Below are 68,083 nucleotides of genomic sequence, written 5' to 3'. Positions count from 1 at the left end.
CACAGTAACATATGCAAAAAACCTACTTTTAAAAAGTGCAAAAATAAACAGATACAAAGGAATATTTATCATGACAGAATCTGAGGCAGGGATTAAGTGCTGATGTTTTATCTATGAGGTGCAATCTGAGGGCATTGACAGTGAGGGAGAGGAAAAGAGGAAGTTCGGTTGGCAAGTAACACAGGGGGACATAGTATGTGTGCTGACTACTGCTTCACGGTGAGCCTGGAAGAGACACAGCTAATCACTGTGTAGAAGCATTGGCACAGCCTGCACTACCTGGACAAACTACGTGAAGAAACTGTGCCTCAGAGCAGTCTGTGGAGGGAGAAAAGAAACGAAATCCTCCTCTCTCTCTCTGTCTCTCTCTTTTTCTAGCTGTTTTAGGATTTTAATGTTCTTCACCTATTCAACATAAAATACTGACAATATATAAACAATAAGGGAAAAGACTCTTCAGCAAAGACCTTCCAGAACTCAGTTTCCCTCTGGTCAAACACTATAAAAGAACATTCAAGTGAACAAAGGATAAGGGAATTTAACAGAGAATTTTAGTTCAACGGCATAACCAAAAAAGAGCCAATCAACCAACCTTCTCTTCTACTCTTTGAAAGGAAAGCAAAAGTGAACCTGAGAACTTCTAAATCTTTTTTGTAAAGCAGCTTTAAAAGGGAGGGAGGGTGGAAGTGGGGAGCGCAACTGTGGCTAATGTAATGCTATAATGCAGGAAGTGAAGGATTCTAACACATTCTAAAATTCTCTATGTGTATTACTGAGAACCACATTATTGGAAATATAAGCGCATAGTGATATAAACTATTTGGTACTAAAAACAGACCTTGCTATATAAACATGTAGTATGTCACTTTTATCGCTTTATGAGAATAACAGTATAAAGAAAGATCTCCAGTTTGCCCTTTAGTCTGGAACTTCTGAACACTCAGCACACGGTCAGTGCAGACCTGAATTAACAGCTGCGGAAGCCAGGAGACCCCACTGCTGTCACTTTGTTAAAGATCAAGAATCGAGTTTGTAGAGAACACCATCCACCCTCCTCACTGTGTGTTTGTGTGCCTCTAGAAACAACTTCAGTTTGCGTAATTAAGTCCACAATCAAGTGTGAATACTGAGATCTAGCTAGAAAAAGTAGCAGCAAAGGCAACATAAGCTAGTTTTTGTTAGAAAAGCAAGAGGAAGATTTTTTAAATGTTTCCTGTTCAAGTCAGAATTAAGATGTCTAAGTCCCACCAGCTGTGGATGTTTTGCTATTGTTCCTTGAAAAAAAGAAGAGTCTATAATAAATATGTCCATTCGAGAAAAATGCCGTGTTTGTTAAGTTTTTCGTAGCCATTCCCAAGTTACTTTAAATTTTGTCCGATGTTCAAGGACAGAGTACGTATTGGTTAGGATGTGTTCATAGATGTATCTCCAAATAATTTTTCATGAAGGCTGCCAGCTTCTGAACATCTTCTCTCCTGTTGGCATTATACAGAGAAGCCATGATGCCTGCCACAGACCCATGCCCTTTCAAGGAGATTATATTGAATTCAAAAGCTTTATTGAGAAATCTTTTAGTCTAAAGCATCATCTCCTTTGGCATTGCCAATGCAGAATGGAATATTCATCTTGCTTCAGAATGGAATATTTGCCTTGCTTCTATTCTGGGCGTCACTGGATATACATAGGATCCTTGAGAATTATCAATAACATCATAAATCATTTGAGATTTGACAGAGCTAAGCTTCATGGTTGCTTCACCACTGTTAGTCTTCTTTTTTTTTTGCAGAACTTCCCCGACCAGGGATCAAACCCTCGCCCCCTGCAGTGGAAGCATGGAGTTTTAACCACTGGGCCACCAGGGAAGTCCTTCACCACTGTTATTCTTAATATACTCCAAGACCAAGCCAATGCCATAGAAGCCGAAACAGGGAGCTGTGTTGAATAGAGTTGTTTCTGGCTTGCACTTTGTATTCCAGGATGGAGGGGCACTTTCTGAGGGTGAATCCTAGCAGGATATCTTGAAAGATCACCACTGTGACCCCTGAAGAGCCAGCATTCTGCTGGGCACCATCAAAAATCACACCAAACTTGTAAACACCAAACTGGTTTATATGGGAAATTTGAGGACGTGTCAAAAACCAGCAGTGCTCCCCTGACATCAGAGATAAAGTAAAATTCTACTCTGGACCTGGTCTCATTTGTGCAGTAATACATAGAGGAAGTGACCTGATTGAAGTTCCAGGGGCTTGGATCCAGAATTTTCCTATAACTTCTAAGTTTAGAATAGATGACACTCATAGTTCCCAAACTTCTAGGCTTCTGGGGGTTTTCACGTCAATCAGGTTTAAGGGGACAGCACTGAACTGGCCCAACCAACCCTCCTCTTTGCACAAAAATCATTATCTGGAACGGTTAACAATTTCCACATGAGATTCTTTTTTTTTTTTTTTTTTTTCCACATGAGATTCTATGTGCCGTTAATAATCTCAGCTAAAGCTGATGGCCTGTGGCTCATTTCAAGAACACTAATGCCAACTCCTTTGTGGTCTAGTAGTTCTTTTTGTATGTCTAACAACACAGAGCTAGGCAGCTTGGTGGCCTGAGCTAAAACTGACTGCCTACCTCCAAGTGTTTGCAGTGCATCCCGAGCAGCATGGCTGGAGCTGGCTGGAGAGGATCCATCACAGGACAGTGTACATCTCTCTCCTGTCTCTTATTTCCCCATAGTCAGAGAGTCTTCCCCACTGGGAGTTAACTCCTCCGTCATCCCAGATTGCATCACCCAGCCCCTTTGGTGGCTGTTAGAGAAGTCAGATTCCTTGCCTGTGATGTGTGGCATTTTATCGCAGTCTGAAAGTGGAAGAAAAAGCCAGAAACTCGGGGCACATTGCTAGTTGCTCTGGATGTTCAGTGGCAGCCTTGAGATAGGGCCTGGCACTTTCCTATAAAATGACTGATTTATGCCCCAGATGGCATAGCTGTGAAGGCCCAACTGACACTGGTTGCAGCAGTGGCAGCTGAGGTGGAGCAGGAAGCTCTCACCCATACTTTGTGGCTCTCCTCCCTGAAATTAGCCATGCTGCCTGTACAAGAAAAACCTCTTCTTGCAACAACATGGATGGACTTGGAGGGTACTATGCTTAGTGGAATAAGCTGGACAGCGAAAGACAAATACTGTATGATATCACTCATGTGGAATCTAAAAAATACAACAAACTAGTGAATATAACAAAACAGAAGCAGACTTACCAGATATAGAGAACAAACTAGTGGTTACCAGTGGGAAGAGGGAAGCGGGGAGTGGCAAGACTGGGGTAGGGGATTAAGAGGTACAAAGTACTATGTGTAAGATAAATAAGCTACAAGGATATATAGTACACACAGGGAATGTAGCAAATATTTTATAATAACTATAAATGAAGTATAACCTTTAAAAATTGTGACTATGTTGTACACCTGCAACTTATATAATATTGTACATCAACTACACCTCAATATAAATAAATAAATAGAAAAGCCTCTTCATTTGATGGGCTGCATGTAATAGCAACTAGCTAGCTAATTAAGGAAAACAAATTTTTTAAAAAGTTATGAAAAAGCTCTCAGGATGGAAGGGAAGGCTGGGGAATGAAATGTGTAAACAGAAATCAGGCAGTTCTAGAGTACTGAGAGCAGAAACTACCCAAAGTTCTCTTCTACTGGTGCTGCTGAAAAATCTATGATAATTGTAACTTGCTTCCGTTATTTTGTTCAAGGTTCAAAGTCCCAGGACAAAGTGTCTGGTTGGGCAAGGCTGGGTCAAATGCCCACTCTTTTGGGTGATAAGGAGTCTCTAATGACCAAGATTTCTATCTCATCAAGTCTACATACAACCAGGAGAGAAAAATTCTAAAAGGAAAACTGGGTTCTATTAGAAAGGAAAAACTAATGCTGTGTTGTTTAACAAAATTCACCCCTATGGCTGTTCGGCACCCAAACAATTTTATTCCCATATATATACTTTCAAAAATACTCCTGCCTAACAGAATGCAGCTATGCCTCATAAAGTAAAAGGATTCGCACTCCTTCCTCAGAAGGAGATAATTCAATGTATCATTATTTACTGCATCAAACTCTGTCAAGGGTGTCTAGGTGAAATCAATTTCTGCTCTAGCTCCAGCTCAGCTGTCTTAGATCAAGTGCCTAGAAGCAGAGCCCAGCCCAGGGATTCTTGTGCAAATGATTTGCTGGGGAAATGCTCTCAGGTGAAAGGGAGTGAGGGAAGCAGGATAGGACAGGGAATCAGTCAAGCCATGATTTGATCTCAGCTGGAGATTAGTGTCAGCCTGATCCCACAGAATTCTGGAGTCTGGACCGTACACAGAATTGGTGCCACTTTGAAACACAGGTATGAATAAATGATCTAGATAAAAAAGGCCACGTGATTTACCAAATGAAGGCCCCAACCCAACTGGGGCCACCTCCACCTGGAACATATAGTTTGGTAGTATTAGCCTTACCTCTCCTGATTTTATTTATTTTTTATTTTTGGCTGCGTTGGCTCTTCGTTGCTGAGCGCGGGTTTTTCCTCTAATCGTGGCGAGCGGGGGCTACTCTTCATTGTGGTGGCTTCTCTTGTTGCGGAGCATGGGCTCTAGGCACACGGGCTTCAGTAGTTGTGGCTCGCAGGCTCAGTAGTTGTGGCTCAGGGGCTCTAGCGCACATGCTCAGTAGTTGTGGCATGCTGGCTTAGTTGCTTGGTGGCATGTGGAATCTTCTCTGACCAGGGCTTGAACCCATGTCTCCCAGGCGGATTCTTGACCACTGCACCATCAGGGAAGCCCCTCTCCTGCTTTTAAAATGGGGTCTTCTAGAGGTCCCAAATTCCCTTATACCCTCCTTCTCATTAAGTTTCCATTTTCCACTGAGGTTAGAACAAACACATAAACTTGCCAAGTAAAAGTAAGTTGATCTCTTCCAGTTTAAAATGATCTAATTCAAGTTAGATAACTTCAGTTAACTTAAAGGTCAGACCTATTATTAGGGCTATTTGTTTTCACTAAAAGCTCTTTCATTTCCACCTTTCCAAGACTTTCCAAGGTCTGGGTGCAAAGGGTTTAGGTGTTCTGATAATGGAAGGAAAGGGCCTTTATCAGTAAACTCTGACCTCTGAGGCGTAGTCTGTCTGGTGTCTGAATTTTGGCACCTACTCTCCCTATAGTTACCACTGAATGACCAATGCTAGTGTAACTGGTGGTCTGGTTTCTCAGCACTCAGGCCAGTGGTCTTCCTTGACTAACTTGATCTCACTTTGGCTTTCACTGGTATTGACAACCCTTTTAAATTCTGCTGTGTCTCCATCCAGTCCCTGGGTGGGCTGTCTACCTTATAGCTCCTGTCATGCAGTAACCACCCCCTTCATCACAGTGGCCCCATGGCAAGCCCCTTAGCACTTAACTAATATTCCTCTTATGCCATATAGGAATCAAAGGGAATTCTGAGGAGAACGAGAGCCTCAGGTTCTCTCTGTGCCCAAACGTGATATGTCTCAATTCTGCTGTGCTTTACTAGCTTATGTGGTCATAGGGACACTTTGTAGTGTTCCAGATAGGTGTCTTGAGCCTTGCTTCTGTTTTTGGCTTCTTATTCAACCTCCCTGGAATTTCTGCTCACTTGCCCTGCCCCAGGCTGAACCCTAGGGCGATCTCTGAGGGACTTAGCTGGCACTTTCTACACTGTTTCTGCCAAATCTGTCTCATTACTATCAAAATCACTTCTCCCACTTTTGGTCTAATATGCAGATATCATATGCTTTCCCTTGCTACTCTATAGACTTCCTTCATACTAGGTGAACAAGGTGACCCTTCCTTTCCAGTGAAGCCTGTCCTTAATGGTAGAAAGACTTTAGGGAAAAAAGGGGCAAAGGGAGTAAGATGTCCAAAAGGGGAAAATGGGGAATTCCCTGGCAGTCCAATGGTTAGGACTCTGTGTAGGTTTGATCCCTGGTTGGTCCGGGAGCTAAGATCCCGCAAGCCGTGTGCTGTGGCCAAAAAAAAAAAAAAAAAAAAAAGGAGGGGGGAAGTGGAGAGAATGAGATTTTGAGAAGTGTGAGGTTTTGGTGACCAAATGTTTATTTCCTTCACAATTACAGGTTTGGGGGTTATAGGTCTGAGTTCAGGGGAGGAGGGAGAAATTGGGGGAGATCTGTAGAGAGGGAGGATAGGAAAGTCTTATGGGTTCTGGACAAAGAGTGAGGTGGATACTTAAAGTCATAGGATAGCTGGTGTATCATTTTACCCCAACACTCGCTAGTGCCTGTTGCTCAGTTAGCGAACAGGGAAGCCCAACCCCACAAAACACTTGCATTTTCCATTTTTCCATGTGTATTTGCACATCCAACCACCTTGATTCAGCAGATGACCTCCCCATTTTTCATATAGACAAATGGTAACTGCTTGGGCTTTAATTTTTCAGGTATTCCCCTTCTTTTTCCTCAGGTCAGATGTCTTCCCTGACTGGAAGTGTTGAGGCCTGGCCTGGGTAAATGATGTTGATCTGTGTATATATGCCCCATGTCTTTATTTTTTCATCTGCTAAGAGGAGCAGAAGGCAGAATTTTAGTCAACACACTGGGATATTCCTAGTGCAGTTTTGTTTCAAGCAATATGCTTGTAATGACTATACATACACGTACACACATGTATGCTGGTTTCTGCTTTCTTAAACACATCTCACAGTACTGTTTCTTTTTCATTACCAGCTTGTTGTAATTATTGCTCTCTCCAAATACTTTTTGCTAACCACTGCCTCTTCAGGGCCTACCACTGTACACCTAGGAACAAAATATGTATTTGATGAATTAATGAAAAAATATGGAAACTTGTGGTTCTCTTAACTACATGTTGCTATATTACAGGTCTTCAAAACTATTTTAACTCGAGGGATTTGTTAAATATGCAGATTCCTGGCACCTCTTATAGAGATTGTGGTTCAGTACAGCTGAAGGATGGTCCAGAAATTCTCATTTTTAACCAGCACTGTTGATTTTGAAGGTGGTCCTAAGAACAGCCTGAGAAACACTGCAATATTGCTTCCCAAGGGTTCAATGCCACCATCAAGAAGTTGGGTTGGGACTTCCCTGGCTGTCCAATGGTTAAGACTCCACGCTTCCAGTGCAGGGTACACAGGTTTGATTCCTTCTTGGGGAACTGTGATCCTGCAGGCCACAAGGCGCGGCAGAAAAAAAAAAAAGCTGGATCAGTTTCACTTCAAACTTGCCAACAATGGGCAAACCTTGGTAAGTGGGAGATGTAAAATGTAGCATTCAAGGTTACTTTTTCAATAAACGTTTTGATGACACTGAACACCTATTGACAGAAAAGTTTCCACTGGTGTAAAAAGAATTTAAAATACAGGTCTCTTTATCTAGCAGCAGTCTTAAGCAAACCACAACCTATCATGTTTGTGGAACAGTAATTCCATTTTGAGCACCAACAACATAAGGCATTTCAAAACAAAACCACTAGTATGGTTAAGAGAAAAATTGCTGTCCGCTTTCCTTAAAGATTCAGTCTCTATGTGTTCCAATGGTATCAGTGATTAGATTTAGGAGTAACTGACAGATCATGCAATAAAATCCATGTACTTTATTATCAGTTTCATTATGCAAACTATTAACATTTGAATAGTAGGGAAAAGATTTGAATTCCTTTCCTTGATCCTGAAAAAACTTTGGTGCAATCTGGTTTCCAACATTGTTTGCCTATCACTTGATTTTCAAAAAGTTAGGCTAAAAACATTTTTGAAACTACATTTAAACGTTTAAAACTTCAATAAATCTGCCTAATATTTATTTCTTACAAAATAGGCTCAAAATTCCGTTTGTTCAGTGAATTTTAAGCTTACTTCAGAGAATTTTCTCAAATTGCCAGCCCATGTTCAGACACCATTTACCAGGTAACAGTGGAAATGAAACAGGCCCCTCCCTCCAAAGTTGTGTCCCCAATTTACCAACGTCACAGATTTTTTTTTAGTAGGTTGTGTTCAAGGTCTGATTTTTAAAACACAAAAATAAAAACTTTCAGCCAAGTCTATTTACATAATTTTTTAAAGATTTTTTTTTCATGTGGAACATTTTAAAGTCTTTATTATTAAACTTGTTACAATGCTTTTGCTTTCTGGTTCTTTGGCTGCAGGGCACGTGGGATCCCAGCTCCCCAACCCACACCTCCTGCATTGGAAGGGGGAGTCTTAACCACTGGACCCCCAGGGAAGTCCCTACACAACTAATTTTTGAATGACAAACGAAAACTTTGAAAGCCAGTGCTCTCTCCAGGGATACTTTCCTCCAATATAAGTAACAATTTGACTAAAATGTCATTACCGAATAGTTTTTCTCTAGGGGAGGGGCACATTTCAGCATAAGTACACTATACTGACCCTATGCAACCCAAACTTACCCATACTTAAAACAAACTCAAGAGGGAAACTAACACCCAAGTGGCAATTCAGACTAACTTCACCTTTGGGGAAACCTTATCACAGGTAGCATTTTAAGTGATGTTGTGATATCACTGTCACTTATCAAGAGAACACCCCATTTCCCTCCCTAAAAAGGGGTATCACTGAAATTTTAAACACCTTTGCATGTACTAGTCATACATAGTCCAGAAAATTCTGCTCACTTCACTTTCTTCTATCATACACAAGCCTCTTCTAGACTTAAACAGAATTGCATCCATGAGTTCTTTTCCATGTAATTGCTGAGTTCTCAGGCCTTCTGGGCAGTTGGAAGTTAACAGGTAGCATTTTAAGGATTTACGGAGCCAAGAACCAGAATAAAAAATTTTACATTCATCTGTAAACACTCTCAACAAACTGGAACTATTTTAAAGTTAAACCTAAGAAACTCAAAGCAGCTCACAGGTAATGTGAGAATAGGACTTGTAGAATTGGAATGACTCAGCTCTCATTATGCTGGACTCCCCTTTAAAACTAAGAGCCCAACTACTGTAATTTTTAACTTACCACCCCTATCATATCTGATTTATAAATGCTAGAAAAACACTTCACACGAAAAATATATAATTTAAGATTACTGTATTTCCTTACAAGAGGAATGTTTTAACAAATTTTACAGGTGTCAATCAACCTTTGTTCGAATTGGGCACACATCAAATCTAGCATTTTGGGAGTTTTATTTTGGAAGTGAACTTTTAACTATCAATACAAATGCCAAGATACTACACAAAACATCCACAGGAACTTTTTTCATCTTTTTTTGAATTGTTCACAAACATTTCCTACATAATCCAACATACAACAGAGAAATGGTACATCTTTTTCTTTCAGTTTGCATACAATGGAAAAACAAGAATATATATATATATTTTACAAAGTTTAACTAATAGACACTACCAAGCTGACAATTTAAGTCTATAGGTGAGAAATTATCTAATAAAAAATAATCAGAATTTATTTAGCATCAGTCACTTCCATAACCAAGTATTATTCTGATTAATAAAACTTGCTGCCATTAGGCTTCTGGTATATACTTATACCAACTACTCCATATCTGTTGTATTGCTCCCCACCTTGGTTCTTCACAATTACAAACAGAAAATCGTTGCAAAGTAGGGGCAAGCATTTGCAAAAACAAACAAAAATCCCCAGCTTATTATAAGCATGAATGTGTGGTGGAATTTCCTCCCAAGCAATGGACTTTCAAATCACTTAAGAAATCACCAGAACTTAATGTGTCAAGATACTTTGCCTAAGTCCAAGAAGAGATGCATTTATTTATATCCAACAGAGGACTGAAAATTAAACTTAGTGTTCAGTTTGGGGGCAGGTTGGGGGGAATTCAGCCATTTGAAAAATGACCGTCTTAAAAAAAAATGACCACCAAAAATAGGTTCACTAAATTTATTTTAAAAATCATAAAACGTTTCTTACAAAAGAGCATTACATTCTGCACACTGCTCTGAATAGATGCCAGGGACATATGGACTATTGTTACTTTCCCTCCCTGTCCCACCCCCCCCAAATGTTACAGTGATCACAAAGTAAAGTGTTCACAATAATTACATGGGGGGATTTTTTTTAAACCACCAACAATGAACAAAAATTAAAATTCACTCACTCTGCTGCTGTTTCAAAATTTCAATGTTAGTTTTTGCACACCCTCCCCCACCCCCCACCCGTTTGTAAGGAACTAAAACATTACATCTGGTGAACAGCAAAGATTTCACTACACCTCAAATGCAGAACACCTATGAAGCAGAGGAATGTTGGCTTTTTAAACAGAAGCAGATAAAAAAAAAAAGATGCAGGACTCCTTCAGTTCTTCACTAGTCTTAGAAAAACTTTCCAGAATACTGCTTCACACTATAAAAAAGAAAAAATATCTTGCATTAGAATCCTTCAACATCTGCATACTGCTTCACACTATAAAAGAAAAGAAAAAAAAGTACGAATTAGAATTTTTGTTCGTAACATCTTAATCAACATTAAGACAATTTCAATGCTAAATTAAAATGATAAACATGTCCATTACACAGAGATAAGAATTAAAACATTAGCAATTACAAATTAGAGCAATGTAAAACCCAAGAAAAAAGATTAACAGTAAATCAGACATTAGTAGAGCAGAATTAAAATCCGAAGTTGTTAATATTTGGTAGAAAAGACAAAGAAATGTCAGTTAAGGTGTGAAATGCTGCATTTTACAGCACCAATCATTTGTCCTGTAGAGGCATGGCCTGTGCCATATGGCAGACTGTGATTTGTTGTCGATTTAGTTATCTAAAAACAACAAAATCACTAGTCTTCCACACAGAACTAGACCAACATCCATTGAATCTTCTATATTTTCTACAGGCTCTGTATAATTTATAACAAGTGGTTTTGGCAGCAGTTTTCACCAGAGAAATGAGAAGTTTGCTTGGTTAAGGCTTCTTCCAGCAAGATTAGTATTGAATGTCTTCTTTTATTTAGTAAGAAAGCAGAAGAAAATTAAAGCAAAGCTATTAGAATGTTTAGAAGTTAGGTCCCCAAAAGGTTGAGACACCATGGCTTCTAAAAAGAAAAATCAGTTGAGAAGAGAAGCTTTTTAAGGTTTTAGTACGTTTAGGCTAACATAAAGCTAAACAAACTGACCTGTTCTGCAGCAAGTACTGTGCATTTTGTATCTGGTCCTGTGTTCCTGTAATGGTAATGATCCGGTCTTCGGACCCTTCTAAAGGCTCATCAATTTTGATCGACGCTCCTGACTCATGACGGATTTGTTTAATCCGCTGACCACCTTTGCCAATAATAGATCCAGCCAGCTGAAAAGAGTTTTAAAAACAAGTGTTTATTATATACTTTCAAAGTATTATCCTGTATGTTCAGTGACCATCAAGAGTATTAACTTTGTACAACATATTGACTATGCTGTGCTAATTTAATGCCCCACACTAGTCAAGGTTTGAATTACAATGTAGTTACATCACCCATAGACATTTCCTTTAATAAATGAACCAGGGGCTCAGAACCCTCCTAACTGCTTTTTAATGGTACTGAACATCTTTCGACAAGGCTTAAACTGGAGAATGACACCTCAGCTGAAGTCCTTGAAACACAATTTTAATCCTAAAATGGAATATTTTTGTTAAAACCTTTTATTAAAAGCCAGGGAACTTAAAATGACTTACTAAATGTCCCTTATAATATTAAAGATACTTACATCTTTGGGAATAGTTACTTGTGTAGTAATAATAGGTCCACCAAGATCACCATATGAGCCACGACCCCCTGCATAGGAATAATCTGATTTAAATAATGAGTATTAAGTTCATTTACAAAGCATGAAATAATACTTGATTTCACAAAGAAGAAAACTTACCATATCCAGAGCCACCCTAAAAACAGAACAGAAAAAAACAGAAAATTACTTCACCTTCAAAACTTCAGGTGTTTTAACATTAAATCCCCTAGAGTTTATTAGGAAAGCAAAGTCCTCCTATATCTTCCCTAGTAAGTAAATCTCAAAGACAATCCTCAGGGGAAGAAACCATTCAGGTACACAGTATCCCAAGAAACAAAAATGTTATATGGGGGGAAATAAAACACTTATCGATGACTAAACGAGAATGTTAAAATTATTAGTGACATGAATAATAAACACCCATGATACTCAACCTGTGGTTCATAAGCCATCTGCCACTCTGATGGGCTCCATGTATCTATTGCAGAGTCCCAGGTTTCATCAGCACTGAAACCAACCTGTGTTAGAGATAAAACTATTAATATGAACCTGCACTATATTTGTCTGAAATCACCATTTTTATGACCAATTATTATTTCACATCTCTATATACACTGGCAGTAATCATGTATTTTGGGGGAAACAAAGATGGAACAAGTCTTAATATCCCAGCAAACACCCAAAACAATGATTTAAGTGGCTATCTATCTACAAAAGCCCGTTTGTAAGACAAAATTCCTCAGTTAATAATCTTGAACAAAATGTTAGCTATCCGACTTTAAGACCCCTTTTAGCACTCATAAATAACACTGATGAAATATCAAAGTTCTTACCATGCCATCATAACGGTCTCCAGGTCTTCCTCTTCTGTCATAGGCCATTAGATCTCTGCAAGCATAGTACTTGTTGTAATCTCAGCTGGTCACACATATCAAATAAAAACCTACCCCCTCTACCCATAAAGTGCAGCTTCTTGTATGTTAATGTGTGGATGAAAGAAACTTACCCCCCTCTAGGTGGTGGTGGTGGAGGAAGAGGAAGATTCCGAGCTCTGCTACCACCCCGGCCACCTCGTCCAGGAGGAGGTGGAGGAGGTCCTCGACGAGGGCTCATATCATCATAATCTCTTCTGGATGGAGGCATGGGACGCCCACCCCGACCAGGAGGCATTCTGTCAAAACCACCTCTTCCCCGCATGGGAAATCCCACAGGACGTCCACGGCGGTCATCAAACATCATTGTAAAACCACCATAATCATAGGTTTCATCGTAAAAGTTGGGATCATAAGGCTGAGCACGTCCTTTAATGGGAGACTGAAACAAAAACATAGCAACTTTATAGACTGAGGAAAAAGCCTTAGTTCATACCAAACATTCTTTTAACAAACAGAACATTTAAACCCTTTGTATTTATCCTGGGAGGTACTCGAGATAGGGCTAGGAATATATGCAAAGATAGGAAGGATTTAAAAAAAGCATTTCTGGTGAGTTTCAAACAAAAAAATTTGAGTTTTACTGCTTGCGAGGTAAGGATTAACAGCTTTATTTTACCCTTAGAGCTTAAGTAACAGACTACAAACCCCTTTCACATTTCACAATGGGGATTATGAAGAAGTGACCACCCCAAGGGCTGAGGGGATCGATATCCTGGGTATGCAGTGTAGTACTATAAAGGAACCATAGAAACTTCTTTTGAAGGACCAAAGGCTATTAAAAACCTCACCAACAATGTAAAGACAACTCTCCAGATTCTCCCAAAGTATTTCTAAGTTAAAGTGATAGCTAAAAGCAGGGTGATAGAAAATTGTTAGGTGAAGGAAAAGTAAAAGTAAAAGCCATTTGTCTAAATGTTCTCAAAGTACTTTTGAACAAGACATCTGTTTTACAAAATTAAGCGCAAATAAAATAAAGGGTTCTGAAGGTACCTCTGATATAAGATCAAGGATGATCTTTATGCACTCTACAACCCTATCAGGTTTTCCTCCAATAAGAACGACTCTGTCAGTGGATTGAGGACAACATTCCTGGAAAAGCTTGATTGTTGTCTGAGTGTTCTGTAACAGATTTACAAAAAAAGCAGCATTAATCAATCATTGATCAATCAGAAAAAAGGAAATGCAGTACAAAACAACGTCCAGGTTTAGACAGATTTAATTTGTATTTCAGTAAAATTTCCCCCCATATAAAAAGCTTGTTAGTAACACTAGGACTTTGCACAATAAATTTTTGGCAAAATAACTTGTATAGCATGGTCAGGCCTTTCTGTTATATTTTAATTAGCAAACTAGATAAACTTAAGGGAGGAAACTCAAAAAGGGGAATGAGAGAAGCCCACGGAACCAAGTCCACATAAAAAGCTATTTTCTAGTAATATGGCAGGAAAAAAGTAAACTATCACTTTACCTCTCGAAGTTCTTTGATTTTAGCACCTTTGACCCCAATAATTCCTCCTGCCAGACTCTGATGAATCAACAGTCTCAACTCGCAGTCAAAGTCGCTTCCTTTATAGTGTTGGTACTGCGGAGGGAGAGTTATAAAATTTTAGTCCCAAATCAAGGATTCCCCAAGAATACACACTTATCTGCTATAAGCATACCAATATACTGTTGCAGTGAGCAACCTGAATTTATATTTCAATAACTTTACCAGTTATGTGCTTATTATCCTCAATAGCCAGGCCCAAAAAGGACATTCTGCACCACCTTAAAAAACTATTTTATTTTCAGGTCCTGCAACACCATACCCACACTGCAGCCATTTAGCATGTCGCTGTTACCACAAAATTATTATTAACATTCAAATAACACCATAATAAAAATGACTGCAAAGCACTTTGCAAATGTAGTTAATTCCCACTGCAGCATGGAGCAGGGTCAACAGTGAGTTGTAAGACCATTCATTTATCATGTTTTTAAGCCTTTTTTCTATAGAGATGGGAAAAGTACGCTATGTTGAAAATAAAATTGATCCTATGGGCCAGGCTCCATACTTCAGTGGGGTTCAATGGCACTATGACATACATTTAAGCATTCCACAGCATCAGATTCGAGCGGGAGCTGGCTGGTTGCAGTGGGTGATGGCAACTGCAGGCCCTGAAAGTAGAAAAATAAGAGTAATAGGTTAAGTGTCTAGTGTGATCAGGCTATTGTCGCATATATTGGTAAAGCTACTACAACATATTTCACATCTATATCATTAAATAACAAGAAACTGCTTATCTACGTTAAGGATCAACATACATTGCTTTTCTCTGTACACCTAATAAATAAATGATTACATAAAATTTAAAAATCCTTGAACTAAATCAAACACAGTCCTTTCTGACAGTCCCACAATCATTATTCTAACTCAAAATCTCTAAAACTAAAGCCCATAAAACATATGCTAAACCTCATGAAAGTGTATGGCCACAGGTAGTTCCTATCTACTCCAGTGGCTAGACTACATTTTCAAACAAGTAATGTGGGTATAATAACCCTGCACCTTAAGTGGCAGAGTGCAACACACTGCTGCTACAAAACTGTTATAGCCAATGTCTCTCCACCTCCCCCATTTTGCCTCATTAAAACATCCTTTAAGACCCCCCAACTGCCAAATACATTTTAAAAATGAGCCTACCTCTTCCAAGGTAGGGATGATTTTCTTCAGAATTTCTCCAATTGTTTCAATATCAGCACTGATACTCAATATGCTGTCAAACATCACAAATACCAGATAGTACAAAAAAAAGGTGGAAAAGAAAAATGAGTTTTGTGGTCATCACCAGTAGTCAAACAACTTTTACAGAGAAGAACATACAATTATTTAATCCTCCCCATTTAAAGTAGCCTATTTATACATTTTTCACATGCATTTTGTTTTATGCCCAATACAAACATGGTAACATTATTAGGAGACTTGCAGAGAGACAGAGAATGGGCTCTTGGAAGGGCTCAGATTAAGTGGGCAATAAATTGACCAGAACTGAAGCAGAGTTGAATACTTATGTTCCCCGCCACCACTAAGTTAATTAAGGATACCCTCGCTGTTACATTGGTAAAACTGGCACACCTTCTCTTAGGCAAAGTGGGGGAATATGCAAGTGGTGAACATTATATTTGGAGTAAGGTTATGAATACCAGTTAGAAATTAGATCACTAATGGGCTCTGCAAGAAAACAAATACAAATGCAAGACAAAAACAAAGACAACACAAATGAGAAGTGAAGGAAAGTGAACCAGAGTTAGCATTTCATCAGAAAAAATTATGAACAGGCAATGTTGGGAAGCAAGGTGGGCCACAAAGACAGAGCGAGAGACTATTTCGGTAACAATTTGATTTACAATGCAGCAAATATGCAACACTTGAAGCTGTGCTCCTTCCATCGAAATAAAATTAGTGGATCGTTTGGGTGGGCAACTCACGGTAAAAGTTCAGTGACAAAAAGACTTAATGGGGAAAATAAGACAGAAACTTGAAAAACAATACACCGTCTAAAGGGGATACTATTTAATTATATAAAAGGCAGGTAATAAAATACATTTCTCTCTTTCTAATCAGGCAGTGAGGCATAAACTGTTGGGACATACCGCTCGGGGCCACTGCTGTCTGGGACTGAAACACTGGCATTGTACTGCATTGGTCATTGGCGTTCGTGGATGTTGGCATTGGGCATGGGCATTCAATCAGAAGTTGTCAAGTATGGTACCCGTTTGGCAACGAGCACATTTTTGGGCATAGCCAACCAGGGTTTTCACATGGGCGTTCAGGGGCGGATGGGCCAACGTCATGGTGGGCAACGCAGGGGTAAGTCGATCCAGTACATGGGCAACGGAGATATATGGCCAAAAAAACAAGGAGAGGGAAAAGGGGGAAAAGCAATAAATTTTAATTTAATACAAACTATACTCATACTCTCAATTAATGAAACAAGCTTAAGTTGTTCTGAAGACTAACACAATAATGGACTTCTCTATATCTGACTGTGGCTTAACATTTAAGGACCTTTAATGATGGTACTTTTTTTTTTTTAAACAAACAATGTTTCAGTAGCAGGCTGGCTCATGAGGGTAGACACAAAACCTGTCATGACTCGAATTCTTGAGGAAATGGGGAAATTATTAACCCAGATAATTATATAGAACATCTGGATTAAAAGGAAAGAGGTTTATAAAAGACAAAACAAAAATTCCCACACCACCAAAAACCCTAACTGTTAAAAGACTGTTTGGTTTCCTGGAGATTTAAAAACGCACTCCTAGATCCTACAGGCAAGTTTGTAAAATTTAAACAATTTTTCAAGTTCAGTTTACAGTAATCAAGAGGAACATACAAAGATCTGTGACCAAGAGAGAAATGAAAAAATACCAAATAAGTATTCAACACAGTTATTATTTGCCTCAACTTTAGCAAGAAAACATCAAGAGTGTGTACATGAGAAAAAAAATTTAGGAAATCTGGTGTACCCAAGTCCTATAAATATGCTCACTTCTGGTGATACCAACATTTAATGTGTCTAATCACAAGAGTCAACCCACTATAAAATATGAAGACTCAAAACAAATCATCGGCATTGACAAACGGCTTCCCAGTTGTAAGATTAAGTGCCTACTCTATTCTTTACCCATATCTTAATCATGCAACCTTAATTTCTTTGTGCTCCATGTGCAAGCTGTTAAAGAACAGATGGGCAAATTGGAAAAAAAAAAGGAATAAAAAATTTGGAGTTTAATCAGCCACCTGCAATGGTTTTCAGTAATACTGTACTTGATTCATACATGGGTAATGGTACAAATTAAGGAGTTTTATATTGTTATTTCTAATTAAGATGTTATCTTGCTTGAAGTGAATAATTTGGTGTAAAGTTATTAGAAAGGGAGATTTAATATAGACCACCCCCTGCTCAATCTGGGCTTTGTTAAGTTAGGAATGTCAAACCTTGAAAATCATCTATGTAACCAATTATTATAAAAGGCTTGAATCTAGACTATTAAATGATTTCTATGATGCAATTCTTTAATCCTACAAACACATAAACTGAAGCTTCCTGTGTAGTAGTTTAAACTCTTAAATACTTACGTCTGTACGGAGAGCCTTAATATTCTTGCCTCCTTTTCCAATCACTGCCCCAGCATTCTGGAGAAAATAAAAAGAAACTTATTTTGTCTTTTCCTAGAATTAAGGTGTCTTCCTACGCTCTTAAGATTTTAGCCAAACAAACAAACACCACACATGTCTAAACTCTTTTTTGGTTATAGAGATGAAAATCTATCTGGGGATGTCAAGACCATCAGGTTAGCAAAAACTAAAGAGTCTATGTGCTTTAGGGACTAAACACCAAGGCAGAGCTTTGAAATACTCAGAACATACTGAGTCTAAAACTTAAGCAATAGCACTAACTTTACAATGTCTTTCTGCAAGCCAATTAAATAATTTAAATGCCAGTAGGTACTTTCACATTGTGAGGTGTATTATCAGTCAGGTAAGCTACCAACCAGGATGTTTTCTAATGAATTCACAATGTAATCAGACACAATCTTTAATCCATTAATGCTTTAAGGATCATCCACACCCATCTCCTAGTTCAGCCCTGTAGTAGGCTCACTATGTTAAGGGCTTTCTTTTTAATTGTTGGCAAAATAACACAATTACCATAACCTAGAAAGTCTGTTTAGGAAAAGCCAAACAAATCTTTTATATTCTGCAGGCTGTAAGCTTTTGCAAGCTTCCCAGAAGGTTCAATCAGAACTTTTCTTAATTCCTACTTAAGAACCACTTTCAAAGTTTCAAGAATAAAATTTATACCTTGCTCTGAAGCAGAATGCGTAATTCAACCATCTCATCAGTGTTTCTAGATCTTTTAAAAGCTTGTTCCTCTTCCATATCTTCAGCAGGGCGTTTACCTAAAAATTAACAGTTCAAATTTCAGAAAGCACCAGCATCTTCAAGGAAGGGTAGGTTTAATTACATTTCAATTTTAACCTACAGATTAGAGAAACTTTAAGTCCACTGTTTAAAGGGATTTGTTGCTAATCTTAGGTATGTTTTAAAAAGGCCAAAGGCACTGGTTCTTGGACTTTTAAGCATGAATTTAAGCACTCCATTCCAAATGGTTTTCCAAACACAAGATATTGTGACAACACTTCAAAGGATAAGAAACTTCAAAATGCAAGAAAAACATTAGTTTTACATTTACTGGCTTTCTTTTAATCAGTTTACCGTTACCTATGCAAATGAGTTACTTCTGGTTCATAAAAATATGCTCAGATGTAACTGACACGGATCTCAAATTAAACATACAAAGTAATAATGAAATTAACAGACCAACAAGAATAAAATTGTTAAAATGTCTTCTCACCAAATTCACCATTGGTTTCGGTGTTGGGAAAGGTTTCCTCTGGCTGTTCAGTTTCCATTTTCTTGTATTAAAAGGAACACACCAATCTGTTGAAAAATAAAGAGGCTAGTACAATTGGTTTATTGAAAAGTAAGCTGTGCATCTTGCTAAATGTTAAAAACAAGGAAAAGTAATGACTGTTTCTAGAACGTACCAGTTATTAAATATATCCTTGCAGGGCAGAACTGAAGTGTTCTGGGCGGGACCAACTGACACCCTAGTGCTGCAGTAGCCTATAAAAACCAACACAAATCAGTTTTGCTTTTTTGGTTATTACTGAATACTAATCAACACCAATTTGAACACAACAAACAAAAGATCTATTTCTAAAACTTGCTTCTTTGTTTTAGGGTCTTAAACTTCCAAACGATTGCCTTCAAACACAAAAACACAAGCCAAAAGACCGTATCTGATTCTTTTGTAAAAGGAAAAACACATTTTTAGCCTTTGGATCAAGTCCCACCACAGCAATTAGTTACTTTATATGATAAATACAAAGAAAACTAGACACATGTAGGGCATATCGATAAACCCATGAGTCTATTGTTCCCGAATATAAATTTATAAAAAGATACACAAAATTATTTTTACATTGGGATTTTAAACCGCTTTTGGGTTTCTTTCCATTGGTGACTTGAAAAACTACCTTCTGAAATCTTTAAAGTTTACAAATACAAAAACGAATTCAAGCCATACCCAACCGGCCGGTCAATCTACTGGAGCGATAAACCTGCAAAGCTGATACAGGAGCACACCCAAACTGCTAATACTACTCGACTATCCAACAGAACCCCTGAACACCAACACCATCACTAGCGAGATATTTTACATTACGTTAAAAGTGGTATAACCTCACAATTATACCTCCAACACCACACTGGCGATAGGACTGCAAACAGCCTTTTAGCTCGCCTCTCATGACTGGCGAAAAGCGGCGACCTGCGGCCCTCAGGAATAGCTGAACAGCTTAGAGCTAAAAATCAAGGCCATATTTACGCCTTCCACTCTTCCAATGACCAACTGAAACGCTAACCTGGCCCATCACTCAGTTAAATACTGAGGTGTGGTGGAAGATTTGGGTAAAGTGGTTTAACGACCGCAAGCTCTATTTATGAAAATAAACAAGTATCCTTCAGGTCCTTCAGTCACCGTTTCTCAGACCGTGAAAATCGCTAAGTACATGCGTGGCCAGCCGAGCGCAAACATGCCGTTCTCTCTCCAACGCCCGGGACACCGGGATCGGCAACGGCCCAGCAACAGGAGTTGAAAAAGCTCCCGAGGCGAGAGCACCAGCGCCGCACCTCTCCTCACCCGGATCCGACAGGAAATGGCGGCCCGCGTAATGGCGACTACGTGCTACTAGGCGGAGCCGAGCGCGGACCCCCCCTCCCCCACCCACCACGCGGTCCCGAGACCTCGTCCCCCGCGCCCTCCCCCCACCGCGGGAGAGACAAAGCAACTGTGGCAGCTCCGACCCTTCCAGCTCGCCCGTTCCCGCGTCGGGCCCAGGCCGGGAGCGCCCAAGTGCGCCGGAACCCACACAAAGAGAGCGGCGTTCTCTACCGCCCTCGGGGCCCGCCCGCCGACCCCCTCTCCTTCCCACAAGACCTAGTTCCCAACACTACAAAACTGCAGCTCATTCCACCGTCACAAGCCTCGCGACTCCCCGAAGCCTCCAGTACCGCAGCGCAGACTGCAGATATACGCTCAGGGAAATGGCGGAGGTGGGGGGAGGGGAAACCCGGCAACGTTCCATCCCAGAACAGGCCAACTACCAAGCAGCCCCAACCGCCTCCCTCAAGTGGAGAAACTGGTCTCCGGCCCTCGCCCCCACGCGCCGTTCGCCCAGCCCCATTCCTCACCGGGCAAGGCTACCGTCCCTATGCCGCCGCGCCGCCTCAGCCGGTCACAGCTAGACAGAGAACGAGCGTAGGCCCCCACCGCCCTCCCCGCGCTCTCCTACCCCGCCGCCGGGCCCGATAGGCTGCCCCAGCTACAGCGGTGGCGCGAGGGCGAAGCGATTGGCCCAAGGCCGCGTCAATCAAGGCGCTGGAGGAGGCGACAGCCCCGCCTCCCGCCGGCGCCTCCCTTCAGGCTGTAAGGCCGCTAAGGGCCCGAGAAAAACCAGACTTGGAAAAAGTCAGCGCAGCCTTTAGGGAGGCCAAACCCCTGCCCGAACCCATAATACCCAAGCCCCAATAACCCTAATTACCTATGGGCCGCAAATAACCGGGAAGTAGGGAAGACGTCGACGTTGGTGCAGCAGAGAAACAGAGGATAATGGCGCCTGCAGTGCTTTCGCCCGGAGAGCCCTCCTCCTTTCTCGTTCGCGCACTCATTAGCTGGGGGGAGGGGGGGAAAACCTCTCGCGAGAACTAAAGGCTGTCCAGTTCACGCGCACAGGGAGGGGGCGGGTGAAGGGGCGTCTTCGGGGCCCTGAGGAGTCTTCAGGGTTTGGAGGAGGGGCGTGAGTGCGCGGCAAAACGGGCGGGAAGGAGCAAAAAAGGATTAGGGCGCGCGCCGTGGTGGTTCCCGTTCTCACAGTCGCGAGGCCCAGGAACCAGTGTTGCGCGAGGGGAAGGCGGGACGTCCAGGTCGGTGTTAGGCCCAGGCGAATGTCCCCGTTTCCACAGCCCGCATTCGCGTCTCCTTTCTTCCCCCGTGCTCCCCTCTCGCCCGGGCTGCGGGGCGAGTTGTGTGTAACGGGCCGCGGCGCCCCTCAGGCGTGGCCTGGGCCGGGGGCGCAGCCGGAGGGTCGCGGCCCGCTGTCCGCTGGCGGCTTGGGGTTCCGGGAATTGTTGGCCGTCCCGCTGGGCTGTGGCGGGCGAGCCTCGGAGTCCGGGAGAACTCAGTCCCTTTGCTTCCGGCGCTGAGCCTGTACTCCCGGGGTCTTTACAGGGCTCTCCGTTCTGACGAAACCTTTCGTTTTTCCTTTCTTTTTCTTTCTTTCTTTTTTGTTAATGGGACCTGCGATACGAGTATTTTGTAGTGTCGGTGCTGCCGCTACGTGTGAAAAATTTCTGGAAGTATTGCTTTCATGTCCTACAATGAATGCAAATCGCAAAATGCGTTGTAGACATCCGCTTTGCGTTCGTTCACCTCTTTAAAGCGCCCACCGTGTGTCAAGGTATTCGGCAGTGATTAAAACAGACTAAAACCCTCGCTCTCAGATATGTTACCGTTCTAGCGTGTTCAGTTTATACTTGCTTTGTGTGCGCTTACTTCTAAGGCCCCTGTGTCAGGCTTTGATGGTTTCTTCTGTTAAGGCACTTAAGGTCACTCTGAATCGGTGACAAACCTGGGAAATTGCCAGTAACTAGTACCCAGTATCCACAACCTGACTCAGCTCTCCAGCTCTCCAGCTCTCACCCACAACCCCAAACTTGTGTTCAAGCATAAAAATGTTATAATTTACATGGGATGTAAACCCACCGTTAGAATACACTTTTTTTTTTGTAATTATGAATTTGTGCTGATTCATTCCGCTGTAACTTGATTTTCCTCTTGAATACTTTGCAAATTAGATGTAACCAGCATTTTAAAAAATGTCTGATTTCCGCCATCTTTTATCTTTTACTTGCTTAATCAGGAAGAGAACTCTTTAGGAGGAACGGAGAACTTCATGAACCACCACCATTTACTGGCTGGGAGGATAGTTAACAAATACTGTTAGAGCATACTGTCTGGGATTGTGGAGTTTTTAAAAGGCTCTTTGAGTGGTAATATAATTTTTTAATGGCCCCACCATGAAGAATATCATAGCCTTGTTGGGAGGTAAAACTTAACTTGTGTTTGGTTTTACGATACATAGTTTGGATTTTTATTTAATGTTCAGCCAAGAAAATTGAGTGTATGAAGGGGCTGGCGATACTTGGATTGTAGAGATTTAATCTGCCAGTCAGGATTTGCAGCATTTAATTGAATCTGTCATTTAAAACCTGGGACACTTCACTAACACAGATAGGCACATATAGGGGTACTGTACTAATGATGTTTTCTTTCAAGTTAGTATTTCTGTTGCAACCATCATTTTCTGCCTTGATAAACAGTGATGATTGATGAGCAGGAATGCAAAGTAAGCAGCTTTATCTTAAGAACTTATTCCCAGTTTCACTGTCTTCTGACCGGACCCTAATTGCTGAAAGGTCTTATTTCTCTTTTCTAGATGCCATTGTCAGGTTTTTTTTTTGTTGTTGTTGTTGTTTTTTTTTTTTTTGCTTTTTTCTTTTTCTACTTGTTTTCTTCGTTACCTCTTTTAATTTGCTTTATAGGTTTACTGTTTAAATAACAAGAAAGTCTGTTTTTTCCACCATTTTCATTCAGGGACTTGCTCTCTTGAGGAAAGTCTGTCTTTTCACCATCCTTTCATTCTCTATTGTTTTCAGCCAAACTGTTACATCTGTGCTCATTCAAGAACTTACCAACTTGGTTGATACATTGTGGCTCCTGTGTTGAGTAAATAATTGTATGATTATTTGGATTCCTGATGAATTTAGAGCTAGTATTACTTAGCTTGTGGGATTTGCTTTAGATAAACTAATATAATTGAGATTGTACACCAGCGAGCTGGATGACTACTTAAAATTTTATAACTACTATTTTCTGAGTTTGTGCCAGACCTTGTGCTGGCAGTTTAATGCTTATTACAGTTCAGCTAGTAAATTGTGGTTAAGAAAAAGTTAAGGAACACGTCTAAGGTCACATAGCAGAAATGGGATTCAGACTCCTAAACCTATTCTCTCTCTGTCTTTTCCTTACATTAGGTTATGGAGGATCCACAAACAGCTCCACTAATTACTTCTTTCTGATTTCAGTCATTAAATACAAATTTTTTTCCCATAATTTTCAGAGTGCCTTCTCAAAATTCTGGGGTTACCTTAAAGTCATCCCCAAGGAGTTAAAACACAGACTGACCTGTATTTTTTAGATGAAGACAGTTGGAAACATGGACTGGTTATAACTTGAGTATTTGTTAGTGCTTTTAAGTCTTAGCTGTTGATTGAATGCTGCATACAATGTCCAAAAGGATGGTATCAATACTTCTGCCTCTTTTTCTATTTTTTAAAAAATTGAAATATGTGAGGCTGACTGAAAAGTAATATAAATCAAATTTGCCTAAGTCTTAGTGGCAAATGATAGAATTTTCTTACTCTATTCTCTTCTGCTTAGTTCCTGCAGTCAAGATCTAGAATGTAGATTAGTGTGGTCAGCCAAGTTTAGCAAGCACAAGATGTAAATCAATTTTTAAAAAACATTTTTTTCATGATTATAAAATTAATGGAGATTAAGATGTATGTAGTTTTACATCTGACCTTTTCTCCTAACAGAATAAAAATATGAACATATTTTCATGTCATTAAATAGTACTTAAAAATGTTTTTTCAGAAGACTATTTCATGGATCCAATGTAATATATTTAATTAAAAAAAATTTTTTTACTGTTGTTGAACATTTAGATTGTTCTGTTTTTTTCCCAAAGTGTAAAAGCACAGTGGTAAACACTCTGGCACATAAAATCTTTGTCCTCATTTCTGATTATTTTCTTAAGATTAAGTTTTGAAATCATACGGTGTGAACACTTCTTAATGTACAATTTCAACAACGTATACTTTTTCATATTTTTTTCTTGGACAGTGATGTTCTTGAGGATCAGGGGCTGTTCTTTATGTATGAGCAGATGAGAAGTTGTGCTGCTGTAGCTAACACCTCCCCTCTGAGTTGCTTCTACCTGTGGTGACTGTGGTTACTCAGTTTCTCAAGAAAGGGAGGAACAAAACTTTAGGAATTCTCTTGAAGGAGTAGATGCAAGTAATACAATTTACTAAATTATTAAAGGGCTCGGTTATTGAAACCCAGTGTAAACTTTGTAATCCCACATGATAATACTTTTTCCATTTAATTAAAAAATTTAATAAGCTTTTCTTTTTTACCTGTAGGAAAAAAAAATCCTATTATATATAGAAACATCTTCTTATTGAAATTGTTTTTAACATGCAGTTGTGGGGAGTAAACCATGTTTCAGATCAATATGCCCTCCACTTTACTTACTTTGCTGTTAAATGAAGAATTCTATGTAGCAAATGTGCATTTAGTTATAACATTATTATAAAATTGTAGTATATCATGTAGCTCTGGAAGTGGAAATTTAAATCCTAGAAGGTAGTATTTGGAGAAAATTATTAATTAGAACTGCCACGTGTTTATAGAACAATTTCACTGTGGTTCATTGAGCACTGTTTCTCAGAATTTGTCCCAACTATCATCTGAAAGGAGTTTTGTCACTTGCCGAATGCAACAACACAAACAAGGAAGTGCGTGTTTGAGATAACTACAAAATTAAAAAAATAAAATAAATGAATACATAAGCCTTAAAATATCAGTTTGTAATATTTAAAAATTTAAAAAAACTTTTATGTCATATTTTAGTAGAGTTATAGCAAAAGGAAAAGTACTTAATGATAACACTGTTTTGAAGCTGTTACAAAGATAGATGCAGTAGGTGTTTCTTTGATTTGACTTTGTAAAGGAAATAATTTAGAATATACTAGGTGAGCTTGTCGTTTAAATGAGATCTGAGAAAAGTCTGTTCATTGTAATAGTGTAGTGCTCTTATAGAATGGCCATTTATGAATGAGTTTTATAGTTTATATGCAAGTGGGTATATGTAAATGAGGGACTGGCTTTACTTTCTCTTTTAAATCGAACAGGGTCTAGAAAATGATATAGAAATGGAGGTTAGCAGAATTTCGTTCTGCGTCTGCTACCATGTATGATCTGTATGTCTTAATCTTCATGCCTGTTTCATTCTCACCCAAATAGATGACAATCCCTACCCTTTCTATCATAAATGACTATTTTGAGGTTTAGATAATATTACAGATGTAAAAGTATGTATTTTGAAAAAGTTTAAAATCTTACAAATAAGAGGTTTTAATTTTTATTAAACCTTTTTCTTCAGTTCTCTGTTTAAACAGCTGTACTGCTGGGATATAGAATTAACACCACTGAAATTCCTTTCTTTCATTTTCTATCCAGCCTTGACCTTTTCAGTTCACAATCAATCAGTCTTTCTTTTTTATTGGTTCCTTCATCCTCCTAGAAGTACTAACAGTATTAACTCCTACTGTTTAACAGGTTCAGGTAGAAAATAGCATTTGTGTTAAATGGCTGCATATAATAATTTAGGGATATATACTGTATACACCGAATAATTTATAGTACAAAACATTCTGCAAACAACTTAATTAATTGTGGCATTTATACTTGATAATTCATTTAAATAATTATAACTCTACTGAAAGTACACTGTCTTGATTTCAGTTTACTTAATGACTGTCATCTCATTACTACAACACTCTGCCAATTAGACTAGGCCCATTTGCCAGTGCTGTGGTGTTTAAATTTTAGTGGAGAAAGTAAGGTAACTTACTATTGAATGAGCACACCTAAGAGCCTTGGATCTAGCTTAATTTTTGAGGTTAAAAAAATGACAACAGATGCGATAAAGTAGCACTTGGGAATCTTAGGTTATAGAAGTACAGATCTCTGTCTTGAGGATAAGATGTCACTCAGCTGTGGCCTCATAATATCATGCTTGGGGATTTTAACATGCCTTATTTTAATTAATTTCATGCTTCGATGTTATTTTGTTTTAGGGTCATCTTTTAAGCATGCAGCTGAACTTGTTTTTTTTCAATTTGAGAGTATCTTTTAACAGGTGAGTTAATCTATGTTCATTATGATTGCTGATATATTTAGACTTATTTCTACCACCTTGTTTATTCTTTCTATTTATAGTGCTTGCCAGTTCCTTTTGTGCCTTCTTTTGGATTGTTTTCTTTATTCTGTGTTTTCCTCAGCAAGTTTGAAAATTAGTTATTAAATATCTATCCTTTTGGTGTTTGTCTTCAGTATTTTTATTGAGGATATAATTTACATTCAGTAAAATTCATGTTCTTTTTCGTATATAGTTCTATGAGTTTTGACAAACATTAGTCACATCATTGCTGCCACCTGTTTCTATAGTGTTGTCTTTTCCATAATGCCATCTTGGACTTATACAGTGTTTGTCTGGCTTCTTTTACTTAGCTCGCTGCATTTAACATTTGTCTTAGTCTATTTGGGCTATTGTGACAAAATAGCATAAACTGGGTGGTTGATAAACAACAGAGATTTATTTCTTTGGAGACTGGGAAGTCCAAGGTCAAGGTGATGGCAGATTTAGTGGGTGTCTGATGAGAACATGCTTCTTTGGTTCTTAGATGACAGTCTTTTTACAGTAACCTCCCATGGCAGAAGGGGTAAGTAGCTGTGTGGAGACGTCTCTACTGTTTATTTATTTTTTTGTTATTGGGTTGTAAGTTTTTTTTTTTAATTAATATCTTTTCAAAATTCTGACTTTATTTTTATTTATTGATTTATTGATTTATTTTGGCCATGCTGCACGGCATGTGGGATCTTAGTTCCCCAACCAGGGATCGAACCCGTGCTCCCTGTAGTGGAAGCACAGAGTCTTAACCACTGGACTGCCAGGGAAGTCCCATGAGGGCTTCATTCTCATAATGTAAACACTTCACGAAGGCCCCACCTCCTAATGCCATCACATTGGGCATTAAGATTTCAACATATGAATTTTCTGAGTGATACCATCTGTAGCAATATTCATCCATGTTATTGCATCTATTAGTTTATTCCTTTTTATTACTGAATAGTATTCCATTGTAATGATGTACAACAATTTGTTAATCCATTCACCACTTGAAGGACATGTGGGTTGTTTCTAGTTTTTTGGTGATTATGAAAAAAGCTGCTATAAATGTTCACATAGAGATTTTTAATGAGTATACGTTTTCATTTCTCTTGAGTAAATACCTAGTAATGCTGGGTTGTATGGTGAGTTTAACTTTGTAAGAAAATGCTAAACTGTTTTTCTTCCTAAGAAACTGCTAAACTGTTTTTTAAAGTGGCTGTGTCATTTTGCTTTCCCACCAGCAATGTATGAGAATTCCAGTAGTTGGTATTGTCAGTTATTTTTTATTTTAGCTATGCTAATAGATGTGTAATATCACACTGTGATTTCAATTTTGCATTTCCTTAATGTCTTACTCCTTATCTGCATATCTTTTGGTGAAATGTCTATTCAAATCTTTTGTTCCTTTTAAAATTAGTTTGTCTTCCTATTGAATTTTAGAATTCTTTATATAGTCTGGATATAAGTCTTTTGTCAATTATGTATTTCTCCCAGTCTGTGGCTTGTCTTTGTGTGTGTTTGGCTTGTCTTTATACTCTTAACAGTGTCTTTCACAGAGCAGAATTTTAAAATTTTGGTGAAGCTCAGTTTATTAATTTCTTTCTTTTATGGATTATGCTTCTGGTGTTGTATCTAAGAACACTGTTAAGAAACCAAGATCACAAAGATTTTTCTCCTAACTTTTCTTCCCCTTTAAAAAAAATTGAGGTATAATTGACATATAACCTTTTAGTTTCAGGTATACAACATAATAATTTGATATTTGTATACGTTGCAAAATGATCACCACAGTAAATCCAGTTAACATCCATCACCACTTAGTTAGAAAAAAATTTTTTTTCTTGTGATGAGAACTTTTAAGATCTACTCTCTTAGCAACTTTTAGATATGCAATATAGTATTTTAACTACAGTGACCATGTACATTACATTTCCATGACTTACTGATTTTATAACTGGAAGTTTGTACCTTGTGACCCCGTGCACCCATTTTGCCCACCCCCACCCCTTACCTCTTGCGGCTACCAATCTGTTCTCTCTTATCTATGAGCTTGGTTTTTTTTTCTCCTAACTTTTCTTATAGATGTTTTATAGTTTTAGTTTTCACATTTAGGTTTGTGGTCCATTTAACTTTTATATATGATTTGAGGTATTGGTTGAGGTTCATAGTTTTGCATATGGATGTTCAGTTGTTTTAGCATCATTTGTTCAAAAGACTATCCTGTTTCCTTTGAAATGCCTTTGCAAAATCAATTGACTGTATATGAATGGATCTATTTTCTAGGCTGTCTTCTCTTCCCATTGACTGATATGTTAATCCTTTTGCCAATACTTCACTGTCTTGATTACTGTAGTTTATACTAAGTCTTGAACTCAGTGTGAGTCTCCAACTTTTTTTTTTCTGAAATTACCTTGGTTATTCTAGTTTCTTTGCCTTCCCATGTAAATCTTAGAATCAGCTTGCCATTCTTTAAAAAAAAAAAAAAATGCTGGGATTTTGAATGGAATTGCATTGAATCTATATATCTGTTTGGGGAGAATTGAAACTTGATCATAGAGTCTTCAACACAGCATATCTCTTCATTTGTCTAGGTTGTCTTTGATTTCTTTCAACAGTAGTTTGTAGTTTTCAGCATATACATCCTGCACATATTTTGTTAGATTTAAGTTTTGAGGGCTACTGTAAATTGTACTCTTTGTTCATTGCTTGTACAGTCAAGTCTCATTATTCCTGGTAGTTATGTTCTATATAAAGTCCCTGTGAACACTGAATTAGGGAATTCTGAACTGTTGTTCCTAGAGGAAAGACAAGGTTAGGTTCCTCTGAGCCTCTGGTCATGACATTTTCACCAACTGATTAGTACATAACCTTGTTTTATTTGTGTTTCTGTTTAAAGACACTTTATTCACTATATGTTGTTGATTCATTAACTGAACTTACGACCAGTGGCACTATAACTAATGCCTGAATGAAGCTTAATCTAACACACAGATTTTACATATGACACATCTCACACAGTTTTCTTATGCTTTGGAACACTAGACAGCACTTCAGAAGTATGCTACGGGGCTGTTTTAAATAGTGAAATCATCAACAAAAAGCACAAAAGTGTGAAAATGTGGCACTAAATAGAGTACAAAAAAGACACTTGCATCTTGCTAACTCATTTATCAGGTGATATAGCTTCTTTGTACATTCTTTGGCATTTTTTCATAAACATTCATGTCATCTGCAAATAGAGGTAATTTTATTTTTTCCCTTTTTTCCTCCTCTACTTCCCTCTTGATTTTTCTCTCTTTCTAAAAAATTATGGTAAAAAACATATAACATAAATTTACCCTCTTAACAGTTTTGAAGTGTACATTATGTATCTTCCTGATGTGGGATAGGGATGCCACAGTCTTAAATGTCTTAAAGAATCGTCTAATCAATCTTGTTTTTAGAGTACCCTTTACTTCCAGGCATACTTAGTATTGCCTTTTGTGGGTTCTGGGTTTTTATATCAGCCATTCTTAATGCCACCTTAGAATTCAACTTTCTAGTGTCTGCTAAATCATGTACTAATCTGTTTGCTTTCCAGTTTCCAAAATTTGTTGCCATTGTTTCTTCTCCCATTTTCTTTGTTCTTAGAATTTTATGACTTTTAAAAAATCTATTATCTGAGTTTTGTGGGGATTATAAGAATGTTTTTTCAATCTTTCATTTTTACCCTTAAACACATAATTTTTATATTTTTCTTATAAAATAGTAAACATAATCAGAATCTCTATTATCCTCTTTGACAAAACATAATACCTTAACTTCCCTCTGAATTCTTTTTGTATTTTCTACATTTTTGTTACCTCAAATTTTAGATCCAGCTTGTTGAATCTTAAGATTTAAAAAAAAAAAGATTTTTTTTCTTTGTCCTTGATGTTTTACAGTTTACCATGCTATGTTTACAGGTGGATTTTTACACTTGTTGCTTAGCAGTATTGAGCTTTTACACCCTACAGAATCATCTTTCTTGAATTTTAGAAAAATTTCAACCATTATTCTTTATTTTTTTATTATGAAAAAATTTCACTTTTATTTATATATTTTTTTCTAGTTTTATTGAGAAATAATTGGCATACATCACCATATAAGTTTAAGGTGTATAGCATTTACATATACTGTGAAAGATTACCACAACAGATTAAGCTAACATCCATCATCTCATACAGATAAAAAGGTAATTGGGCTTCCCCAGTGGTGCAGTGGTTAAGAATCCACCTGCCAATGCAGGGGACGCGGGTTCGAGCCCTGGTCCGGGAAGATCCCACATGCCACGGAGCAACTGAACCCGTGTGCCACAACTACTGAGCCTGTGCTCTAGAGCTCGTGAGCCACAACTTCTGAGCCCACGTGCCACAACTACTGAAGCCCACGCACCCAGAGCCTGTGCTCCGAAACAAGAGAAGCCACTGCGATGAGAAGCCCGTGCACTGCAAGGAAGAGCAGCCACCGCTCACTGCAACTAGAGAAGGCCTGCGGGCAGGAACAAAGACCCAACACAGCCAAAAAAAAAAGAAAAAGAAAAAGAAAAAATAAATTCTCCTTGTGATGAGAACTCTTAGGATCTAATCTCTTAACAACTTTCGTATATATCGAACAGCAGTGTTAACTACAGTCATCATGTTGTGCATTACATCCCCATTACTTGTTTATCTTATAATTGGAAATTTGTTCCTTTTGACCACCTTTAACCATTATCTTAAAAAAAACAAAACTGTTTCCTTCACCTCTTCTATTTTCTTCTGAAACTGATTACTTCAGTGTAGAAGCCTGTTTTCCCTACTTAGCCTTTTTTTCCCTTCTTTACTTAATTTCTTAAATTTTCATACTCTGTTCTATGTAATTTCCAAAGTGTAAGTTTTTTCTTCATTTGTTTTTAGCCTTTTGTTTATCCCATCTACTGAGTTTTAAATTTCTGAGGCTGTTTCCCATTTCCAAGATGTCCAATTGATACTTTTCATAAATGCCTGTTACTGTTTAATTATCTTCTATTCTTCTTTAAGGATTAGTCCTACTTTTAAAGTGTATTTAGTATGCTCAAAGACATTTTAAAAATATTTAAGATTATTTTAAAAATATTTAAGATTCTTCATTTAAAAACAGATTTCTCTAGGTATAAATTCTCCTGTTAGTTGTGTCTGCTGATGTGGCTTATGGTGGTGATTTTCCTTAAATATGTTATAATTTTGGTTTGAGAGCTCATGTTGGATAGAGGTTTTTCCCATGTGTGTTTTTCCCTTTTGTGTTTTTTTGGAGTTGCTTCAACCTGACCCTCTGGCTGGCATAGCTCTAGATCAGCTGTGTCATTAGAGACTTGGGTTTTTATGTGAATAGCCTAGTTCTGGACCATGCTATATGTACTATACAAGTTATGTAGGCCTCATTTCCATTCTTAGGTTATCTCTGTTTCCTCCATAGGCCATAGGTAGGTATTGAGTGGAAGATTTTTTTGGCCCAGTTCTAGCAAGTAGTCTGTTCTGGTCTTCTGACCTATAATTGGCACACTGGACCCTTAAACTTAAAGCCTTGGAGCTTTAGCCTGAAGTCTCCTTTTCCTGGTGGCTTTAAATCAGCACTAAAACTTTAGGTTTCTCCTCTGTTCCTAGCCCACAAGACTTTTTTAAAAATTACTTATTTTTTATTTTTGGCTGCGTTGGTTCTTTGTTGTTGTGTGCGGGCTTTTCTCTAGTTGCGGCGAGCGGGGGCTGCTCTTTGCTGAGGTACACGGGCTTGTCATTGCGGTGGCTTCTCTTGTTGTGGAGAATGGGCTCTAGGCACGTGGGCTTCAGTAGTTGTGGCACACGGGCTCAGTAGTTGTGGCTCGCAGGCTCTAGAGCACAGGCTCAGCAGTCATGGCCCACGGGCTTAGTTGCTCCATGGCATGTGGGATCTTCCTGGACCAGGGCTCAAACCTGTGTCCCCTGCATTGGCAGGCAGAGTCTTAACCACTGTGCCACCAGGGAAGCCCTGGCCCACAAGATTTTGCTCTTTGTTATTGAGTGTAGCTATGTATTTAAAGTTTTATCTAGTTTCTTGTATATCCTTCTAGAGGTCCTTTATGTATAAAGTAAATAAGAATGTGCTTATTTTCCTTTCTTTTGTACACAAAAGTTAGCACACTGTGTTTTGCTTTTTTTAGCCAGAAGGTAGAAAATATTTCCATTTGATAAATCAGAGGACTCATGTAGAGATTGTTGGTTTCTTTGTTAAAGAGACATGCCGATTTGACTCTGCATGGTTTATTTTTATCACTCTGGGCAGGGACCTATCCTACCTTTGAATTTTTACATTGTTTTTCACATGTAATTTAAAAATTATATATCTGTACGCTCAATTATTTTCTTCAGTGTAAAGATTTATCAGTTTGGTAGTTATGACCTTAATTCCTCCTTTAAAATGTTATTCTTGTATTCCTCACAATAACTAACTCTTCCTTTAAATTTTAACCATTTGTTAAATTAATAATGTGACCACTTGTTTAGGGTCACAGAGTTTGTAAGTGAAAGATAATTTGGCATCACACTTGCACTCTGAACCGCTAGATTATATACTGGCTCTCATTTGTTTTTTTATTTCTTTTTTTTTTTACACGATAAGGGGGTTTTACTTTTATTTATTTTATTTTTTATTTTTTTGTGGTATGTGGGCCTCTCACTGCTGTGGCCTCACCCGTTGTGGAGCACAGGCTCTGGACGCGCAGGCCCAGCGGCCATGGCCCACGGGCCCAGCTGCTCCGCGGCATGTGGGATCTTCCTAGACCGGGGCATGAACCTGTGTTTCCCTGCATCGGCAGACGGACTCTCAACCACTGCGCCACCAGGGGAGCCCCGGGTTTTACTTTTAAATGATTATCAGTACACCAAATAACAACATGTAACAAATTCTTGTCCTCTAGTAATTTTTATTAAAAGATATTAAAAGCAGCCCAAACAATTATACTAGTATTCATTGTTCTAACCTTTAGCCAGAAAAGACTGTTTTAAGGCTGGATGCTGCTTAGTACAGGTTACAAATAACTATTTACTATTTTTTGATAGATAAATCCCCTGACCTTCACAAAGCTTTAGGGGGAAAAAAATTAATCCCTTTCTTCTTAAAAAATTAAAAACAAACAAACAAAACTACATCTACAAAAGAAGAAGTCAGTATTGATATATATGTTGCTTTAGCTAAAAGGTATGGGAAACCAGACAATATATGCCTATTAAATTTTCTAAGAAATGCAAGGTTAAAAAAATGAAATCTTTGGATAAGCTTTAAGTTTTTACAAGGGAGCTAGATTTGCTATTTTCCAAAAAGTGAGAGGACCTACTATATAATATACAGAGATAATTTAATGCCTTTTCACAAGAATGTAACTTGAGCTTTGTTAGAATTTCATTTTCCATGAAGGCATCTAAAATGCCAGTCCGTGGAACAGAGCTTCTTCCCCTATGCATTTATGCAGTAGTTTTCATGGATCTCTGGCTAGATGTAGCAGACAAAGGCCAAGAGGTTATCTAACACTTTCATCCCTGTTTTGCCAGAGGTAGATCTGGAGAATGGTCATCACCTGGGTCTCTTTTTCCACCCCAGTGCTGCCCCTGCCATGGAATCCCAGAGCTCCAGCTTCTCTGGCTTTGAACCTTTCTCCCTCTGCAGTTGGTACTGTTCAATTTCAGTTTCAGCTGCTTTGGTCTGCTTCAGCCTCAGGTTGCTTGCGGGCCTCGGACGCCTTTTGGGTGGCCTGCTTCTGGCCTGCAACCATTGCTGGGGCCTAAGTGAGCAGCCTAAATGATTGGATTGCTACCTTGGGTCAGCTGATTTGTGCCTATGCTGGTGCTCTGCCCGCCATCTTCTCCTATCCTTTAATTTTCACAGTAGCCCTATGAAGTAAGTATAAAGGGAAGGAAACAAGCTAAGGTAGAGTGTCTGAGTTTCTCGTGGTAACTTGCTTTTGTTTATTTCATTCCAAACCTCATGTTTTTATTCTGTACTACCTCTACTCTACCCTGATTGATAATAGGAACCTTCAAACCATACCATCAAACTTTGCACTTATGAAAATAGGCCAGTGATTCTTTCTGCAGCTTCCTCTTATAACGCTTACTGCTTCTTGTCTTAGCTCTCAGGGCCATTTCTGAGCAATAGAGGTTACAAGTACTCCACTGAACAACCAGTTCCAAATCCCGTCCTCAAATCCTGTGCTTCTGTTCCAAATGGTAAGTTTTCTTACGGGCATGTTAAAACTTTTATAAATTTGAACTCTTAGATATCTTCATCTGTAGAAGGAAAAAATATACTTTTGTGAAAAAAGGTTAGTCTTTAGTGTTTGGCTACTTTTTTATCATACTGAGAAAATCAAAAGTATATTTACCTGATAGGACTGTTGAGAATTATTTAGCCAAACAAATAAGATGCTTTACATCAGCTCAGAATCTATTGTTACTTGTTATAATTTTATGGAATACAATGGTATAAGTTTTAATAGAGTATGAATTATAGATATAGAAAGGACCTTAGTAAATATTGTTTCCTAGCTAAATTTTAAATGATTAGAATCTGATTATTATATTAACATAACTACTAATTACTACAGGTATTTCGTAGGTCTGACATTATGCTTTACAAATGTTACCCATGTAATCCTCACAACAACTGTGTTAGGTAGGAGGTGGTACTGACATTTTACAGATGAAAAAATTAGGTTAGAGAAGTTAAGAAATTTATACTAGATCACAGAACTTATAGATTGAAGAGCTAGCCTTCAAACCTAGGTATATCTTGTCTCAAACCTTTTGCTTTTCTTATTTTACCATCTGATTACTTGTGGCATTTGAAGTTTTGCCATGTAGAAAGTCAAAGAATTATAAAGGTGCTGAAGAGAGAAAAATCTAAAAGTTTGATTGCTCCTGTTTGTGCATTGTAGAGAATTATAGAAACTATATTTAGATGTACTGAATTACCATAATTTTTTTTGTTTGTTTTCAGGTAATAGATGCCTAATATTTCTTTTATATAAAAGAAATGAGTATAGCTAGTATTACATTAAGAGTTGAAACCTGGCTTTTAGCTACATGGCATGTTAAAGTGCCTTTAATGTGGCTGGAAGCTTGTATTAACTGGATCCAAGAAGAAAATGATAATGTTAATTTGAGTCAGGCACAAATGAATAAACAAGTGTTTGAGCAATGGCTCCTTACTGATTTGAGAGATTTGGAGCATCGTCTTTTACCTGATGGCATTTTAGAAGTTCCAAAAGGAGAACTGAATGGATATTTTGCTCTGCAGATTAATTCATTGGTTGATGTAAGTCAACCTGCGTATGCCCAGATACAAAAGCTGAGAGGAAAGAATACAACCAATGACCTAATTACAGCTGAAACACAAGTAACCCCAAAACCTTGGGAAGCAAAGCCTTCACGAATGTTGATGCTACAGCTTACTGATGGAATTGTACAAATACAGGGGATGGAATATCAGTCTATTCCAGCTCTTCATAGTGATCTTCCTCCAGGTACAAAAATTTTGATTTATGGAAACATTTCTTTCCGTCTTGGTGTTCTCTTATTGAAACCAGAAAATGTGAAGGTGTTGGGAGGAGAAGTAGATGCTCTTTTAGAGGAATATGCCCAAGAAAAAGTTCTTGCAAGATTAATTGGGGAACCTGATCCTATAGTTCCAGTCATACCAAATAATTCTAACCAAAGCATCCCCAGAATTACAGATGTTCTACATCCTGCGTTAGGACCTTCTGATGAAGAACTCTTGGCAAGTCTTGATGAAAACGATGAGCTTGCAGCAAATAATAACACCTCTTTGGAAAGAAGTTGTTTCAGCACAGGTAGTTCTTCAAATACTGTTCCCATCAGACAGTCAGATTTTGAACCAGGACTTGTTATTTCTCCAAGATCAAAGGAGAAACCACAAAACCAGTCTATGCTTTTTACTGATGAGGAATTAGATGACTTTTCATTGGAGGAGGCCTTGCTTTTAGAAGAAGCTGTCCAGAAAGAACAAACAGAGACCAAAGAATTACAGCCACTGACTTTGAACAGAACTGCAGATGAAAGTATAGAGAGATTTTCACATAGATCTAATACTCTGAATAATTTTTCTTTGATTTGCAAAAATGGAAATAATAATTGGAATGAAAAAAATTTATCTGAGCAAATAACTAATGAAGACAAATCTTTTAGTTGTCCATCTGCTAGAGACCAAAACAGTAGTATTGTTTCAGTTAATCATAATGTACCCCTACCCCATAATTTTACAAATAAAGATAACAACTCAGAGACATATAATAAAATAAAACAAACCAGCAGTTCAGATGGACATTCCTTAAATAATAAAATATTAAACGGAGAGCTGGTCAATTATGTACCAAAAAGTTGTTCACACATTTCTAATAAAAATGAGCACCACTTACAGACTTGTTCTTCAAGATTATCAGAGAATAGCACTAATCTTTCTATCACCATGGATTTATATTCTCCACCTTTTATCTATTTGTCTGTTCTAATGGCCAGCAAACCAAAGGAAGTTACAACAGTGAAAGTCAAAGCATTTATTGTAACCTTAACTGGAAATCTCTCAAGTTCTGGTGGCATTTGGAGTATAACAGCAAAAATTTCTGATGGTACTGCATATCTAGATGTAGACTTTGTAGATGAAATACTTACTAGTCTGATAGGGTTTTCAGTACTAGAAATGAAACAGTTAAAAAAGGATCCTTGTAAATACCAAAAGTTCCTGGAAGGTTTGCAGAAATGTCAGAGAGATCTAATAGATTTGTGCTGTCTAATGACTATTTCATTGAATCCCTCCTTGTCTAAGGGAACGGTACTGGCATTACAAGATGTTAATGTGGAACACCTTGAGAACCTAAAGAGGCGAGTAAAGAAATAATTTACTAGCAAACAATTTAAAAAAACAAGGAAATATTTAGAATTAAATTTGTCCTTTTACTTTTCACAACTTTCTTTTTGTAAAAGGGGAAAAGGAAGTTTCATAACTGATTTCAGTCTAATTTTAAAATGTTTAATTATGTTTGTGTATATAAGTTTTTTAAATAAATTTTTTATAGTAACTGCTGAAGCAATTTGATGACCCACTGTTGTTGAGAAATTTTGTTTTCCACTTGTTATTTCACATAAGGTGACTGCTAAAGTACTGTATTGGTGTTTACTGATGAATCATACTGTTGAAAGTTAACAATTACAAATAGGTAGTTGAGTACTTCTAATATGTAGAGTACCTCAAAAGATTTGTTTATATTATTAGGAAAAAATGTAAATCCAGTGGATTAGAATGTCAGACTCAGATACAAATTGTTTTCCTGGGTTTTGTTTTGCTGATTGGAAATATTTGGTATATTTAAAACAAATATTATCTTAACTAGATACCATTTCAGAGATTATATTGAATAGTTAAAAACCTTATTTTCAACGATAATCTATTATTATTAAGAAGATCCAGTAAGTATTTCATTATTTTTTCTGGATTAAAATAAGGTATTTACACATGTCTTTAGTTATTTCCTTTCTTTTTTTTTTTTTAAATTTATTTTATTTTATTTATTTTTGGCTGCGTTGGGTCTTTGTTGCTGCACGCGGGCTTTCTCTAGTTGCGGTGAGCGGGGGCTACTCTTCGTCGTGGTGCACAGCTTCTCATTGCGGTGGCTTCTCGTTGCGGAGCATGGGCTCTAGGTGCGCGGGCTTCAGTAGTTGTGGCACATGGGCTCAGTAGTTGTGGCTCGTGGGCTCCAGAGCACAGGCTCAGTAGTTGTGGCACATGGGCTTAGTTGCTCCGCGGCATGTGGGATCTTTCTGGCCCAGGGCTCGAACCCGTGTGCCCTGCATTGGCAGGCGGATTCTTAACCACTGCACCACCAGGGAAGTCCCAGTTATCTCCTTTCTGAATTAGGTGTACATGTAAGTTCTTCCTTTAGTTTTGTTGGAAGTGCTGATTTCTTTTTTAGGGAGATTGTTCCCCCCGGCCTCCCACCCCCACAAAAAAAACCCGGAAGGGAGACTGTTTCCCACTTTCCCACTTTGCTGTTAAAAAGTCACATTTGAAAGGTAAAATTATTTTTATTATTCTTCTGTTTTTAAAAAAATCTAAAAGTGTCTTGAATTTTAAAACATTAAACAAATACTTAAATAATAAAATGAAGACACTGTGTTTTTAGTTAAAATAATGTAATAGGAAAATATCTGGAAGTAAGATAAATACATATATAAAAATATATGGATATAGTAGAAAAATATTCTAAAATCTTTTGTCATTGTTGCTTGAAGGATGATAATCAGAGTTCAAGGCACAATCCAGATTTTGCTGCTATATCATCTGATAATAACCACTTCTATATACTTGCATAGCTCTTTTACTACAAGAGATCTAAATGGATGTTATCTTTCATTATCTTTCTTGTAAATGTTCTCCTGTACTCTATCTCTTTGAGTAGTGCTGGAAAGCTGGGATTAAACCTTATTTTCTCTTCATATTCTGTCACTAAAGACTGGGTATAGTATTTTACCATATCAGTCCATCCTTCTAATTGGTGCTTTAATTCTGGCTCTAGTTTTCTCTGGCCTTAAGTATTCCAGTAGTTTTACTAATTGGCCTGTGCCTTATTTTGCCCTTAAGCCTTTTCCCGTAATTCTTCCTGAATGATCTTTCTTGAATAATAAATTTCTTTTCTTTTTGTTACCCTTAAATAACAACCTCCTCCTATCCGCTTACCTACAGGGTGAAGTCCAAACTCTTCATGTATAGTATGTAAGGCCTTTTGCAATCTGACTCTTGCCTTCCTTTTCAGCCTCATCTTGCCTCCTTATTCTTTTTTTTTTTAAATAAATTTTTATTTATTTATTTTTGGCTGCGTTGGGTCTTCGTTGCTGCGCACAGGCTTTCTCTAGTTGCGGCGAGTGGGGACTACTCTTTGTTGTGGTGCGTGGGCTTCTCATTGCAGTGGCTTCTCCTGCTGTGGAGCACAGGCTCTAGGTGCGTGGGCTTCAGTTGTGGCACATGGACTTAGTTGCTCTGCGGCATGTGGGATCTTCCCTAACCAGGGCTTGAACCCGTGTCCCATGCTTTGGCAGGTGGATTCTTTACCACTGCGCCACCAGGGAAGTCCCATTATCTCCTTATTATTCACCTACCTGGTCTCCCACTAAATTTTAGTCATAGTTGTTCTCCAGATGTGGGGAATATACCTCATGCATGGCTCATAGTAATACCGCTACCTCCCATATTCATTTGTATTTCCACTCAGCTTAAGCTTTAGATGCCCACTGAAGTGTTTCATGAATTCCCCTGCCCACTTCCATGCCCTCTATACATTGTACAGACTAATATTATATATATTATTGTACTTATTTGCTTCCTTTATTTTACTGCTATATTTCGGGCAGAATAATTCTTTGTTGTAGAGAGCTGTCATGGGCTGGCCTCTACCCATGTGATGTCAGTAGAATCCTTCCATTTGTGACAACCAGAAAATATTCCCTGGGAGACAAAACTGCCCTTGGTTGAGAACCATTGCTTAAATGGAATATAAGCGGCTTGGGGGTATGGCTAAGTGATTTACCTTTGTAACTCCAGTAAGTATTTATTGTTATTACAAATGAATCAACATATCTGATCATTTGCGTTCCCTTGCTTAATATCTTTTAGTGATTTCTCATCATCTGTTCAATAACATGGTACTTAAAGTCCTGAAACCTCTGCATACATGGCACCTCAAATATCTTCTTCAGTGAAAGAGTAAATTAGAAAAATCTGCCCAATAGCAAAGGGAGACTATAAGAAAACTTGGTTGACTTCACCTAGATTCTAGTAGAGAGGTAAAAAGTTTTCCCTGAGAATTCGTAGCCATAGGTCTGCTCTTATGTGAGGCTAAGCAGACACTCAAGTTACCTGCATGATAATCTCCAACTGAGAATTCAAAAAAGAATGACGCTGTGGGAGGCTGGCAGAAGCAGATGGGAAGGGGAAAACATGGGCATAATCAGATCATCTTTGTGTGCCTCTTAGGAGTGAATCTGCTTTCAGAGAGTACATATTCTTTGCTCCTCCATTCTGTATATCTTACATGTATTGGCCCCTGCCCTAGTCCACCACTGCTTGTGATTGGGTGGGTACATCTGCTCAATTCTGGAGTTAGCAGGCACTACAAGAAATGCTCAGACACTCATGGACAACTGTGTAATATGCGCAAGAGGAAAACAGAAAAGTTTGAAAATATCAATAGGGAATTGGGAATTTTAAAAAACTAAACGACTATAATAGCTAAAAATAAAAAATCAGTGAATGAGTTTAACTCCTGATGAAACACAGCTGAGGATACAGTGAATTAAATTTGGTCAGAAGAAAAAAATTCAGATTAATATATAGAGAGACAAAAGCATGGAAAAGAACCAGAAAACAGTATAACACCAAGAAGGGCTAACATTAATGTAGCTGTAGTCCTTGAAAGAGAGGAAATAGAGAACACTTAGAGTTAATGCTTAAGAAATTTATAAAGTTTATGGAAATCAAGCTACAGGTTTCAGAAGTCCCACAAACCCCAAGCAAAATATATTCAGAGAAAATCATACCTGTGCAAATATTATCAATACCATTGAAAGCTAAAAAAGAAAAAGAGCAGTGAAAGAAGGCATATTTCAAAGGACCAAAAACATGGCAACTGACTAAATACAGTGGGAATCATGATGGTGTGCTCCTGAAACTTATATGCCAATTTTACCTCAATTAAAAAATTTGGAGATCAGAAGACAATGGGATGGCATCATCAAAATGATAGAAAAAATAAGTACCAACCTAGAGTTCTGTACAAACCAAAAATGCCCTTAACAGTAAGGGTGCAATTGGTAAAATTAAGAAAAATTCACACACAAAAATAATTTTTTCCCTAACAAACTACACAAGAAGGTTGTCTTTAAGCAGAAGGAAAATGGTAACCAGATGGAAGCTTGGAGACACAGGAAGGAATGATGAACAACTGAAAGGGTAAATATATGGGTTAAATGAATAGCAATTTTGAAATGAAAATAATGTCTTGAGGGTTAAAAAAAACCAAAGGACTAAACTACATGAAAACAATGGCAGTTGAGTGAGGGATAAAGAAAAGTATTTTAAGGTCCTTATGTCAGAGAAAAGGTTAAATCTGCTGTTTTATATTGGACTTCAATATTCAAAGTTGCATGTTATATTTAGAGTATAGACGCTAAAAGATTTGAAAAGTAGTCTATCACTATATACTAATGAGAATAAAAAGAATAACAAGAGCAAAAAAGTGTTCTCAACCCAAAAGAGCAAGAAAGGGAAAAGAACAAAGAAAAAATGGTATATAGGAAAAACAGTGGGTGAGGTGGTAAATTTAAATCCAAATGGATCACCCAGAGAGATAAACGCACACACATATGGTCACCTTATCTTTGATAAAAGAGGAAAGAATATACAGTGGGGAAAAGACAGCCTCTTCAATAAGTGGTGCTGGGAAAACTGGACAGCAACATGTAAAAGAATGAAATTGGAACACTCCCTAACACCATACACAAAATAAACTGAAAATGGATTAAAGACCTAAATATAAGGCCAGACACTATAAAACTCTTAGAGGAAAACATAGGAAGAACACTCTATGACATAAATCATAGCAAGATCCTTTTTGACCCACCTCCTAGAGAAATGGAAATAAAAGCAAGAATAAACAAATGAGACCTAATGAAACTTAAAAGCTTTTGCATGGCAAAGGAAGCCATAAAAAAGACGAAAAGACAACCCTCAGAATGGGAGAAAATATTTGCAAATGAATCAATGGACAAAGGATTAATCTCCAAAATATATTAGCAGCTCATGCAGCTCAATATTAAAAAAACAAACAACCCAATCTGAAAATGGGCAGAAAACCTAAATAGACATTTCTCCAAAGAAGACATACAGATGGCCAAGAGGCACATGAAAAGCTGCCCAACATCACTAATCATTAGAGAAATGCAAATCAAAACTACAATGAGGGGCTTCCCTGGTGGCGCAGTGGTTGAGAGACCACCTGCTGATGCAGGGGACGTGGGTTCATGCTCCGGTCCCGGAAGATCCCACATGCCCCGGAGCGGCTAGGCCCGTGAGTCATGGCTGCTGTGCCTGCGCGTCCGGAGCCTGTGCTCCACAACGGGAGAGGCCACAGCAGTGAGAGGCCCGCATACCATCAAAAAAAAAACTACAATGAGGTATCACCTCACACCAGTTAGAATGAGTATCATCAGAAAATCTACAAACAACAAATGCTGGAGAGGGTGTGGAGAAAAGAGAACCCTCTTGCACTGTTGGTGGGAATGTAAATTGATACAGCCACTATGGAGAACAGTATGGCGGTTCCTTTAAAAACTAAAATAGAACTACCATATGACCCAGCAATCCCACTATGGGGCATATACCCTGGGAAAACCATAATTCAAAAGGAGTCATGTACCACAATGTTCACTGCAGCCCTGTTTACAATAGCCAGGACATGGAAGCAACCTAAGTGTTCACTGACAGATGAATGGTTAAAGAAGATGTGGCACATATATACAATGGAATATTACTCAGACATAAAAAATGAAATTGAATTATTTGTAGTGAGGTGGATGGACCTAGAGTCTGTCATACAGAGTGAAGAAAGTCAGAAAAACAAATACCGTATGCTAACACATATATATGGAATAAAAAAAAAAAAAAGGTTCTGATGAACCCAGGGGCAGGACAGGAATAAAGACGCAGATGTAGAGAATAGACTTGACACAGGGAGAGGAAAGGGTAAGCTGGGACAAAGTGAGAGAGTAGCATTGACGATATACACTACCAAATGTAAAATAGATAGTGGGAAGCAGCTGCATAGCACAGGGGGATCGGCTCCATGCTTTGTGACCACCTAGAGGGGTGGGAAAGGGAGGGTGGGAGGGAGATGCAAGAGGGAGGGGATATGGGGATATATGTATACATGTAGCTGATTCACTTTGTTATACAGCAGAAACTAACAACATTGTAAAGCAATTATCCTCCAATAAAGATGTTAAAAAAATCCAAATGGATCAGAAATTCCATTAAATGTAAATAAGCTAATTCTTCCAATAAAAGACAAACATTGTCAGTTAACAACACAATCCAATTGACAGGCATACCTTGTGCTTTGCTTTACTGTGCTTTGCTTTATTGTGATTTTTATAAATTGAAGGTTTGTAGTAACCCTGGTTAGCAAGTCTTTGGCACCATTTTCCCAACAGTGTTTTTATTTCAGTGGCATTTAGTACTTTTATTTTTTATTACTTTTTAAAATTTTTATTTATTTTTTAACATCTTTATTGGAGTATAATTGCTTTACGATGGTGTGTTAGTTTCTGCTTTATAAACAGTGTTATTTTTAATTTATTTTTAATTTTTTTGCGGTACGTGGGCCTCTCACTGTTGTGGCCTCTCTCGTTGCGGAGCACAGGCTCCTGACGCCCAGGCTCAGGGGCCATGGCTCACGGGCCTAGCTGCTCCGTGGCATGTGGGATCTTCCCGGACCGGGGCACGAACCTGTGTCCCCTGCATCAGCAGGCGGACTCTCAACCACTGCGCCACCAGGGAAGCCCAACAGTGTTATTTTTAAATTAAGGTATGTACATTTTTTTAGATATACTGCTAGTGCACACTTAATACAGTATAGTGTAAAGATAACTTTTATATGCACTGGGAAACCAAAAAAATTTATGTGATTCACTTTATTGTGATAATCGCTTTATTGTGGAGGTCTGGAACTGAACCCAGAATATCTCCGAGGTATGCTTGTATATACAAGAGAAACAAAATGTAATGATACAGAAAAGTTTATATAAAAAATATATAAACACTAACCAAAAGAAAGCTGCTGTGCTTATATTTATATCAAACAGAATTTTAGGCAAAAGACTTACTAGTAGTAAAGAGAATTAATACTACTAGAGACTTACTAGTAGTTGATAATGATAAAAGGACTAATTATTAGGAAGATTTTGCAATTTGAAATTTATAGAATTCTATATATTGCTTCTAAGTTTATCAGAGGACTACAAGGAGAAATAGAGAAATCTACAATCATAGAGGAAGATCACACACTCAGTAATCAAGTTAGTAGGGATATAGAAAGTACAATTGACCTAACAACCATGTGTAGGCTATTGTACTCAACAAATGGATAATAGTTTTTCATGGACATGCGGGACATTTACAAAAACTGTCCATTTTCCATACCAGGAAGCACATCTAAACAAGATTTAAAGAATTGTAACCAGAGTATACTCTCTGACCATAATTAAAATGAGATACAAAAAAAATAAAGGCAGGGGTTTAGAAAATCTCATATATTTAGAAACTACAAAACATACTCCGAAGTAACCTTGGGTTAAGGAAGAATCCACAATGAAAATTAGAAAATATTTCATTTAAAAAATAAAGTATCAATTCATGAGGTGTAGGTAAAGCTGTGCTTAGAGGGGACTTTATATCTTTAATTTAGTAGAAAAGATGGCTAAAAGTCAATGAGTGGAGCATTTATCCCAGTAAGTTATAAAAACTGCAAATTAAGCACAAAGGGGGAAGAAAAAGAGCCTAATTTATTGAAATAGGAATCAAACATACTAAAATTAAAGCTAAGAGTTGCTTCTTTGAGATTCAAATGAAGGGAAAAGTGTGAAGACAAAAATATCAAATGAAATAGAGACACCACTTATTGTTTCTATATATATTAAAAATCTTCTAAGAATATATTATGAATAAATGCTGAGGCATTAAACAATTTAGATGAAATGGTCAAATACCTGAAAAGCTACAGATAGAAGAAGAAAGAAAAATCTAAATTGCTCCGTATTTTGTTAAAGTAGTTGAATTTATTTTTGTCAAGGGGAAATAATAGTCTTCAATTAATGGTGTTGGTACAACTGCATAGCCACATGCAAAAGAAAGAAGTTGAACCTATAGCTCACATCATATACAAAAATTAACTCAGAGTGGATTGAATACCCAAATGTAAGAGCTGTAACTATAAAACACTTTGGAAGAAAACATAGTTGTAAGTTTTTGTGACCTTGGATGGGGCAATGGTTTCTTATACATGACAACCAAAGAAGAAACAGATAAATTGGACTTCATAAAAATTTAAAAAAAAAATTGTGCTTCCAAAGTCTATCAAGAAAATGAAAAAACAACCCTCAGACTGGGAGAGTATATTTGTAAGTTATATATCTGATAAGAGATTAGTATCTAAAATCCTACAACTCAACAATAAAAACAAATAATCCAATTTAAAAATGGGCAAAGTGTTTGAATAGATATTTCTTCAAAGAAGATCTATGAATGGCCAATAAGTACATAAAATGCTCAAGATCATGAGTCACTAGGGAAATGCAAATGAACACCACAGTGAGGTACTATACACTCACTAGGATAGCTGTAATCAAAGAGACAATGATAGTTTTGGCAAGGATGTGGAGAAATTGGAACCTTCATATATTGATGGGGCTGTAAGATGGTACAGCCTCTTTGGAAAACAGTCTGGCATTTCCTAAATATAGAGTTACCATATGACTTAGCAATTCCATTCTTACCCAAGAAAATTGAAAGTGTATGCTCACACAAAAACTTATATATGAATATTCATAGCTGCATTACTCATAATAACCAAAAAGTGGAAACAACCCAAATGTTCATCAACTGATGAAACAAAATGCATACATATGTACAATGGAATACTATTCATCCATAAAAAGGAATGAATTATTGATAAATGGAACAACATGGATGAATCTCGAAAAGCATTATTCTAAGTGTAAAAAGTAACACAAAAGACCACACAGTGTATGATCCCACTTATATGAAATATCCATAATAGTTAAATCCATAGAGACAGAAAGTGATTCTTGGTTGCCCAGAGCAGAAGGGAGGATAATCAGTGAATGACTGCTAATGGATATGGGCTTTTTTGGGGGATGATTTACACGCTCTGAAATTAGATGGTTGTGATGGTCGCACAACTTTATTAATATACTAAGAACCACAGTCAATTGTACACTTTAAAAGAGTGACCTACTATTTGAAAGCTCACAAATCCAGACCTAGATGGCATCCCCAGTGAGTTCTTCCAAATATTAAAAATTAACACCACTCTACATAAATTCTTCCAGAGATTAGACAGCAAGAGGATATTTCCCAATTCTTTTTCTAGGCTGACATAACTTTGAACGTGCATAGGAGATTGAAAAAAAGAATTACAGATTAATCCTCATGAATATAATTTCAAAATATAAATTAATCCTAAATATAATATTAGCAATTAAACCTAAAAATATAAAAAGAATACATCATGACAAAGTGGGGTTATTTCAGGAAAGCAAGGATAGTTTAACCAGTAAATGTAATTCCCATTAAGAGATAAAAACTATAAGCCCATTCCAGTAGATGCAGAAGAAGCATTTGATAAAATTTATGTATTCATAATAAAAACAAACTAGTAAGAGGTAGTTTTCTTATTCTAATGAAGGGTATCTACATAAAACCTATAGTAGACATCATATTTAGGATTGGGATTAAGACTGGATATCTGCTATTAGTACTTCTGTTCAACTCTGTTCTGGAGGTCCTAGCCAGAGTAATAAGGCTAGAAAAAAGAAAACCAAACAAGTGTTGGAGAGAAATAAACTTCTTTATTTATTTGCCAATGACTTGTGTATGTAGGAAATCCAAAATCTATAAACTATTAGTAGTACATTGTACTTGGCAATGTTACTGTATATAGGACAATAGAAAAAAACACTTGATTGTGTTTTCATGTATCAGGAACAAATATAAAATGAAAAGAGAAACTGCTATTTACTAGCATAAGCATCAGCTACTTTGCAATGAATGTAATGAAAGATGTGTAAGACTTCTACACTAAAACCCACAAAATATTAAAGATGTAAGTAAATTCAGTTCATAGATTAGAATACTCAATATTTTAAAGATGTCAGTGCTCCCCAAATCTTTGCATCATTGAATCTATGGATTCAATGCAATATCACATTTTCAGTAGAACATGTTAGTGTAAACCGAGCTGATTCTAAAATTTATATGAAAATGCAAACTTAAGCTGTGTCACCCCCAAATACTTCAGCAAGTATTTCCTATAAACGGTTACAATATATGTAATCAGAATAGGAAACACAAATTTATATGGAGTAAAGGGATGTTGAAAGTAATGTACAAATGGAGGCAAAACTGGTCTTTCCACAGAGAGGACAGGAACTTAGCTGATCCTCTGTCTGATAAGACAACTTGCATGTCTATAGACAATTGTTTTGCATTGCTATCAGGTATCTACAACTTACAGAGTTGTAAAATAGCTCCCTTAGGATCAGAATTAGATAACTGGGAGGAGAGTTATCTACACAAGATGTAGTTTTCTATTGTAGCACACATTTCCCCCTACATCTTTAATTTGACTTTAATCCTTCTTGGGTTTGTGGAAAGCTCAACCACAGATAATAGTTGGGTTCCATTACTCAGATTCGTGTGAAGTTTCCAGAGGGCTTTAGAAAGAACTGAACATTAGATGAGGCCCCACTGGTCCCTAGTCCATGATGTTTACAGCTGATATTCATGGTATAAGCCCAAATGACTCCTTTTGTGCCATATGGGGTACATTCTACTTTGCCAAGGAAAGAACCTCCAGAATAGCCTAGAGAATATAAATATACGTGCAGGGGGACTTCCCTGGTGGTGCAGTGGTTAAGAATCCACCTGCCAAAGCAGGGACACGGGTTTGATCCCTGGTCTGGGAAGATCCCACATACTGTGGAGCAACTAAGCCCGTGCACCATAACTACTGAAGCCTGCATGCCTAGAGACCGTGCTCCACAAGAGAAGCCACGGCAATGAGAAGCCCACACAGCAACAAAGACCCAATGCAGTCAAAGAAATAAAATAATAATAATAAAAAAATATATATATATATGAAGATGAGGGATAATGAAAGGGTTTTTTGATCTCATCAGAATTTGCACATATTTACTTCTCTTCAGCTTCCCCATATATTGGCCATAAGGCTGTTTGACTCTTTCTTTAGGTTCTTGAGCCCTGGTGCTAAGCCCAACTTTCCTAAGTGCACCAATAGCCATTCCCCTTTCAGGGGTGGGGTGGGGTGGGGAATGGTTTTTTTTTTTTTTTTTTTTTTTTGCAGTACGTGGGCCTCTCACTGTTGTGGCCTCTCCCGTTGCGGAGCACAGGCTCTGGATGCGCAGGCTCAGCAGCCATGGCTCACGGGCCTAGCCGCTCCGCGGCATGTGGGATCTTCCCAGACCGGGGCATGAACCCGTGTCCCCTGCATCGGCAGGCGGACTCTCAACCATTGCGCCACCAGGGAAGCCCAAGGGGAATGGGTTTTATTATTGGAATTCCCACACTCTGCCATCTGCTTTCCAGTTTTGGAGAATTCTCCCCCCTTTCCAAATTTCTCATTTTTCTCCTCTTTACCTCCCTCTAACCTAATTCCCTGGGTGATTCCAGGCACACTTTTTTTTTTTTTTTTTAAATTGAAGTATAGTTGATTGTATATGTATATATATTATATATACATAACATGTTTTGTATATATAATCTATATACGGTCCCCTGGCCATCTGTTTGTCTGTAGGAAAATGTCTATTCAGATCCTCTGCCCATTTTTAAAATGGATATTTTTGTTGTGGTTATTGAGCTATATGAGTTCTTTATATATTTGGATATGCTTATTGGATCTATGATTTGCAAATATCTTCTCCCATTCACTAGGTTGTCTTTTTGTTTTGTTGATGGTTTCCTTTGCAGTGCAAAAGCTTTTTAGTTTAATGTTGGCCCATTTGTTTATTTTTGCTTTAGTTGCCATTGCCTTTGGAGTCAGATCCAAAAAAAATACTGCCAAGAGTGATGTCAAGGAGCTTATTGTCAATATTTTTTTCCAGGAGTTTTATGGTTTCTGGTCTTAACAGTCAAGTTTTTAATCCATTTTGAGTTAATTTTTTTGTATGGTGTACAATAGTGGTCTAGTTTCATTCTTTTGCATGTGGCTTTCCAGTTTTCTCAACACCATATATTGAAGAGATTGTCCTTTCTACATTTTATATTCTTGGCTCCTTTGTTGTAAATTAATTGACTATATATATGGGTTTATTTCTGGGCTCTCTATTCTGTTTCATTGATCTGTTTTTATGCCAATACTGTTTTGATTATTACAACTTTGTAGTATAGCTTGAAATCAGGGAGCATGATGCCTCCAGCTTTGTTCTTTCTCCAGATTGCTTTGGCTAAAATGGGGCTTCTGTGATTCCGTACAGATTTTAGGATTGTTCTATTTCTGTGAAAAATGCCATTGGAATTTTGATAGGGATTGCACTGAATCTATAGATTGCTTTCGGTAAAATGGACATTTTAACAATATTAATTCTTCCAAACCATGTGCATGGAATATCTTTCCATTAATTTGTGCCTTCTTCAATTTCTTTGATCAATGTCTTATAGTTTGCATTCTGCAGGTCTTTCATCTCCTTTGTTGTGAAAGTTAACCAAAACAAAACAAAATATGCAGTATTCATGGTTAAGAACATGCTTTCTACTGTCTACCACTTCCTGCATTATTATTTTTTGCCCCAAAGATAATCACCTGTCTGATGGCTATTTTGCTTCCTGGTTCTTGGCAGGAGAGTGGGTGCTTTCCATATACAGGCTTTAATTAATTACCCTGCTTTCAGACCCAGCTCCTGTTGTCCATCCTAGTCAGAATTTCCTGGCTCTAAGTATTTTGGGTTTCCTCAGGTAATATTGGTGCACTCCTCCATTACATTCTTTTCCACTCATATTCTAAGTAGTGGTTCCTCCTGCCCTGCTTTATTAGTCATCGGTCTTTCATCCTCTTTCTGTTTCCCAAAAATTTGTTAAAATAATGTGTTTTCTAATGGCTTACCTTCTCTCTTAAATGTTGTGGGTTTATACACTGAAAATAACTTTCAGGGTTATTTAAATAAGGTTTTCAGAGGGATTAACAAAAAGCATTTGGCTCTTCATCATCTTGAAGAAGAACAAATTATTTAATTCTCAGAACAACCCTATACAATTCTATTTTACAGATTTGGAAACATTGGCACAAGGAGGTTAAATAGATTTTTCTAACACAAATAAGCTATTTGATGATGTAGTGGGAATTAAATCCCAGAAGCTCTACTCCAGAGCTTCATATTCTTGTTTTCTCTCTAAATTCACTACTAAGAAATCCTAAGACATTTAGAAATATCCTAGGAGACAGCAGATGTATTATTATCTTGGACTATTTCATTTTCAAAAACCCAGAAGACACCTGGTTGAGTATATGATTCCTAATTATGTCTGGCAGATGATACATTCTAAAATGTATCAATTTATATTTGTTCTGGATTATTCCACTTTGCATCTCCTTAATCAGTCATTAGTTGCTTCATATTTGATTTATTTAGAACTGTTTTGTCTGTTGAAAAAAAATTTTTTTAAATCAGAGAAGTGCAATGGAACAGAATAGATATCATTTGGAGAAATGAACAATAACAGAAAAGGGGCAGTGGGGTGGCTTAAAGTGGCATACATAAAACATAAGTTTATTCCTATATCTTTTTCCCTGAAGGCTTATTCTTAAGGGACGTCTATAAAACAGAAATGTACCAGATGGCCATGTTGAGATCTGGTTAACACTTGCCAGCAAATACTGCTTTATAAACTCTAGAAGGGACCTGTATATTTAAACATAGTAATCTGTATATCGAATGCCAGAAACCTGGTTTTAAATATTCAGTTTATATCCTGGCACTGATCAGTGAGTTGTCTCCTTGATTTTCTATTCAGTTTTGCCATTGAGAATGAGCAAGTCTTGTTTCTCAGAACCTCAGTTTCCTCATGTATACAAGTGAAGAGGCTGGACCAGATGATTTCAAAGATCTTATCCTCCCACAGAATTCTGATTCTATTATTCAGCTCTTCTTATTTTGTTTTTGGTGGTTCTTAATATACCTTTTGATCAATATTTTATTTATTTATTTATTTATTATTATTTTTTTGCGGTACGCGGGCCTCTCACTGCTGTGGCCTCTCCCGTTGCAGAGCACAGGCTCCGGATGCACAGGCTCAGTGGCCATGGCTCATGGGCCTAGCCGCTCCGCGGCATGTGGGATCTTCCCGGACCAGGGCATGAACCCATGTCCCCCTGCATCGGCAGGTGGACTCTCAACCACTGCGCCACCAGGGAAGCCCTGTTCTTTTTTTTAAAAAATTATATTTATTTATTTATTTGGCTGTATTGGGTCTTAGTTGCGGCACACGGGATCTTTGTTGTGGCATGCAGGATGTATCGTTGCAGCATGTGGGCTCTTCCTTGTGGCACATAGGCTTCTCTAACTGTAGTGTGGGCTTCTCTCTAGTTGTGGCTCAGGCTCAGTAGTTGTGGTGCGTGGGCTTAGTTGCCCTGAGGCATGTGAGATCTTAGTTCCCTGACCAGGTATTGAACCTTCATCCCCTGCACTGATAGGGGGATTCTTAACCACTGGACCACCAGGAAAGTCCCAGTTTTGCCTGTTCTTGAACATGATATAAATGGAATCAGACAGTATGTTTTATTTATACATCAAAGTACATGAATGTTATGGCAGTGTTATTCGTAATAGCCAATAGTGGTAGCCACCCAAATCTCCATTAACTGATGAATGGATAGACAACATACAGTATATCTATAAAATGGAATACTATTTGTCAACAAAAAGGAAAGAAATACTGATGCACTCTTTAGTGTGTGGCTTCTTTTACTCAGTGTAATGATTTTGAGATTTTGTTGTTGTGTGTATCAGTAATTCATTCCTTTTTATTGCTGAGCAGTATTCCATTGCAAGTAGCATAAAATCTCAGATCCTTCACAGTTCTTTTTTTAAAAAATATTTTTATTTTAATACAGCAGTTTATTATTATCAGTTTTATACATATTAGTGTATATTTGTAAATCCCAATCTCCCAATTCATCCCACCCCCACCCCCACCCCTCACTTTCCCCCCTTGGTGTCCATACATTTGTTCTCTAAATCTGTGTCTCTATTTCTGCCTTGCAAACCAGTTCATCTGTACCATTTTTCTAGATTCCACATATATGCGTTAATATATGATATTTGTTTTTCTCTTTCTGACTTACTTCATTCTGTATGACAGTCTCTAGGTCCATCCACGTCTCTACAAATGACCCAATTTCATTCCTTTTTGTGGCAGAGTAATATTCCATTGCATATATATATACCACATCTTCTTTATCCATTTGTCTGTCGATGGGCATTTAGGTTGCTTCCATGACCTGCCTATTGTAAATAGTGCTGCAATGAACATTGGGGTGTATGTGTCTTTTTGAATTATGGTTTTCTCTGGGTATGTGCCCAGTAGTGGGCTTGCTGGGTCATATGGTAATTCTATTTTTAGTTTTTTAATGAACCTCCATACTGTTGTCCATAGTGGCTGTATCAATTTATATTCCCACCTACAGTGCAAGAGGATTCCCTTTTCTCCACACCCTCTCCAGAATTTAATGTTTGTAGATTTTTTGATGATGGCCATTCTGACTGGTGTGAGGTGATACCTCATTGTAGTTTGATTTGCATTTCTTTAATAATTAGAGGTGTTGAGCAGCTTTTCATGTGTCTCTTGGCCATCTGTATGTCTTCTTTGGAGAAATGTCTATTTAGGTCTTCTGCCCATTTTTGGATTGGGTTGTTTGTTTTTCTAATATTGAGCTGCATGAGCTGTTTATATATTTTGGAGATTAATCTGTTGTCCGTTGATTCGCTTGCAAATATTTTTTCCCATTCTGAGAGTTGTCTTTTTGTCTTGTTTATAGTTTCCTTTGCTGTGTAAAAACTTTTAAGTTTCATTAGGTTCCATTTGTTTTTGTTTTTATTTCCGTTTCTCTAGGAGGTGGATCAGAAAAGATCTTGCTGTGATTTATGTCAAAGAGTGTTCTTCCTATGTTTTCCTCTAAAAGTTTTATAGTGTCTGGTCTTATATTTAGGTCTTTAATCCATTTTTGTTTATTTTTGTGTATGGTGTTAGGGAGTGTTCTAATTTCATTCTTTTACATGTACCTGTCCAGTTTTCCCAGCACCACTTATTTAAGAGACTGTCTATTCTCCATTGTATATCCTTGCCTCCTTTGTTATTGATTAGTTGACTGTAGGTGTGTGGATTTATCTCTGGGCTTTCTATCCTGTACCATTGATCTATACTTCTGTTTTTGTGCCAGTACCATACTGTCTTGATTACTGTAGCTTTGTAGCATAGTCTGAAGTCAGGGAGTCTGATTCCTCCAGCTCTGTTTTTGTCCCTCAAGGTTGTTTTGGCTATTTGAGGTCTTTGTGTCTCCATACAAATTTTAAGATTTTTTGTTCTAGTTCTGTAAAAAATGCCATTGGTAATTTGATAGAGATTGCATTGAATCTGTAGATGGCTTTGGGCAGTATAGTCATTTTCACAATACTGATTCTTCCAATCCAAGAATACAGTATATCTTTGCATCTGTTTGTGTTATCTTTGATTTCTTTCATCAGTGTCATAGTTTTCTGAGTACAGGTCTTTTACCTCCTTAGGTAGGTTTATTCCCAAGTATTTTATTCTTTTTGTTGCAATGGTGAATGGGATTGTTTCCTTAATTTCTCTTTCTGATCTTTTGTTGTTAGTGTATAGGAATGCAAGCGATTTCTGTGCATTAATTTTGTATCCTGCAACTTTACCAAATTCATTGATTAGCTCTAGTAGTTTTCTGGTGGCATCTTTAGGGTTATCTATGTATAGTGTCATGTCATCTGTAAACAGTGACAGTTTTACTTCTTCTTTTCCAATTTGTATTCCTTTTATTTCTTTTTTTCTCTGATTGCCATGGTTAGGACTTCAAAACTATATTGAATAATAGTGGCAAGGGTGGACATCCTTGTCTGGTTCCTGATCTCAGAGGCAATGGTTTCAGTTTTTCACTGTTGAGAATGATGTTTGCTGTAGGTTTGTTGTATATGGTCTTTATTATGTTGAGGTAGCTTCCCTCTATGCCCACTTTCTGGAGAGTTTTTATCATAAGTGGGTGTTGAATTTTGTCATAAGCTTTTTCTACATCTATGCAGATGCTCATGATCATATGGTTTTTATTCTTCAATTTGTTAATATGGTGTATCACATTGATTGATTTGCGTATATTGAAGAATCCTTGCATCCCTGGGATAAATCCCACTTGATCATGGTGTATGATCCTTTTAATGTGTTGGTGGATTCTGTTTGCTAGTATTTTGTTGAGGATTTTTACATCTATATTCATCAGTGGTATTGGTCTGTAATTTTCTTTTTTTGTAGTATCTTTGTCTGGTTTTGGTATCAGGGTGATGTTGGCCTCGTAGAATGAGTTTGGGAGTGTTCCTGCCTCTGGAATTTTTTGGAAAAGTTTGAGCAGGATGGGTTTTAGGTCTTCTCTAAATGTTTGGTAGAATTCACCTGTGAAGCCATCTGGTTCTGGACTTTTGTCTGTTGGAAGATTTTTAATCACAGCTTCAATTTCATTACTTGTGATTGGTCCGTTCATATTTTCTATTTCTTCCTGGTTCAGTCTTGGAAGGGTATACCTTTCTAAGAATTTGTCCATTTCTTCCAGGTTGTCCATTTTATTGGCATAGAGTTGCTTGTGGTAGTCTCTTATGATGCTTTGTATTTCTGCGGTGTCCATTGTAACTTCTCCTTTTTCATTTCTAATTTTATTGATTTGAGTTTTCTCCCTCTTTCTCTTGATGAGTCTGGGTAAAAGTTATCAATTTTGTTTATCTTTTCAAAGAAACAGCTTTTAGTTTTATTGATCTTTCCTATTGTTTTCTTCTTTTTCTATTTCATTTATTTCTGCTCTTATCTTTATTTCTTTCCTTCTACTAACTTTGGGTTTTGTTTGTTCTTCTTTCTCTAGTTCCTTTAGGTGTAAGGTTAGATTATTTGAGATTTTTCTTGTTTCTTGAGGTAGGATTGTATTGCTATAAACTTTCCTCTTAGAACTGCTTTTGCTGCATCCCATAGGTTTGGTCGTCGTGTTTTCACTGTCATTTTTTTCTAGGTATTTTATGATTTCCTCTTTGATTTCCTCAATGATCTCTTGGTTATTTAGGAGCGTATTGTTTATCCTCCATGTGTTTGCATTATTTACGTTTTATTCTCTGTAGTTTATTTCTAATCTCATAGTGCTGTGGTCAGAAAAGATGCTTGAAATGATTTCAATTTTCTTAAATTTACCAAGGCTTGATTTGTGACCCAAGATGTGATGTATCCTGGAGAATGTTCCATGTGCACTTGAGAAGAAAGTGTAATTTGCTGTTTCAGATGGAATGTCCTATAAATATCAATTAAATCTATCTGGTCTTCTATGTCATTTAAAGCTTGTGTTTCCTTATTAATTTTCTGTCTGGATGATCTATTGGTGTAAGTGAGGTGCTAAAGTACCCCACTATTATTGTGTTACTGTCAATTTCCTCTTTTTTTTTTTTTTTTTGCGGTACACGGGCCTCTCACTGTTGTGGCCTCTCCCATTGCGGAGCACAGCCTCTGGATGCACAGGCTCCGTGGCCATGGCTTACGGGCCCAGCCGCTTCACGGCATGTGGGATCTTCCTGGACCGAGGCACGAACCCGTGTCCCCTGCATCAGCAGGCGGACTCTCAACCACTGCACCACCAGAGAAACCCTCGATTTCCTCCTTAATATCTGTTAGCATTTGCTTTATGTATTGAGGTTCTCCTGTGTTGGGTGCATAAATATTTATAATTGATATATCTTCTTCTTGGTTTGATCACTTGATCATTATGTAGTGTCCTTCCTTGTCTCTTGTAACATTCTTTATTTTAAAGCCTATTTTATCTGATATGAGTATTGCTACTCCAGCTTTCTTTTGATTTCCATTTGCATGGAATATCTTTTTCCATCCCCTCACTTTCAGTCTGTATGTGTCCCTAGGTCTGAAGTGGGTCTCTTGTAGACAGCATATATATGGGTCTTGTTTTTGTATCCATTTAGTGAGCCTGTGTCTTTTGGTTGGAGCATTTAATCCATTCACATTTAAGGTAAATGAATTGTTCCTATTACCATTTTCTTAATTGTTTTGGGCTTGTTTTTATAGGTCCTTTTCTTTATATATATATATATATATATATATTTTTTTTTTTTTAAATTAATTTATTTTTTTTGGCTGCGTTGGGTCTTCGTTGTTGCATGCGGGTTTTTTTTTTCTTTAGTTGCGGGGAATGGGGGCTACTCTTCATTGCAGTGCATGGGCTTCTCATCGCTGTGGAGCATGGGCTCTAGGTGCACGGGCTTCAGTAGTTGTGGCACGTGGGCTCAGTAGTTGTGGCTCACAGGCTCTAGAGCACAGGCTCAGTAGTTGTGGGACATGGGCTTAGTTGCTCTGCAGCATGTGGGATCTTCCTGGAGTAGAGCTTGAACCCATGTCCCCTGCATTGGCAGGCAGATTCTTAACCACTGCACCACCAGGGAAGCCCTGTAGGTCCTTTTCTTGTCTTGTGTTTCCCATTTAGAGAAGTTCCTTTAGACTTTGTTGTAGAGCTAGTTTTGTGGTGCTGAATTCTTAGCTGTTGCTTATCTGTAAAGGTTTTGATTTCTCCGTGGAATCTGAATGAAATCCTTCCTGGGAAGCGTAATCTTGGTTGTCTTCATTTGTTTTCATTTTTTTTCTTTATTCTGTTCTTCCAGGTCACTTATCTGTTCTTCTGCCTCAGTTATTCTGCTATTGATTCCTTCTAGTGTATTTTTCATTTCAATTATTGTATTGTTCCTCTCTGTTTGTTCTTTATTTCTTCTAGGTCTTTGTTAAACATTTCTTGCATCTTCTTGATCTTTGCCTCCATTCTTTTTCCGAGGTCCTGTATCGTCTTCACTATCATTATTCTGAATTCTTTTTCTGGAAGGTTGCCTATCTCCACTTCATTTAGTTGTTTTTCTGGGGTTTTATCTTGTTCCTTCATCTGTTACATAGTCCTCTGCCTTTTTATTTTGTCTATCTTTATGTGAATGTGGTTTTTGTTCCACAGGTTGCAGGACTGTAGTTCTTCTTGCTTCTGTTCCCTTCACAGTTCTTGACAAAATGACATTCAATAAACATATACACTTGCTTACAAAATCTCTTAGCAACCTAGGAATATGAGGAATTTACTCAAGGTGATGAAAAGGATGTATCAAAGGAAGTTTTACATGTGTCATACTTAATAGTAATACTTGAAAAGCAGTCTCAATTATATTAGAAATGGGCCTTAGTTTGGAGTGTATTAATTGGTGTAAGAGACCAACTCCACTTTCTGGCTACAGGTCCCCAAGTGGAGCGGGAGGCCTGACGGGGGAGCCGAGCGGCAGCAGCGGCGGGGGTGGTAATGACAGAGCTGGTGCAGGGGCAGAGCGCTCCGGTGGGGATGAAGGCTGAGGGCTTCGTGGACGCTCTGCACCGGGTCCGGCAGATTGCTGCTAAAATTGATTCAATTCCTCACTTGAATAATTCCACACCTCTAGTGGACCCCTCAGTGTATGGCTATGGAGTACAAAAACAGCCCTTGGATGATGGAGTAGGTAACCATTTAGGGGCCTTGTTACATCAAAGGGCAGTAATAACAGAAGAATTTAAAGTGCCTGATAAAATGGTTGGATTTATTATCGGTTGGGGAGGTGAGCAGATTTCACGGATTCAAGCAGAATCTGGTTGCAAAATTCAGATTGCCTCAGAGAGTTCTGGGATTCCAGAGAGGCCCTGTGTACTTACCGGAACCCCAGAAAGTATTGAACAAGCCAAACGGCTCCTGGGACAGATTGTGGACCACTGTTGGAATGGACCTGGCTTTCATAATGACATAGATGGCAACAGCACGATCCAGGAGATTCTCATCCCTGCATCTAAAGTGGGGCTGGTCATCGGCAAGGGAGGGGAGACAATAAAGCAGTTGCAGGAGCGGACAGGTGTGAAGATGGTCATGATCCAGGACGGCCCATTGCCCACGGGAGCAGACAAGCCTCTTCGCATCACCAGAGACCCATTTAAAGTACAGCAAGCAAGAGAAATGGTATTAGAGATCATCCGAAAAAAAGACCAAGGTGATTTTCGAGGTGTACGTGGTGATTTCAGCTCCCGAATGGGAGGAAGCAGTATAGAGGTGTCTGTCCCTAGGTTTGCAGTTGGGATTGTAATAGGAAGAAATGGGGAAATGATCAAAAAGATCCAGAATGATGCCGGTGTGAGAATTCAGTTCAAACCAGATGATGGTATTAGTCCAGAGAGAGCTGCACAGGTCATGGGACCCCCAGAGCGATGCCAGCATGCAGCACATGTCATCAACGAGCTTATTCTTACAGCTCAGGAAAGAGATGGCTTCGGAGGCCTGGCGGTAGCCAGAGGAAGAGGCCATGGTCGTGGTGACTGGAGCGTGGGAACCCCTGCTGGCATCCAGGAGATAACCTACACAGTGCCGGCAGATAAGTGCGGCCTCGTCATAGGCAAAGGGGGTGAGGACATCAAAAGCATAAACCAGCAGTCAGGAGCACACGTGGAGCTTCAGCGGAACCACCCTCCCAACACGGACCCCAACCTGCGAATATTCACCATCAGGGGAGTTCCTCAACAGATTGAGCTGGCCAGACATCTCATAGATGAGAAAGTTGGCGGTGCCAGTCTCGGAGCGCCCAGAGATTATGCACAGGGCCCCTTCAGCCAGCCACCTGCCGCGCCGCATCAGAACACCTTTCCTCCAAGGAGCTCAGGGTGCTTCCCAAACATGTCCCCTAAAGTGAACGGAAGCCCTCACAGCACGCCTGTGAGTGGTCCTCCGGCCTTCCTGACCCAGGGCTGGGGCAGCAGCTACCAGGCGTGGCAGCAGCCCACACAGCAGGTTCCAAGCCAGCAGAGCCAGCCGCAGAGCAGCCAGCCCGACTACAGCAAGGCCTGGGAAGACTATTACAAAAAACAGAGTCACGCTGCCAGCGCCGCTCCTCAGGCCAGCTGCCCGCCGGACTACACAATGGCCGGGGCGGAGTATTACAGACAGCAGGTCGCATTCTAGGGGCAAACATTAGGGCAAGCTCAGGCCCACAGCCAGGAGCAGTAGGACAGTGGCCTGCAGCTCCCTTTCCCCGCCCCCCCCCCCAAACCATTGTGAGCAAAACCTATTTGTAACAGAGGTTTTTAGATGTGCAAACCTTCTGATGAAGAGCCTTTGTTTTGTTCTGTGAAACACTAGATTAACAGAATTTTTCTAAAAATCGGGAAAATCAGTTACTAAAAATTGCTGATAATTTTTGTTTTGTTATTTTTGTTTGTTACTTCAAATGTGTAAGCTCTGGGATTCTTTTTGGAGCAATACCTGCAAATTCGGGCACCAGAATGTGCCGCAGAGCAGTGACATTTCAACATGGTGTGTTTTTGTTTTGTTTTGTTTGCATGTCTTTTTATTTACAGTTTTTTCTGTTGCAACAGAAAGTGGCTTGGAAGTCTTAGGTGGCTTGTAACAAATTCTTTTAAAAAATTTTTAAACAGTATTTAAATATTCTTAAATGTGTAAATTCATTAAATGTTTTACTTCTAATTTCTTGTGTCTTGGCTGTCTGGTTTTATTGCATTTTTTAAAAAACTGAACTATTATGTATTATAATTAATTATGTGAATTCTGAATTGAGACAAATAATTGTATTGCTGTCCAACAGGATTCGAGAGGGGGCATTTTATAGGGTTTGTATAATTTCTAGAATTCTAAAGGGGTAATAATATAAAAATGTGTTTGTGTGTTTAGCAGACGTTTTATCATGTCTCCATTACCTACCGATTGCAATTGTGTATCTAAGACCTCCAAGCTTGTTTTAAAAACAAAACAAAAAAACCTTTCTCTATTCTCTCAGAAATATAAATACTGTTATTTTTAATATTAAAAATAAATTCAATATAACTTTTAACAAACACTATGGAACATTAAATCGCATAAAAATGTAACTTTTTTAATTCCAAGGTGTGTTTTGCTTTTTTCTTTTAAATATTTTCTTAATATTTGTCAAATTAACTAGATGAATAAATAAATCTAGCATTAACCACAATATGAATTAAATAATTTTGATTTAATAAAAGGGATAATATGATTTCCAGTGTTTACTGTAGTGTATCTTGTACAGATAACATGTATTTTTAAAAGAAAAATGGAATTGAAGCTATTTTTTCTTGCATTTTTCAGTTGACCTGGGGGACATTCCGTTTGAGATATACTGAAGTTACTGAAGTGTCTGGGGTTTTTCTCCTTATTTTCCTTATAATGCTTGAAATATCTAACTATTAAAAAAGGCAATTGGAAAAGGTTATGCATGTTGTTTTTTTAAAAAAACTGTTGTTTTTATTGGACTGAAAATTCATTTTACACTCTACATAATAAAATTTCCACAAGACATCTTGTGCGCAAAGTAAAAAAAAAAGAAAAAAGAGACCAACTCCAAAGTTTCAGTGGCTTAACAAAATAGAATTACATTTCTTGCCAATATAGCAGTATAATGTGCGTGTTCCTCATCAGCAGATGTCTATTCTAGAGCTCATTTAGAGACCCAGGCTACTTCCATATTGTGGCTCTGCTATCCTTTAAGAGTTCAGAGTTCTCTGCATCCAGCCAGCAGGCTAAGAAAAGGTGGTGAAGGCATGCCCGTTTCTTAATTGACTTTGCCTAGAAGTAACAGATATCATTTCTGGTCACAGCTGAAACTATAGCCCAGGGACTTTTGAATCTAAATTGTAAACTAAATTTAAATTTAAATCTGAGTGCATTTAATACTAGCTCAATCAATGGCTTCTTTCTGAAACTATGTCTTGTAGAATAGAAATCTGCATCAAGCACATTTTGAAGAAGAAAATAGAATACTTCAGTTTATGACTTGGAGGGCAAAGGCAAAGACTGAGCAACACAGTTTAATATTATAGTGATAAGATTTCCCATATTATGATAGAACTATTAAAATGGTGACTACACCTTTTAAAAAACCTGACAGTTTTTAGACAAGTCTAAAACCTTGAATGTAATTTAGTTTGAGTTGTTGTATTTAACCTCACTATATATTTCTTCTCTATTCTTAGTGATTATCTATATCCATAGTTCCCAAACTGTTTGCTGAGGTGCTCCAGGCATTCCAGTGAACTTACATTTTCAAGAGACACAGTGTAATCTGTTGAACACCACACAAAGTATTGCTATTAGGTTTTGAACCTAACTAATAATAAATGGGAGGGCTTCCCTGGTGACGCAGTGGTTGAGAATCTGCTTGCCAATGCAGGGGACACGGGTTCAAGCCCTGGTCTGGGAAGATCCCACATGCCACGGAGCGACTAGGCCCGTGAGCCACACTACTGAGCCTGCGCGTCTGGAGCCTGTGCTCCGCAACAAGAGAGGCCGCGATAGTGAGAGGCCCGCACACCGTGATGAAGAGTGGGCCCCGCTTGCTGCAACTAGAGAAAGCCCTCGCACAGAAACGAAGACCCAACACAGCCAAAAATAAATAAATAAATAAATAAAAATAATAAATGGGAACAGTTGGTTATTTCTTTTAACTTAAGGTGATTAGTGATGTGGAACATCTTTTCATGTGCATATTGGCTATTTGCATACCTTCTTTGGAGAAACGTCTGTTGAAGTCCTTTGCCCATTTTGAAATTGGGTTTTGTTGTTGTTGGAATTCTTTATATATTCTATTAGTCTATTATCAAATACATGATTTACAAATTCTTTCATTATGTGGGTTGCTTTTTCACTTCGTTTACTGTGTTCCTTGATGTACAGAAGTTTTATATTTTGATGTAGTCTAATTTATTTTTTCTTTTGTTGCATGTGCTTTTGGTATCATATCCAAGATATCATTCTTGACCTCCAAATCAATGTCATGAAGGTTTTCACCTGTGTTTTCTTCTAAGAGATTCATATTTAGTTCTTTGATCTATTTTGAGTTAATTTTTACATGTGCTGTGTGTGGTGTATAAAGGTTCAACTTCATTCTTTTGCATGTGAATATTCAATTTTCCCAGCACCATTTGTTTCAATGGTGTTGAATGGTGTTGGCACTCCTGTCAAAACTCATTTGGCCATAAATGCAAGGCTTTTTTTTTTCTGGACTCTCTATTTTATTCCATTGTTCTTCGTGTGTATTTTTATGCAAGTACCACACTATTTTGATTACTGACTTTGTAATAAGTTTTGAAATCAGGAAGTGTGAAATCTCTGACTTTGCTATTCTTTTTCAAGGTTGTTTTGGCTATGTGGGGTCCCTTGAGATTACATGTGAATTTTAGGGTGGATTTCTGTCTTTCTGTGAAAACAGAATTAGAATATTGATAGGATAGTTTCTGGAATATTATAAACGTTACCTGCAATTGTTGTTGTTATTACTATTAAGTTTAAAACCAATCTGGTGACCTGAAATTCCTGTATACAGAGTTTAGGAAAAAATTATATATATATTTTGAAGAATTAAGCTCCTGTAAACTTTTTAAAAACTTAACTTTATTGAAGTATTATGTATGTACAATAAGCTGCATTCTTGGGGGCTTCCCTGGTGGCACAGTGGTTGAGAGTCTGCCTGCCGATGCAGGGGACACGGGTTCGTGCCCCGGTCCGGGAAAATCCCACATGCCATGGAGCGGCTGGGCCCGTGAGCCATGGCCGCTGGGCCTGCGCGTCCGGAGCCTGTGCTCCGCAGTGGGAGAGGACACAACAGTGAGAGGCCCGCGTACCGCAAAAAAAAAAAAAAAAGCCGCATTCTTTTAAAGGGTACAGTTTAATGGATTCTATATATACCTTTAAAACAACATAATCAAGATACAGAACATTTTCATCATCACTCTCCACCCCAGATTTTCTCATGTCTCTTTGTAGTCTATTCCTCCTGCTCCTGGCCTCAGGCAGTCACTGATCTTTTTTTTTGTCACTATAAATTAGTTTGCAGTCTTGTGTATTTTACGTAAATAACATGATACAATGTGTGCTCTTTTGTGTCTGGCTTCTTTTACTCAGTATAATGAATGTGAGGTTTATCTGTGTTGTGTATACAGGCATATCAGTATTTCATTCATTTTGGTGCCGGGTAGTATTCCATTGTATGGATGTACTACATTTTGTTTATTCATTCACCTGTTGATGAATATTTGAATTGTCTTCAGTTTGGGGCTATTGTTAATAAAGCTATTTTGAACATTTGTCACAAGTCTTTGTGTAAATATACACTTTCATTTCTCTTAGGTACACACCTAGGAGTAGAATGCCAGGGTCATATTGCAGGTGTATGCTTAATTTTATAAGAAGCTCTTGAACAGTTTTCCAAAGTGGTAGTATTGTTTTACATTCCCATGAGCAGTGTATTAAAGTTCTCTTGTGACATTTTAAACAAATGTCTACATAGGTAGTTCATTTTTGTTGTAGAATTATTTTAAAATATGTGAGTAAACAAAATAAATCACTCAAAATGCCACCACAAGACATAATGAGTTAACATACTGGAGTATATTCTTCTTGTTTCTTTCATACCTATGCTAATTTTTTATGGTTTAATAGACTTTTTAAAAAATTGAGATATAATTGATATATAACATATTAGTTTCAGATATATAACAATGATTTGATATTTTATACACTGCAAAGTGGTGACTACAATAAGTCTAGTCACCATCCATACCTACACAATTTTTTTTTTTTTTTTTTTTTGCGGCACGCGGGCCTCTCACCACTGTGGCCTCTCCTGTTGCGGAGCACAGACACTGGACACGCAGGCTCAGCGCCCATGGCTCACCGGCCCAGCCGCTCCATGGCATGTGGGATCTTCCCGGACCAGGGCACGAACCCGTGTCCCCTGCATCAGCAGGCGGACTCTTAACCACTGCGCCACCAGGGAAGCCCCCCTACACTATTTTTAATAAAATTGTACTGTATACACTACTCTGTATTTTGCTTTTTCCACTAAACATGGACTAGATTTCTATTTCAATAAGTATAGAGTTATACCATCATTTAAAATAGCCATATAGTATTCCATTGCTTCAATGCATAATACACTGAAACTAGCCATTTGGCTATTGTTGGAGTTTTAGGTTGTTGCCACTTCTCCTTTTTATAAATAATTTTAAGGTGGACATTGTTGTATAAATATAATTATATATTTCTCTAATTATTTCTTTATGATAAACTCCAAGAACTGCTGGCTCTAAAAATATACAAATTTTAAAGTTGTTTAATATTCATTGCCAAATTGCGTTCTAGCTCTGTTGTTGTTGTTTTCCACTATCTTTGTGTTCTTGGATATGTTACTTAACCCTTTTTGAGCATCATTTTCTTCATCCATAAAACAGAGATAATGTGAAAATATATTGTTTTAAAGTAGTTAGCACAGTGCCTAACACATGGTAAGTACTCAGTGATAGCTATTTTACCCTTTTTTTTTTTTTTTTAGTTTTTCCAGTTCATATTTCTACCTGGAGTGTTTAAGAGTTTGTGGTTTCTCAATATCACAAATACTTACAAGCTATTATCATTAAAAATTCATTGCCAATCTGATCTTGTATTTCTTCTTTTGTGAATTGTCTTCCTTAATTATAGTCTTAAATATTTCTTAAACATTGGAATGAACAATAGGGCACCAACGTTTTAGAACAGTCTCTAACAATTAGAAGTGAAAGACAGGTGATTATCCCATGAGTAAATTCAATACATTTGGTGTCTTATTTGTGAATTCATGCTGTTGGTATTCATTGTGGCTTTGAGATTCAGGGCAGCAGACTCAGAGTGTGTTTAAAAGATTCAATATAAATCAACTTTAAATATGTATTTGACATTATTACTTTTCCATGTTTGCCTGGTTTTTTTTGGTCAATTTTATGGGACCTCAATGCTAATGAAATGAAACAGAGCTGCATAAGCCCAAGTTTATTTAATCTGTTTTTTTCTCCATGTTCTTTTTATGGAAAAGAACGAGAGAGCTAAGATGTTTTTGTTAGGTTACATTTCTGGGAAATACAGATTGACAGATTGTCCCTGGTAATTTTACATTATGAACATCACTAAATGTTATCAAGCTATTTACTCAAGAGTTTAAAAATTTTTAACTTTTAACTCTGAGTGGAGGTAGGGGAAGAAGGAGTAGAAGGTGGAAGGAGAATGGAAGAGAAGTGTCTCAAGTGTTTCTGTTTTGGCTTTGTCCTTGGAACTCACAAATGTTCAGAAGGGAGAACAAGTTCCTGACTCCTGCCTTTCTGTGATGGAGTGGAAGTGTAGCTAAGGGGCAACAGGAAGGTACCGCCTGACCAGCTTCTCCCTCCCAAATCATCATATATATGTCCCAAACAAAACAAAATGAAATCTTTCCCTCCCCTCCAACATTCTAGAGATTTAAGAAATTAATTTATTAAAATGCCTTTACTTCTTAATGTGAATTATAGTGATCGGACATACAATTTTCAACTCCTTTTACGGTTGTTCACTGACTGATAACCCATAAATAATAATGGAGCTGTCGACTGAAAGAAAAAGCATAACTTAAAGTTGAGAGTTACGCTTTATTCAGTGGACAGTCTTAGGACTTCAAGCCTGGGAGTCAGTGTCTCAAATAACTCTGAGAGACTGCTCCAAAGAGGCAAGGGTGGGGAGCCAGAGTATACAGGAGTTTTTGCAACAAAAGATCAGGTATTTGGAATATCAAAAGATTACTGTTAATAAAAGAAAACCAGATATCTCAAGGAATTTATTACTTTTCTATGTATGGGAAGATGCAAACATGTGGGCTCACTGAAATCATTCCTCAGCTATCATGCACCTCAGCTATCTGGAGCCAGTATCCTGTGTTTTCTCATCCTGAGTTTCCTCAGACTGCACAGTTGGGGGTGGCTGCAGCAGCTGACTGCTAGATGGGGTTGGCAGTGGGCAGCCTGTTTGTCTCCATCCTGAGTTCCCTCAGGGCTCACCGTCTGGGGGGCTGTAATGTGATGGCTTGATGGCTGCAACATCCTTTGTTTACTGATATGGCAGGCAGTATTTTAGTTCTCAGAGCAAATGTTCACCTGGAAGAGGACAAGTCTGATCCAGTGTCCCTGGGAGGGCTTTGGGCTTCCAAGTAGTGGTGTTAGGGAATGTGTCCTTGGCAATTGTCTAATTTCTTTGAGCCCCAGTTTTCCCATTGGTAGAGTGAGAGTGATGATTTATAGCCTACAGTCTTGCGAGGCTCAAATGAGACAAAGTATGCAAACATCTTGCACAGTTAATAATCACTATTACTACTAGCACCGATAATCACTAGCACCAAATTTTGGTGTATTCTCCCATAGAAGTAATAAATCTAAATTAGGATTGCAGGCCACTTGCATGTCTCTTACAATTTTTCCGTATGTATGTTTGGCTAGCTCATCTTGCTAGTGAACATAAGTTCGTGTGCCTGACGCACAGTTAGGCCAAACTAACTGAAACGTTGGAGTTTGGAGCAGGGAAAGCTTTATTGCAGGGCCATGGAAGGAGATGGGTGGCTCATGCCCAAAAAACCCTGTACTCCCTGAAAGGGTTCAGCAAAGGTATTTTCTGTCTTTTTCATCTTAGCCATCCTGAGCTTGGGTTGAGTGTGTGTGTGGTGGGTGGTGTGCAAGCATGCACTTCTGTCTATTTAGAGTTTACCATATATTTCTTTTTTTTTTTTTTTTTTTGCTGTACGCAGGCCTCTCACTGCTGTGGCCTCTCCCATTGCGGAGCACAGCCTCCGGACGCACAGGCTCAGCGGCCATGGCTCACGGGCCCAGCCGCTCCTTGGCATGTGGGATCTTCCCAGACCGGGGCATGAACCCATGTCCCCTGCATTGGCAGGCGGACTCTCAACCACTGCGCCACCAGGGAAGCCCCCAGCAAAGTATTTTTGAAGGCCAGGTGAGGGAGTGGCGTTGAAGGGTATGTGATCAGCTACTGCCCAATTCTCTGATTGGTTGATGGTGAGGTAACAGGATGGTGTCACAGGGGTTAACATTATCGATCCTCAGACTCCAGGAGGCCTGGGGGCTATGTGCTAATGGTCATCAAGTGGTTAACAACTTCCATGTGGTGGGGGGTTTTCACATCGTAAAACAACTCAGAAAATGTGCACCAGTTACTGTT

General features: G+C 38.1%; 3 protein-coding genes and 1 pseudogene across 19 annotated transcripts; 2 read left to right on the top strand and 2 right to left on the bottom strand.

Moving 5' to 3' along the window:
* Positions 1-1,414: 1,414 nt before the first annotated feature.
* LOC307188878 (phosphoserine aminotransferase-like) lies at positions 1,415-2,298 on the bottom strand (annotated as a pseudogene). The gene is made up of 2 exons: positions 1,857-2,298; positions 1,415-1,760 (listed from the first exon to the last, which is right to left on the bottom strand). The product of its transcript is annotated as a phosphoserine aminotransferase-like (transcript).
* A 6,859-nt stretch (positions 2,299-9,157) lies between these two features.
* Positions 9,158-21,446, bottom strand: HNRNPK (heterogeneous nuclear ribonucleoprotein K). Of its 13 annotated transcripts, none has more exons than XM_079927026.1 (17): positions 21,313-21,446; positions 19,255-19,333; positions 19,062-19,147; positions 18,509-18,606; positions 17,783-17,839; positions 16,294-16,337; positions 15,344-15,416; positions 14,746-14,817; positions 14,129-14,242; positions 13,651-13,779; positions 12,732-13,039; positions 12,559-12,613; positions 12,160-12,243; positions 11,864-11,879; positions 11,705-11,787; positions 11,137-11,306; positions 9,158-10,425 (listed from the first exon to the last, which is right to left on the bottom strand). In XM_079927026.1, exons 3-17 carry the CDS (start codon positions 19,117-19,119, stop codon positions 10,392-10,394), a joined length of 1,395 nt encoding a protein of 464 aa, XP_079783152.1. In that variant the 5' UTR covers positions 19,120-19,147; positions 19,255-19,333; positions 21,313-21,446; the 3' UTR covers positions 9,158-10,391. The 13 variants fall into 13 exon arrangements, with proteins under 13 accessions (XP_079783152.1, XP_079783158.1, XP_079783159.1 ...); XM_079927032.1 differs by having other exon boundaries at positions 9,158-10,365; XM_079927033.1 differs by having other exon boundaries at positions 11,705-11,772.
* Positions 21,447-21,527: 81 nt separating this feature from the next.
* On the top strand, positions 21,528-37,975 carry RMI1 (RecQ mediated genome instability 1). 4 transcript variants are annotated; one of them, XM_079927019.1, is made up of 4 exons: positions 21,528-21,694; positions 26,756-26,817; positions 34,991-35,087; positions 36,157-37,975. In XM_079927019.1, the coding sequence occupies exons 3-4, from the start codon at positions 35,085-35,087 to the stop codon at positions 37,771-37,773; spliced, it is 1,620 nt and encodes a 539-aa protein (XP_079783145.1). In that variant the 5' UTR covers positions 21,528-21,694; positions 26,756-26,817; positions 34,991-35,084; the 3' UTR covers positions 37,774-37,975. The 4 variants fall into 4 exon arrangements, with proteins under 4 accessions (XP_079783145.1, XP_079783142.1, XP_079783143.1 ...); XM_079927016.1 differs by having other exon boundaries at positions 35,857-37,975; XM_079927017.1 differs by having other exon boundaries at positions 21,528-22,227; positions 35,857-37,975.
* Positions 37,976-58,333: 20,358 nt separating this feature from the next.
* Positions 58,334-61,270, top strand: LOC307188835 (far upstream element-binding protein 3-like; the record flags this gene model as incomplete). Its single annotated transcript, XM_079926500.1, has 1 exon — positions 58,334-61,270. The coding sequence occupies one exon, from the start codon at positions 58,334-58,336 to the stop codon at positions 60,005-60,007; it is 1,674 nt and encodes a 557-aa protein (XP_079782626.1). The 3' UTR covers positions 60,008-61,270.
* Positions 61,271-68,083: the final 6,813 nt, after the last annotated feature.

This window comes from Stenella coeruleoalba (assembly GCF_951394435.1).
Source record: "Stenella coeruleoalba genome assembly, chromosome: 7".
Classification (NCBI taxonomy): Eukaryota; Metazoa; Chordata; class Mammalia; order Artiodactyla; family Delphinidae; genus Stenella; species Stenella coeruleoalba.
The sequence above is the reverse complement of the archived record's forward strand: the minus strand, read 5'-3'. Positions and strand labels throughout refer to the sequence as shown.

Coding starts and splice junctions, on each gene's coding strand:
- HNRNPK (XM_079927021.1), bottom strand. CDS start 19,119: ATGGAAACTGAACAGCCAGAGGAAACCTTTCCCAACACCGAAACCAAT. Junction 15,417..16,293: donor GACAGCAGTGGCCCCGAGCG/GTATGTCCCAAC, acceptor GATGTTTGACAG/CATATTGAGTATCAGTGCTG. Junction 10,426..11,136: donor CAGTACTTGCTGCAGAACAG/GTCAGTTTGTTT, acceptor TTTCTTTTATAG/TGTGAAGCAGTATGCAGATG.
- RMI1 (XM_079927016.1), top strand. CDS start 35,893: ATGAGTATAGCTAGTATTACATTAAGAGTTGAAACCTGGCTTTTAGCT.